Raw genomic sequence first — 72,089 nt, 5'->3', positions numbered from 1 at the left:
GAATAGCCCACAGTAGCAGCCTCGGGACTCTATGTTCTCTTTGGACGTCCAACAAGACGGCAACATGACTGTAGATTATTCTGTCTGCAATCTCCTAATCTAAACAAGAAAAGACAACCTCTCCCTCCTGTAGACCACCAACAACGGCAAATATGTTGAACTGACAAATACAGAACTTTCAACCTATATCTGGAGTTAAAAATGTCTACCTTCAGAAACAGCAAAAACAAAAAGAGAAGCCCTGTGACACATTGAAGCCCCACTCTGTATAGCTCTACATCCAGGAGGCAGTCTGGATTTTCATAATAATACAAAAGATACTGCAAGACAACCTGCATTTGGAGAAAAACAATGTGTCATGATTTCCAGCTTGCTGATAATACCAACCACTGTATGGTTTTGTTTCCAAAATCTCAAATATTAGCATCACATATCTTCTATTTGTTTCTTCCACGGCATACCTAAAACTTTTTGCTTCCAGATCAAACACAAACATAAAACTCAGCTTTCTATTTTGACTAGTAAGCTCCAAGTATTGATTCTCCTTCTGTTTTTATATGTGTGACGATACATGATCACATTATAGAACGCTTGGCATTGGGAGCTGGCAGATGATTGTGTGGCGTGTGTGTGTGTGTGTGTGTGTGTGTGTGTGTGTGTGTGTGTGTGTGTGTGTGTGTGTGTGTGTGTGTGTGTGTGTGTGTGTGTGTGTGTGTGTGTGTGTGTGTGTGTGTGTGTGTGTGTGTGTGTGTGTGTGTGTGTGTGTGTGTGTGTGTGTGTGTGTGTGTGTGTGTGTGTGTGTGTGTGTGTGTGTGTGTGTGTGTGTGTATTTGTGTGTTTGACAGGGGCTGCAGGATTGAAAATGCTGATAATCAGCAGGACCGGAACCATGCCTCGTAAACCACAGTGATGTTTAAATTGAAGACCATTGTGATTTCCATCACCATTGGACTTTATGCCGCAGCCAGGAGAGATTCCCGCCCTGATTAGTGATGGGGATGCATGAGATATGAATGGACTCTTCGATAAAACAACATGCAAAAGCAATGACATACACACACAGTCCAGCTTTGATCAAGCACATCTCATACATATCTACTCTGCCTTGTCATTAAAATTGCATCCATCTAGTCTCCAGGCAAAGCGATCTTATAAATAGGCCGTTGGCATGGCAAAGGCACAGCAGAGAGTGACTTCTTCCTGTTCCATTCTGTGTAATCAGAGGCAGCAGCTCCAGGACTGTCACTTTTTACTAGCAACCACTGGGCAGCAAGAAAAGAGACTCCTTCAAGGCAAATTGTTCCATTTCTGTCTGTCTGAATGTCTGTTCCTACACACAGCTGAACACACACTGTCATTTCTTTCTTGTCTTCTTCAAGGCTCCTTTTTCTTCTCCCTTGATGAGCAGCTAAATCATTTCAATTAAAGTGTCACCTGTCAGTCAGACAGCTCCAGGTGATGTCGTGTGATGTTGAGCCAACATCAGAGATTCCCAAACCAAACTGAGCTGCCAGTGGAATTCATTTCAATCATCTCTGCAGTGTGTGGTTGAACCCCCCCCCCCCAGGTCTCTACAGATACATGCACCTCCTGTACTGTCTTTACTACCACCTCCACCACCCCCTCTTCTCCTCGTCTGTCTTCCCCCTCTTGCCACCCCTCCTGCCTGTCTGCTCACTTTAATTAGCTCCGGATTAAATTAAAAGCTATATGTTGGCGTTAATTGATTTATCTTGAGACGGGTCTATAATTACAGGTTCTCAATGGAGAGATCTACGCTGTGACGCTAGAGGCTTTCCTCACTTTTCATTGTCTGACTTTGTGTGTGTGTATATATACATGTGACGGAGTATGCATGTGCGTGTGTGCACATGTGTTTGTTGCTTGTTTCTGTGTGTATGCGTGTGATCACCGCCCTAAGTATAACAAGCATTGTTTGAGCCAGTCAGAGGTTAGTAAGCAGGCCCTGCTGAATGAGCAAGGGAATAAAAGATGATGCAAATAGATGTCGTCTCGCCATAATGAAACACAATTACAGCTTTATTAGAAGATGTAATTGCTTTGTTAGAGCATCTCAATTTGTCCTTGTTGTGCGCCGTTTACTCCTGCCATTATACAATGCTCACGCTCACCCATACTTGACCCGCTATGTTATAGTTGACACCCCTCTTCAGTTATTATTGTGCAAGCATGGAGAGTTGTCTTTATTGTTTTTTATGGGGGAAGTGGCCTTGGCTGGTAATGGGTGGTTTGCTATGAAATACATTGAATGCGCTTTAGCGCTTTGGATGTGTCACTGGTGGTCGGTAGTCTGTGGCACGATGCACACGTGCAGAAAAACCACACGCTCAGAAATATGGGGGCACTACCCGTGGATTACGATGTCCAAGGCAAAGGCCATTCAGGGTTTACATGCAGACAATCATGCAAAAGCTCGGAATTTTGTACATACATGCTTACATTTTTTTTTTTACATCTCATCAATCGAACTCCTCTTACTTATCTCATCTAAATGGGTGAGAAAATTAACCTGCCAAACTGCAATGGTCACCCCCCCCCCCCTCCATTCTCCTTTCAGGACCACAGTGTGAATCCTAATCAGGGCCAGCATAGTGCCAAGAGCTGTCTGTCCGTCAGTTGCAGCACCACAGGCTGGCCGACTGGCTGGCATCCGGCCCAGAGGTGTGAAATGAGCCCACAGGGGGCTATAGTCTGGCTTCAGCACTACTCAAGCCGCTCAGAACATCATGAAGAGAGGGAGAGGGATGTTTTAGAGGTGCCAGAGGGAGCGCAGTGAGGTGGAGACAAACTGAAGGAGTGGACGAGCGGAGAGGGAACAAAGAGGAGAGGGGAAAAATACAGGGGCAAGTCATGTGAAGAGCCTGATGTCGAGGAAAAGAAGGGAGGAAGATGGGTAGAGAGAGGGGGCATGAGAGATGGAGGGACATGGCTCATCTGCTTCTGCTTTCAGGCTGCTGTGAGATTGCAGGATTTCCTAGATCAGCCAACTGTGGAAGTGAATTTTTCCCTTACTTGTCTTCTCTCACTTCTCCCACTTTCTCTCTTCCCGCACCTCTCTCCAGCGCTTTCACCCTCTCCCTCCTCTCCTTTGTGCCGCTCTCACATCCCCTTGACTGAGCAAGGGATTAAATTCCTATTTCCTTTCCAATACTGTTGTGATATCAGATTATGCTCTTTTCCTCGGTCTGTGGTCCTCGTCAGTCTTCTTGTACCTACATGCTCTTGGACTGTCATTGTTATCTTCACAGTTGAAGGAATTCTGAAATCTGAAAGACCATTTAACAGAGAGATAACAAATGACAATGATTTAAAGTCTTATATTAGTTTTGGAAAAGCTTTACTTGCTTGCGGAAACAGTTTTATTTTCCTCTTCAGGATAAGGTTGAGGATGATGATGATGATTATTTGAGTTTTAGAGTTCATTTACAAAAACCAGGAAAAACACTTTTCAGATTGAAGTAAAGTATTGCGTCTTAGACTTTCATGAGTATGTCTGACCTTTGAGGTCTACATCCCACAAGTTGGTTTCTTCAACAAAAAAGGAGAATATTGACTTTTATATATCATTTTTGCTGCTATGATGGGCAGAGACATGAGCATTTCTTTGATATTTTCTAATGATGCATGATGATGAATGCCCAACAGAATACAGCTGATTGCAGGAAAGAAAGTCAACAGTTTTTAATTACTAATAAAAAATACTCACCACAAGTTATTTTATAATTTTTCCCAGAAATGGAGGTATTTCTATTGGGTGTTGTTGTGATAGCAGTAAGGGGATGAATGGTAATGATGTTAGAAGTAGTAGGGATTTTTAGATATACTAAATAAAAGCAATTCCCTGTTATCATCTTGACATGTGTTGTGAACTTCTTTGTCTAAATATCTTCAGGGAGCTGATTTAAAATAAAACACTTTATCGTGTATTTGAAGTTGAAAGGATGACCAATGAGGTAACTTTTGTCTCCCTGAGTTTGCAGTTTTTGCATTTATCTCTAGTTGAGCACAACATGATTTAATCTTATGTTATGGAGGTTTTTTTCAGCATTAATTATGAAACATGTTTATGTTGTTGCAGTGTTAAGTTGAGCACATGTTGGCGCCAAATTTCCTGAGGTGGGAAAGAAATACTAGTGTAATATTATGTTAGTCACATTATACATGCATGTACGGGCAATGCATCTGTAAGGAATTCTGCTTTCACAAGGGTTTAGTAACAATACTCTCCTGGGTGAAAGTCTCATCTCAGTACAATAAAGCCTTTAGGCAATATGTAGTCACATTAATCTTTAAAGAGAGAAAAACCGATATTCTTGTTTCCCATATTGATTCTTTGATTTGAAATACTCATACCATTTAGTGACATCTAAAATGTAGAAATCGCAACTTTATTAGCAATTAAATCCCCAGATCATTATTTTATTAATGGAGATGGTTATTATAATCGAGCTCATAAACTATGTTTTTATAATTCCTGGAGTCTTTCACCTCACCAATAAAATAATTCTACTGCTGGTTATTATCATCTTGAGCAGGCTTTTAAAATGGTTAAATGGGTAATAGATACGTTTAATAGGTATTTAGAGTATTTTTACATTGACATATTCATATAATAAAATAATAGCAAAGGTTTGAAAGTCGCTCTCATCATTAAACATCAACTTATCACACTAAGAAATCCAACGTAGGTCAAAACTTATCAGACCCAATAGTGTGATCATAAATGATGATGAGTGATCTATCCAGGCGTTTTCGTTTTACAAAACAAAGGCAAAGTTGCAACAGCCTTAGTTTATCACCTGTAGATTATTTGTATCAATGCTAATTTTGGCAATACCTCAGTCTATTTGTGGTCAATGAATGCCTTTGTGATTGTTACACAGTCTACAATCTCATCTGTCAACACTGGTGAGCTGAATAGTAAAGGTTAATATCTGTCATAAACATTAATTCTTCTCAGAAGTCATTAAAATGTCTGGTCATGTTCTACTTTATTGCTCTGCGCACTCCCACAGGGTATGTGAGGCAGTCACTTTGAGTGCATTCACAGTCAATAAAGCTAAGAAAACCTCAAACGAGGGTAACAGAGTCCTCATGTGGGTTAGGACATATTTATTATTCACTTTTAAATGAAACCGCAGATTATCATGATCGTCATCATTGTGGCTCGGATATATTCGGAAGCAAGTGAGCTGTCTGTCCTCACACGTGATGTGTTGAGAACAGGTAAACTGGGGAATCGTAAGGATTTTAACAAGTTTACCCATTTTTCAGGCAAGTCGCCATATTTGTTAACTTATGCATTTCTTCTCATTTTTTTTAGCCTAACAATTGCACATTGATGACAATCCTATCCATCCATACATCTATACAGCTTTATCCTCTCCACAAGTGCACGAGTGCTGGAGCCAATTCCAGCTTACAATGAATGAGGGCAGGATACATCCTGGACACATCACCAGTCCATTACAGGGCAAACACACAGAGAAAGACAACCCTGGGGCAATTTGGGGTCACCAGTTAACCCCACATGCTGGTTTTTGGATTGTGGGGGGAAACTAGAGTACTCGGAGGACTCCCACTCACAGGGAAGACATGCAAATTCCACACAGGACATGAACTCACACCACACACTGCACTGATATGTGGCTTTGAATAAAATCCAATCATACATAATTAAAATGTCATGCCAAACTTTGAGATGGGTGCTGATGCTGGTATGTTTTGCTTCCTTGTTCGGGGATATTTTTCTTCCCTTCAGGTCACCTGATTGATGGATTTAATCTGAAAATACATTGAACTTTGAAAACCCATGCTTCGGCAGAGCATTATAAACATAAAAGTTATGTTAATTTTGCAGATATATGCTATGCCCAATACATTGTATGTCATATTTAGGTTTCTGTTGTTATTGTTGTTGTGTTTGTAGTTGTTGTTTTTTTGCAAATCATACATTTATAGTCCTCCTGTGGCAATCAATGGCATGTAGCCAATCTTTTAAATGTATATCAAGAAAGCTATCTGATAAATATGCTCTTTAAGGTAGAAATTATTCAATATGTGAGTTTTGCCAATGATTTTCAACATGTTTTATCTTGTCTAAATGACATATAGAGGTGTATTATAAGGCCTTTAATGTATTGAAGTACTCTGAGATGTGGTACTTCAGCAAATACCGGTTGAATTATTAACAAGAAACAAATGTGTGTGGCTCATATATGATTCCTTTTTCGTGCGTAAATTGCGACTTGTGTTTCCAATGTTGTCATATGCCTTCATACTCTTGTGTGTTTTATGAGTGGTTAAGCAAAACATCCAGTGCATGTTGTTGGTTTCATGTGGAACGTTTCGAATACAAATATTGAAACAGATTCAACTCTACTAAAATAAGTATTTGTGTCTTTAGTAGTATTTACAATTACTTTTGCAGGATAAGTTAGTCCCTTATGTTTTGAACTTTGTTAGTGAAGTCATTTATAAATCATTCACACAAGTTATCTGAATCTTTTTTTTTATCCCAATGTTGAGACAAGTTAATGTTGTCGGTGTGCTTGTGTTCACATACACACATTTATACAGTCTTTCCTTGAAGAGATTGTTATTACTGTTGTCTTCCATGTTCTGTTTTCTCACTTCCTTTCGCTGCTTGCACATGAGCTATACTGACACTGCACATCACTGCCCTCAGAGGTCATCAGTGGTACTACCCATTATGCTGCACATCCATTGGCTCCCTGGATACGTACTGAATTACCCACCAAATAAACACAGAAGGCTCCTTTCATATATGCTTGTATATTTAGCATTGGGTTGGAGCGTCTCCAAAACAGCAGTTTTTGTGGGTTTATCTGGGTGGTAACAGGTCAGGATCTATTAAATAAAATGGAAGAAGTGAATCAGCTATATGGTCATGGGTGCCTGAGGCTCACTAATGCATTTGGTAAGTGAAGGCTGGCTAATGTGATTTGCTTCACCAGATGAGGTTCTCTGGTTTGAACTGCAAAATTCAAGGCTAGTTCAGATGGAAAGGTGTCAGAATACACAGTGCATCACAATATTTCACATGGGGCAGGAAAATGGGAAAAAGTACACAGTATCAGATGATAATGTTGATCGTTGTGTGTCCAAGTCCAAACAATGCAAGCTGATAAAGTGATGACATTAGCTTGCAACACCATTAGTTCCACATGTGCATGCTTTTGAAATATGGATTTTCTGTGTGTCAGGAACAAGGGCTTCTCAGTGGTTGGTGGTATGTGTTTTGCATCATTATTGGAGTCAGTACCATTCTGCGTGAAATCATCAGCTAAGCTCTATTCCAAGGCGCAGCCGAGACAATAAAAGTCTCTCCAAAACTATCTACCTTTTTCTGAGTACTTCAGACAGGAATGAGTCGTTCGCTTAAAGCTGAAGTAGTCTCCATAAAGAGTTATCTCTAAATGACTATCTTCCGAAGATATAAAAAAAAAAAAAAGTTTTCAACTATTGATACCAGGTGAAGCAGGTCACAATCAATGTAGCACTCAGTGCTGCCAGGTCACCATCTTCAAAGCCAACCCTTAAGATAAAGATAGAAAATGGTGAATGCCCGTGATTTTTTTTTTTTTGTCAGGAGACCCAGTATATGAAGATGAAATAAACGAGGAATGAACATATAAACATAGTAATAAAATGTTTGAGCCTAGAACTTCCTCACCATTTGGTAACAGTGTAAATCACCATTTAATCACCCCGTATGGATTTTTCCAGCATATAAAAAAAGATTAATTAAATTTAATGAAAAATACTCATCTGCAATCATAAAAAGGGAACTGCTGACTAAAACTGTAACCTTGTGAAGTGATGAGCTTTCGCCAGTCTGTATCTGGCTTGCTGTCAAAGGCATCAGTTCCTCTTCTGGATTGTAGTTTTCCAGCCTTCTTCCATCAATCTCTCTCTTCTTCTGGATGGATGGACAGCAGATTACGGCTGCTTCCACAGCAGTATGTTATACCCCATCCCGCGCTAAGTGACCTATGATTAATTGCACATTATTAACTTAACTGAGATTGTTCTCCAGATACATAGGCGTCGATAATGTCTGATTCTTCTTTAATAGGCCACTTCTGACAGTATTCATAATGTGCCATTTGCCCTGATCTCTCCCTAATGTATTCCTGCTTTGTGAAAATTCCTCTAATTTAGGGGTGGGGGAAATGGGCCAAAGGGAAAAGCATATCAGGAGGGTGGGGTGATTCTCCTATCGGTTAGTTAGCCCAAAGGCAGAGCTTGATGCCTTTGAGGATGTAGGAAGGAGTGAAGCAAAGTTTGTTCAGGTGTGAAATCCTCATTCTGGGGTTTTTTTTTTTTCACGATGAGACAGAGTTCAAAGAGCTTTGGGGTTTACTGGATACAGTCTTGACAGATATTGTAGGTTCTACTGTGTATCAAAAGATCCTTACTGCTTACTGCATTGCCCTGTTTATTTTCGCACATTAGGGCTAAGTATAATTCTAGTACTGATCAAATCAGTTGAGCAGTTACAATCTAGTGGATACTGGTTGTTGATTTTTTCTTTTTTTCATTTGTTTTTTTATTGTACTTTGATTTGCTTGATAACTCTTCCACTCATTGCACTCAATGAGATTTTTTTCTTCTGTTACAACTCTTGCTCTTTTTAGCCTCCGATCTCGCTCTGACTCCACACCATACCACCAAAAGGATGTGTTGTCTGCTGTCCAACACACTCCACCAAAACACCACAGTCCGCCACCTTATTCTCCACTTTTGTTAGTCTTCCTTTCTCCAATCTGCTGCGGTCATAAACCAATGCACTTGATATCTCCGGACAAGGTGTTCACACAGGACTGAGCTTATATCTGTCTGCTCAAAGAGACACACACACACACGCACACACACACGCACACACACACACACACACACACACACACACACACACACACACACACACACACACACACACACACACACACACACACACACACACACACACACACACATTCCAGTGCCTCTCTAACTGTTTATTTTTTCTGTCAGGTGTGTTGTTGTGCTTGATTGTATGTGTTTGTGTACATTCAGTTTGCATGCATGTGTGTCGTGAACAATAGCAGGGTTTTTCTTCTGCTTCTGTGTGATGATGTGACGCAAACAAAGGCAGCATCCACACGGCCCCAGCCTGCACTGCAGCAGGACTGTAAACACCGTGCCACTACAAAGGGAAAACCCATACCACGAGCCCGCCTGCCCAAATCCCACCGCTTTCACCAATTAACACCGGGGATGAAACCCACGGCATGTGTGCCGTCTGCTGGTGTTTACAAGCTGAAAAACAAAAGTGTCAGAGAGAGTGAGTGAGAGACAGAGAGGGAAAGAGATTCCCACACAGAGATGGAGATCAAGCATTTTGCTTAGCGTATAGAAACAGTGCAACGATATGCACAAGCTGATGTTTATGGCTGTTTAGATAGCCATAACCACAGCAGGCGGTGATGGTAATAATGACGTGTTGACATTAGACCAGGTGGGGATATGTCAGCATCGCATCGCCACCACCTAATTGCCACTTCTATTGTTGTGTAATTAATGCTTAATTAGAAAGCTTGCTTCAATCAGCGGTGGAGTCATTAAGAGAGGTGTCACACATGCTATAAACAAATGTTACCTCTGTGAATGCAAATTGGGCTGCCTTTTTTGGTGTGTGTTTCCTTCTCATTTTTGTGTGTGACCTGTTTCCATCCCTATGCCACCAAACATAAGGTGTGAGCACACTGAGGTATTTGTCTCGGCGCACGCTGGATCACATTTGTGTCATGCTGCTCTGCTCTGTTGCTGAGTTGCTATTTAGTTTCTTTGTGTCTTTTTTTTTTTCTTTCTGAGGTACCTTTGATGTGGTTTAATATGTTTTCTGGGTTGTTATTGTGAGATGGATCCCTCAAGCTACCGAGCTGTCACACTCAAACCTATGGATGGAGACAGGGGAGGGGCAAGGGGAGAGGGAAGGGAGGGGTAGAGGGGCGATGGGGGATGCAATCACTGGAGACGGCGTGTGTGTGTGTGTGTGTGTGTGTGTGTGTGTGTGTGTGTGTGTGTGTGTGTGTGTGTGTGTGTGTGTGTGTGTGTGTGTGTGTGTGTGTGTGTGTGTGTGTGTGTGTGTGTGTGTGTGTGTGTGTGTGTGTGTGTGTGTGTGTGTGTGTGTACGGAGGAGGAGGCGGCATCGTTGGGGGAGGAGAGGCAGAGAGAAGAGAGCATGCAGCTGGAAGAGGCAGAGAGGAGTAGAGGCGTGAAATTGGCACTGCACCGTCCACCTCCCACAGCCCCCACTGTCTCAACCTACTGCCCGCATGCCCCCTCCACTCTGCTCCACCAAAGAAGGCACCATGTCTGTACGTCTATAGTGGGTTCATACAGGTATACATTATACATGCGTGTATTTAATGCACAAGTAAATCCACACCTATTGGATTACATTTGCACACTTTAGCTCACCCTTACTCCTCCAACACTGGAGTGGTCATAACTCACCTAAAATGTATTAGGTAGGTGGTGCTCAGATGTACAGCGCTGGGTGAAATGTGGCTGGGGCCATGGGAGAGCAGTAATGGGAGTGAGGGCAAGGCACTGGAATGAGGGAAACGATCGACCTATTGGCCCCTGATTAAAGCATATTATACATTTAGGGTTTGGCTCGCATACACTTACACATCCTCTCGTTGCAGCGACCATGAAAACACTGCAATGAATATACACTGAATCATATACCTGCACATTATCTGTGACTCACACAAAAAAAAAAACAGTTTCAGTCAACTCTGCATCCATGTAACACCTACTATTTTCACATGCGTATACATATGTGATTTCCTGTTTATGAAAGCATGTGTTTATGAAAGAGTTCCTCTCCTAAGTTCAACCTTTGCATATGCCAAGGACCTTGGCCTTATAGATGCAGCCCTATGTGCACAATAAAAACAAGAATAACCTTTTTTTTTTTTTTTTTTTACTCTGAGCTTGCATTTATACAACAAATAAGACATGAAATACACACATACTTGAAGTCTGCCTGCAAAATCCCACATTCACACTATCACCTTGTTCTCTCCTGTAGCCTTGTTAATCAACGTCATAGTAAATCACAGGCCTGTTGTGTGAAAGTAGGGGGGCATTATAAGCTTCTCTAGCCAGCGAGAAGGTTTTCTCTGCTGTTGTGTTGACTGTCATCTCAGGTAATTAAAGCAACTGCCGCAACTGTGATGTCCGCTCTCCTGTGAGTCTTCCATTGTCACTCTATTAGCAACTAACCTGGACACTGTGCATCTGGGTTGACATGCTCCAAAGAAAGCCAGTATGACGCTAATAAACTGAGGTGGGAGTCTATTGGATGAACTATTATGTGGTATTTATCTGAACATGTCTGAGGGAGGAGGATGAAAAGGGAAAGCAAACGACAAATCCCTTTTGAATAACTAAAGTAAAAGCCGATTAAAAGAGAAAATGCAAAAGATGCACCTGTACCCCGTCTGTTATTGTTAGAGTAATGTGATTAGACATTATAAGCACATCGCTGTTTAAGTATAAAAAAGCTATTTCTGAATATGTAAAGATACCATTAAAGCAGCATCAGTCACATGTTTTATATTCCTATTAAATTATTGCTCTAGGTCAACATTATCAAGCACATTTTAGTCCAGGAGGCATCATACAGCCCTATTTGATCTCCAGATGAATCAAATTAAAATTTTAACCTTTAGGCAACTTTTTTTTCAACACCTCCAAATATTTACTTTTTTTTATTGCGAGGAGGTGCACATAAATTGTAAAAAAGGTTTATATCTAATTGTATAACAATATTTCCAAAAAGATTAACATTTTCAAAAAAAATAAGTGCAATGTAAACTTGCATTTTTCAATGATGTTTTCTAATGTAAAATACATGGAAACGCTTATTTTTGTTTTTAACAACACATCATCCATGTACGGTACAGCATTTTGTAGCCTTTTACATGCATATGTATACACATGCATACTTTTCACGCTTACAGTTTGACTTTGATGCTAATGCTACTTTAACAATCAGCATGCAGCATTACTGATCTATCATCTTGGATCTCAGTGCATTTCTTTTTTTTCTTTGTAATTTTTACTTCTCCCAAGGTCATCCCTTGGGCCAGATTGGCACTTTAGTGGGCCGGCTGTCGCCCATGGACTCTATTTTTAATATTATTTCACTATGCAAAACACCGATCATTAAAAGTATTAAACCCGTCACTGTTACTGAAGTTTTTGTCAGGTGTTTGTTCAGACATAATATTCCACTTTTTCTTTTCTTTTTTTTAATGTCTTACATCCTCATGAAGCTGGTTTGATGGCATTTCTCAGGAGACTAAACATGGCTAAACAGTTGAGTTGGAAAGAAACAAGATTCCATCGGTATGATGGTGTTGTTCTTTGAATGAGGTAATTGCCTCTATAATGACTGAGGTCAACGGCTCATTTATATGCTCTCTCTCTCTCTCTCTCTCTCTCTCTCTCTCTCTCTCTCTCTCTCTCTCTCTCTCTCTCTCTCTCTCTCTCTCTCTCTCTCTCTCTCTCTCTCTCTCTCTCTCTCTCTCTCTCTCTCTCTCTCAGAGTTTGTGGTGAAAGGCATAATTTACTGTGAAACATGCCATTTCACAGCATGAAAGACAGCATAAACTCGTCATGATTTGATTGTTGTGGTTGTAATGAGGATGAGATGAGTAGAGAGATGAGGTTGGTTTAACTCAAGTCTTGTACTTTTTAAAGTGGTGAAGGAGAGTATTAGCATTTTTCCAACCAGTTAATGTAACTCAATGCAATTCCCATGATTGTTTGCAAGTAGGGTTGTAATCAAGGTCAGTTAACCTGAGACAGAGTAAAAACCAAGACGAGACCAAGATTTTAAGGGACTGAGACCGAGTCAAGACCAAGAAAGCTCTCGAGTACATCACTATTTACAATAAGAGTCAAAAAAAAGAAAAAGTTAATCAATCTACCATTTATATAACTTAACAGTAAACAACAGTAGCAGTTGTTTGTTTTTATTCCGTGGCTAATACTATTGTCAACAGCAACTACATTCATTTCATAATGAACTACACTCAACCAACACATACAAATAAAAAATCTTTTTCTATCAAGATTCAGGCTTCAGTTCTACCATTTATGTGCTGTACTGTAGGATGTCGTTTTGTTTACCTCACCATTTTTTTTAATGTCATTTTTGCTTTTTTTGACCACAGCTAATATAGCTAATATACATAGGAATCTATTCTTTTCTTTCCATGCATTGTGTTTTCTGAACCACTGACTGGCCGCTTGGTCTATCAGATGTTCTCATGGGTACAACAGTACTACTTCACAGCCATTTCTTAATGACATTTTAAACACTGGAAATGTCAAGCGCTTTGGTATCTTTCATCATTTCCTTGTGCTTTGTAAGCATATGCTCATTTTTAGATCTCTCTCAATTGGTTGTTCATTGTTGAATGTTGGCACAAGGTCAAAGAGCCTGTGAATTTACCCGGCTCTGATTTTTCCTCTCCTGATGATTAAAAATGAATATATTCTTCTTAATTTGCCCTGTCCCAATGAATCAGCTATGGTAAAACAAATTGATGACGGGGTTTACTTTCTCACATGCCATATGTATTGTTTTGGATTTCTTTGTGAGAATCCTGCACATTAGCCATTTCTCTGCTGTTTTTTTTTTCTCAGTTCCAAAAGCTGTTTGTCTGTGTAATGATGTAATATATGAATGTGTTGAACTGCCTTTTCATGTTCAGCATTCTTCCATCAGACAAGGACAAATAATGAGATGCCTTGACTCTCCACGGCTGCTTACAGCAGCTAAAAAGAAAGAGAACAAATCTCTCCATTGTTATCTCTTCCTCCTCCTCTTTTATCCCTCCCTTAATGGTCAAAAAAGGAAGATTCCAGCCAGGTCCTACTTAACACCTTCAATTTGTCTTTGCTGTTCCCCTCTCTTCCCTCCCTCCTCTTCTCCTTTCCCCACTCCACTACCCCCCCGCATGTCTCCCCCTCTATCTATCTTTCTATCTCTATGTCACTTGCCGTCTCTTTCCTTTCTCGCTCCCTCGCTCTCTCTCTATCTCTCTCTCACTCCCTTTTTCCTCCTCTCCTGGTGATGGCTTTCCCTCTCTCTCAAGGTGATGGAGGCGGGTGTGTGTGGGTCTCAGAGAGCACGCCTCAGGGATTATACAGCCCGCTTGCATGAAAGATTCATGATGCTCAGGAGTGTGTGTGTGTGTGTGTGTGTGTGTGTGTGTGTGTGTGTGTGTGTGTGTGTGTGTGTGTGTGTGTGTGTGTGTGTGTGTGTGTGTGTGTGTGTGTGTGTGTGTGTGTGTGTGTGTGTGTGTGTGTGTGTGTGTGTGTGTGTGTGTGTGTGTGTGTGTGTGTTGCTCACACTCAGGCACTGACTGGAAAAAGGGAACATGGAGAGACAGAGAAAAAAAGAGGGAAGAAGGTGGGGGGATGGAGGGTACAGAGTGTGAGACAAATTGACGATGCACAGCAGGGCTAACTCTCTGGGCTGCGATTATACTACTGGCTTCTCTGGACATATTTCCACACACCATATTGGTCAGGTCTGCCTGAGAAGAATGACAAAGGTTCTCAGACGAAAAGTGAATTGCACATAAAGCAAGAGACCACCAAATATGTCTCCAATTTAAATGACATTTGAAGTTCAGTAAAACTGAAGATGTTTTCGAGGTCTACACAGTCAAAGGCTTTATGATGTGGAATTAAAATGTACATCAGTCAGCTTACATTCAATTACAATGCTGTTGCCTGCATGGTAGCATTATGAGAGAACAACCAGACATTTTTTTAGGAGTAAACAACAAGCAATGATTCCACGACAGTGAGAACAATAGCACATATAAGCTTCTTTATACCATGCTGAACAGTCAGGATACTGAGCGGGGCCAGAGTCCCAATACCTATCTTCACATCCTGATGTTGTCTTCAGTAGTTCCTAATAATTAATTTGGTTTTTAATCAGAATGATCTCTTTCAGACCAGCTGTGGATGCAGGTGATGTTCGGGTCTGTACCTGCAGTATTTAACATGCTGTAATAGAACCAAACTCACACACGCAGCAGCAGGGCGACACCGTTGGCACCCGTCATAGGTTAAATCTCCAGCTCTCCCTGCATAGAAAATCCTTGAGATAAAATACTGAACCTCAAGATGCTTCTGGTTTGAGAGCAGCTTCCATGGCACCCCAGCCTCCATTGAGATCGAGCATGTGTGTGAATAGCCGAATATGACAGAGCAAAAGTCTTGACTGCTTCAGTAGTATAATATGCTATATCAGGAACTACAATACTATGCCTTATTTAGTTTATCCCTCTTGTATGTTTCTGGGTTTTTTTGCTTTTATACATGGGTTGGTTTTTATTTTTATATTTGAAATAAATGAAACTTTGTCTATGTGAAACTGAAAATAGATATGTACAAACTCATATAATTTTATTAAAAATGTTTAGCATAACAAAATGTTGGTCAAGGTATTCATCCTCTGTAATGTGGCGGTCCTATTTCAACAGAAATCCAACTAGTGGATGCGTTGGGTGAAATGGAGATGACTTCAGTTAGTGTGTGTTCAGTTATTACAGTCTAAAAAAAACCCACTGTGTGTGTGAAGTTCGGTCTCTGGTTCATCAGTATTCAAGCTATAATTGCAACATTAGGATAAAAGAATCAGCCAAACAACTAAGAGAATAGATCATTCAAAGGTATGGAGATGGCTTCAAAAAGATTTTCAATTCACTGGATTTTCAATGGATTTCAGTTAAATTCGTTATTCAGAAATGGATGTTGTACAGCACTTGTTGAAAAACTGCCTAGAGCAGGCCATCCTCATAAACTGAGTAACTCAGCGAGAAGACTGGCAACAAGACAAAACACCCTGATGGCATTAAAAACCGAAGAAGCTCAGATGGTAGTTAGTGTCAATTCTGCACTGCTCACCAGTCGAAGTTGTATCTGAGAATGGCAAAGAAATTATTACTGTTGAATTGTGCTTACATGAAATTCAGATGTGTAAGAGATTTCTGGAATTTTTCAAAATACAGGGAGAAACATGTAAGCAGTAAATAATTCAAAAGGTTGGAGAGTATGTGTGTCTGCGAGAGAGCTGTGACTTCGATGTATCTCCAGGTAGACGAAGCATCCAGCAAAAGCCATATGAAAATAGTTCAAAAGTAAGAAGGGGAATTATATCCCCGACTGACATGCTAAAACACAGATCTCAATCCAAATAATAATTTTTGGCTTGCATTGAAAAGAGCTGAACCCAGCACATAAGACCCCATTTAAAATCCCCTCAGTATATTAATGTATCCATAATACCCTCAGACCAATGATCTAATTTCTATATTAAGGAAAAAGCTCTCAGGAGCAACGTTCAATCAAGAAACAATCAGGTTTGTAATCAGGCTGCACTTATCAATAATAATGTGTGATGAATTAATGTAAAGCCTGAAAATGATTCAAAGTCGTCTTTTGCGTGTATGCGTCATTAAAGAAGATATTGAAAGTCTTGTTTTCACCTGCTTCTTCAAAAATTAAATATTCAGTAGCCAACTGGGCAATAGATAGACAGAAGATAGTCATTTTCTAAGCAATTTCATATCTGCCAATCAAAGAGTGTTTTATTACATTCCTTCAAAGATTTTGCATATACTAACTTCAATTCTGGTCTCGCAAAATAGTATGTTGGAAACCCATCACAATTAAATGGAAGCCTCCAATGAGACTAAAGAGTAGCCGCCGTCCGGCTACAGTCTGAGCCCAAATCTCTGTTCTTAAGAATTGACTGGATTTCTTTTTCTTTTTTACAAACCTACATACCTATTCACAAATACCCAAGCTACACTCACACACAGAGTTTATGTTTCTTAACCTTACAATACATTCCCATGTTCATACCTGCAGTCTTACTCCATACCGAGCTGCCTCTTACATAACCGTAACTATAGCCTGACTGTGAAACTTGTCTGCACCTCAAAATTGATTGATTTCTCTTATAGGGACTTCCATTTCTATTTCCATTCCTACTATGATGCATGTAAAGTATAAAAAAACAAGCCCTGGAGGCAAGCAAACAACAAACTACCGTATATCATCAGCCCAACATTGAAAACTCAGGTGTACCCATACAGACACTAAATCTACCAAGTGGCATAAATGAAAAATAATACTCTATGCTTAATAATGCCTGTTTCCAACACAGAAAGTGTGTTCTCCAATGGAAACAAGCATTGATGAGCATTAAGTATTACTTTATTGTTCCATTTCGTAACCTTTGAAATACTCAAAACTGCTCTAAATATTTCAATAATATTTAAAGATATCCAGTGATAATATGAAGGCACTTTTTAATTTTATTTTTTTCTGATTCACATTAGTTCTTTTTTGTGAAGTAATGATCTTGACAAGACAGTAACACCTTACTGTATGCCTGCAAATAAAAAGTACACACACACACACACACACACATTCAATTTAAGGTTACATATCATGCAGACTGAAAATAGAAATGTGGTTTCAAAAACACATGTTCTGGTATTATTACAGGTGCTGGTGAAATATAACCTAGAGGTTTAGGCTGAGTGATGCTGAGTGATGATCCATCTGAACACGCCACAATGGTTTAAAATCCTAACGAGAAGTGTTCTGAAGAAAAACCCACCTTCCAGAGGACTGTGCTCCTGGACTCTACCAATTCACTGTTGGCACTATCATAAATGGAGGATTTGTGATGTGGTATTTGCTGGTCTGGACACAGTTTTACACACACAGATGTCTTGTGCAGGGAATTACTGCTCACAGTTCTCTGTGTGCAGCAGATTGATACAAACCTTCAATTGCTGTCAACCGACAACAACTGGTCATACAAGGATGGCAATACCTGAAAAGATAGTAACCATTTCGAAAACAAAGAACAGCTGTAGAACCACTGGACAACTATTCTTCTGGCTTTATGTCGTCTCTCTTTCCATTTCTTTGTATGTATGTAACTCCCCATGTGTCAGGTTCATGCCAGAGAAGCATGGCTGGCACAGGGAGGAGCATTTGGTACAAGGTTCTCAGCCAGAGGAAGTGTGTCATTGCCAAGAGTCTATTAGTGTGGGACAACTCTATTCATGTGCCTTCACCTTGGCAATCTGTCTGTGAACAGAGGGTGTGTGTGTGTGTGTGTGTGTGTGTGTGTGTGTGTGTGTGTGTGTGTGTGTGTGTGTGTGTGTGTGTGTGTGTGTGTGTGTGTGTGTGTGTGTGTGTGTGTGTGTGTGTGTGTGTGTGTGTGTGTGCGTGTGCGCGTGTATGTTAATCTAAACTCATTCTGGGCCCTAATGGACCTTTGCATGCCTGTCCCACCTTCCTCTCTCCAGCATCTCCAAACATTGCATTTTTGCCACTTTTGATTGCATTTCAGATTAGAGAGTGCTGGTGGCGAGAGCAGAAGACTCAGATAGGGAGAAAGAGAAATAGCAACAGAGAGAAAGAGATGGATGAGGATGAGAATGTCAGAATAGAGAAAGGACAGATCAAGGGGAGAGAAAGAGCGAGAGACAGCCAGGGTGGGTGAGAGAAGAGGGACACAGCTTAAATGAGAGACAGACAGCAAATTTTAAAAAAAAAAAAAAAAAAAGGAGGGGAAAGGGAAAAACAAAGGGAACTCTGAAGGAGCGTATTATACGGCTGTTACCCCCCTCCGGTGTGGCTGCGAATGGGAGAGGCTGAATACCCACTGTTCCAGTGACCTTGGAGGTCAGCTGGAGGAAAGCAGCATTAATCAAACTGACGCCCAGGCTCAGGCGGATGATAGCAGGCAGCGGTGCTCACAACAAACCCCCACCACCACTACCACCTCACTCTCCCCTACCACCATGCCCACATTGCCCCGTACCCCGCACCTCGCATGCACAGCCACCTCCCTCTACATTAATTTGCATTCTTCCTTTTCTCTCTCTTTATTTTTTACACATTGCCCCTTTTCTTCTTTTTCTCCTCTCTCCATTCAAAATCTCTATCTATCTCCCTCCTTCCTGTTCTTTCTACGCCCTTAAACTCCCCCTGAATCTCCAGCCACACAAAGTGAATTAACCCATCTCCACCCTGCGTTAATGGACTTCTAAATATCAGCTCTCGCCTGTGGATATGCCACCAACATTTACATTGAATGTTAGATTGAGGTAGTTGCCTTGTGGCCACTTGCAGACATGTAGATATCAATTTGCTTGTTTTGGTCACTGCGCCGCTGAATATTTTGCGTAAATGTCTAGCGGGGAATCAGACGCTGATATTTGTCTCTGTCTATGTTTAATGTAGTGTATAAAGGTATGTGGAAAATGATATTTGATGTAGAACCTGATAGTGGCCTGCTCACATGGCCTTTATTGTGTCCTTTTCTCTCATGTCAGACATTCATGTAAATACAGAAGCAAGCACCAACAGTTTGGTGGTTTTGAAATTTAAGGGCCATCCAAATGAGGACACCGTTTCACATAAATGCGCCGTTTTTGGCCAATCATCCACATGAGGCGGGGTTTTAGAAACCCAAAAACATGGGTCACAGAGTGGGAAAATTCTGCAAAGACGATCATCTGTGAGAATGCCGGGAAGAAAAATAATCGTTTTGCCTCGTGCAGACAGGTCCTCAGCTTCGAGTGTTTGATTTTTATATTTTCTGTGATGCTACAGGTCATGCACTCACATCTCCTACAGATTCATACAGCTGCAGACACGTACAGACTTCGGTTTCCCCAAATAGGCTGTTATCCATCCTCCCACTCTCCGCTCTATGCAGGAACCAGCCAGCCAGAGAAAACTAAAGTCAACAAGCACACGCACACATGTGGTGCGTCTGTGTGTCATTCAGTGTAAACCAATCGATACACACAGGGTTCATCCTGACCAAGGTGTGTGTTTTGCAGTGCGAATGTTTGCGTGCGCTGGCACGCGTTTGAGTTGGGGGACGACTGGGTTAATCTGTGACCGCTTGTCTGCACTGATGATAGTATTGATCTGATGAAGATCATCTGAAGGTCGGGATATGTTGTCTTTGTTTGGGTCGGCCTGTTCCAGATACACTGTCTGTCCTTTCACTGCGTGTGTGTATAACAGCTTATATGACTTCATTGGAAGTAGAAACATCAAACATCCCTGAGAAAGGCCTTTAAAATAGCAAAGCCGCATACAGCAAGATAAATCTCTCGCTTAAGGTTTAACAAGAATGATATTTGAGATTAGGTGGAGAAATGTTTGTATCTGTGTTTTGAGGTTCCTGTTACAATTCATACATGTTGCTATTATAATCAGAGATGACTAATGCCTACAACTCATACTGTGAAGTTACCTTTTTTTGATTGACAGTTCTTCTACCCTCCCTTTTTGTAGGTCATTATCATCTTTACAGAATGATGAAACAGAAACTAGGCTTGTTAATACTTAATTATTCATTTCAATCCATAAAGGCAATCAATTAAGCTTAAGTGTGCAATAAATCTGATTAACCAGTCAGTTCCCAAAACACTATAAAATCCATGCAGGTCTTATATGGTGGTAATGAGTTTGCAAGAAGGGAGGGGGGAAAGGGGCTAATAATTGAGGGTGCTCACCCACAAACACACATGCACCAACCTTGGTACACAAACCACTTTTGTGGTTGATGCAGTATTTTTTTTTTTTCCCCGGGTGATAATTTGATGTATTAGCTATTGGGGATGAAAGATAAGCAGGGCTTAATGTATGCTAATAAAAAGGTTTTGCAGCTTGTAAGAAAATAAAGCAAGGTCATCAGGAAAAGGCACACTTGTAATTAATAGATGAATTCATTACAAAAACAATGAGTCAGTTCAGAAGCACTCATTAACAAGATAAGGCATTTGAAATGAAAATAGAAACGTTAACGTTAATGTGTTGACAATGAAAGCTACTAAATTCAACCTTGAGTCTGTTAATGCAGCCCATGTGCATTTGATTGTGCAAATCTGACGGCTTCTTTGCCACCACCGCTGTATCATTCCTCATTATTCTCTGACATACTCGCCATGCTGATGCTCGCTCTCTCTCTCTCTCTCTCTCTCTCTCTCTCTCTCTCTCTCTCTCTCTCTCTCTCTCTCTCTCTCTCTCTCTCTCTCTCTCTCTCTCTCTCTCTCTCTCTCTCTCTCTCTCTGTCCTTCCCCCTATCCCAGCATTCATCTGCCCCTCCCTCCCTTTTTTGCTGGCCTTTACCTGCTTGCTTGTCTCAGGGGAAATTACCACAGCTCAGAAATGCTGTCCTACTGCACTGCAATACTCTCCGCTCTGCTCTGCCTCCCTCTGCCCATACAGGACGCACATATGGAAGCACACAAATACACAGACATGCTGTGTACTCTGAACACGCACTCAGTGTGGCGGTCCCTTTTACAGCCGCTTCATACAGCTTCTTCTTGCTATTGTGTTTAGATCATAATATATTACATACTCTATGGACACATGGCAGTGCATGTGGGATTTAAGGCATTTGTTGCCAATTCCTACACTGTGTTTGAACAGAGGAAACAGGGAAGCAGTATACTTTTTATAAACACTTTAACAGCTCACCCATTTGCATGAGCAGTTGGTATACGCATGCATATTTTAGTACAGGGTAGTGTTGAAATGTGTATACATTTCCCTACCTAATGACTTCGATGTGTCAGACCTCTTCTGTTCTGGGTAATTCAGTCTTTAGTCTTAATGAAAGTTAATGAAAAGAATCCCTCCTCCTCTCCTGGACTCCCATGCCTTCAGCTACTTGCTGAATGTCTTATCTCTCAATGCAATGCTGCAGACCTTAGAGATGAGCAATGAGCAACTCAGCAGGGTTTTACCGCTCTGCACTGTTATTTAATGGATAGGCACTTCAATCATGTTGCTAATCAGAGGGAGAAAACTTACAATGAACGTTTCAGCTCAGCCACTTTGGTACTACTTTCAAATGTTTTTTGCCTCGAAGTAGCACAACTGGGTCTGAGCATCATTCTGCTTTTTTGTGTAGTTAAGAGATGGTGTCTTCCTCTGTCAGAATTATCATCATGACGGTCCTTTTGCATATGTCAAGTCATGCCTTTGGAAATGTCACTTTGAGCGAGGCAGAAGCTCGCCGTCTGCATTTTGATTACTCACATGCATAAAGTCCAGACTATGAAGGAGGATTATGTATTCATAATCGTTATCAAAACACTGACACCCCCAACTCAACTGCTTCTCCATACCGCACATCAACCCATAAATATCTTCTTCTGTAATGCGTAGGGGGGGAAATTTTCAATTATATATTGTTTTTCCTCCCCAACTCAGTGCTGTCATGGGATGTTAGATTGTCCTTCATATTTTATTTGGTTGGTTAATTCCACAAGATTACATGTGCAGATATTTCTTTTGAAGAAGTGAAGAGGTCGCTTTGCAGTAAAATAAATGTAAACATTTGATTAATGTGGTTTCAACGAAGTAGACAACTAACTTGTTGGGGTTTGTTTAGGCTAAACTATTGATGTTGCTACATTGTATTAACATGTGTGACTGTGGTTTCAAGTTAGAGATTCTTCATCTCAAGGGGGCAAATTCAAATGAGTGTAACCACAGAGGGCATGTTTTAAATATGCATGTAGCCATGTAACATAAGTGTGTGTGTGTAGAGTTATCTGTGCCGCAAATCTAAAGAGTGTGTGTGTATAGTATGGTGTAGTCTGAGCTGTGGTGTATGCACATGCATTCTTGTGTGAATGTGTGCACGAGTGCATGTGAGTGTGGCAATCTGGCGGCAGGCTTGAAATTAAAACCTTATGCGGAACGCAGCTCATGATTGGACTGGAATTAAAACAAAAGCCAGAGAGCACACTGTAGGGGAAGAAAAGGGAGCAGAGAAGAAGGGAATAGTGAGTGTGGTAGGAAGAGAGATTCCATTGTCTGAGAGGGGGAAAGAGTGAGCGATTGCCTCCACTGCAGTCCTACCGCTTGAGTCTGGGTTGTTTCTTATCTGAATGTCAGGCAGACCTTTTGCATTGACTCGCTTCTGTCAGCAGTCTGCTTAAATGTGAAAGCAATTAGGGAAATTGGCAGAGTCAAAGAAACATCTAAGAGATACCTAAAGGAATAGTTGTGATGCGCTGGAGAGAGGATGTGCATGCGAAAGCATGAGTGCACATACACACACATGCATACTTACATGTGTGCACCCACATGCACTAATCTGCATACACCTACATTAATACAAACACGTACTCACCAGAGTGGATTTTGTCTTGTCAAACTACGATCGTTATTTCAAGTCTTGGTTGGCCTTTGTGGCACATACATTTCCAGGTCCCGCTTTGATAACTTATGTGACTTAAGCTACAAGTAATTCAACATACTTCATTGTGAATGTCAACTATTAAATCATTGAACTGATGCGCGTTCAATTACCTCTGAGACAAAATCCTCAGTCGTGGCAGTTTATTTACACAGCTTGCATGAACAGCGAAGTCCTCAATTTTCACTGTATTAGTCACAGTGAAGTACATATCCCTCATAGTGTTTCCAAAGGCATTTCCCTCTGCTCTCACCTCTCTTAACCCTGAGTAAGGAACATCTGCTTTCTCTATTCAGTCGAAGCTTGCTGTTTTAATAGCTCTGGGCATATTGCCTTGAAAAGGAGAAAAAAAAAACTTTTGGCTGAGCCCCCTGGCTTTCTCATTAGTAGTCTCTCCCAGCAATGTATAGAAGTGTTCTCTCACTGGTCAGCTCTCCTCTTTGTGGAAAGCATTCCTGACCTGTTCCCACCACACTGTGTGTGTGTGTGTGTGTGTGTGTGTGTGTGTGTGTGTGTGTGTGTGTGTGTGTGTGTGTGTGTGTGTGTGTGTGTGTGTGTGTGTGTGTGTGTGTGTGTGTGTGTGTGTGTGTGTGTGCGTGCGTGCGTGCGTGCGTGCGTGCGTGCGTGCGTGCGTGCGTGCGTGCGTGCGTGTGTATGGAGCGGTCATTTCCATGAGAAAGGTTCTGCAGAGAATGGACAGGGGCCACATATTCTTTCTCTGAGATGGCTGCAAACGCTGTTCAGGTTGCACAACGGCGACCTCATCCATCACGTTGTGAATAGCCCAGAAATTTAGTTTTTTTTTTGACATCATGTGATGGAGAGATTCTTACAAAGGTCATCTTGGGTTAAAAGAAAAAAAGAAAAGAAAAAAAAACTTGGGGAGCCCTTTAAAAGGCATTTTAATCATTTAAATAAGGTTCTTGATGCAAATACCAATTGCGCAAAGATTTTGGTGATTCTTGTCTATCTGCTATTTTTTATCCCGAGTCACACTAAGTATGGCAATATACTCCGCATTCTTACCATTTGAAGCTTGCAATTAAAGGTATTTGGTACATTTAAGTCGTGTATTTCATTGTTTTCATTATTTGTGTTTTTTTGTAGAGTACAATACACTGTTTATGATGTTTTAACTTATATACATTTAGTATCGTCTGTGATTGCTTCTTGTTTTTGTACTAAACTATGCATGAGTAGTTTAACTTGGTATACGATGCACTGGGTGGTGGTGTGTTGGACCCCAACATGATAAGCTCCAAGCTTTTTTGGGTGTCCATTTCTTCACAATTTTGCAAATTCATGCACATATCAAAATCATTGCTGCATATGGGAAATTGTGGAAAATAATTACATAAAAAAAAAAAAAATTGTTTAGAGAAACAACTCAATAAACTTACTCGACATATGTACTTGATATATATTGTGATTGCTGCTAAATTAGGTTTTATTGTATCTTCACGCAGAATTATAATAAAACCTTTCTTACTTTGAAGTGGTTTTCACAACATGATGCACTGATTAAATCATATTCAAACCTAAAATGTTCTCTTGAAATACTGCTCACATGTTGATGAGCAATCATGCCAATTGTCTTCAAATTAGATGTTAAATCAAATGCCAGATATTGTCAGGAATAAAAGAGAAATGTAATAATTATATTTCTACTTGTGTGTTAATGTCATAACCTGGAGAAGTGAATGAAAAGCTGCACTTGCTGTTTTATTTTACTTTCAAATATCCTGTACTTTCAGTTTTGGTGTGGCATCTGACTTACAGGAGTTGGTTCCCCCCATCTTGTCTGGACATCTGATGCTGTTTGTTTTAACATAACTATTTTCACTAAAAACAAATGGAAGTGATGATAATGAACCAAAATTAAAATGCTGTGCACACCAAAATCCATTTATAAAAAAAAATAAGCTATACAGTGTCTGGACAAAAATGTTTATTTTATATATGATAGTTTTATATAGGCATGGTGGCATACTTGTTGCTATTATGAGGTTCAGTCAGGGACATCTAACTGGCATGTCAAACTGAACATTCCTGCCTTCACCCAAAGAGCAGCTTATCCCCTTTGAAGCCCACACTTCCTAAATCTCTCACACAAGCCTGCGTGGGTTTTCTCTGGGTACTCCGACTTCACAATCCAAAGACATGCATGTTTGGTTAATTGGTGCCTCTAAATTGGCCCCTTGTGAAAGTGTCTGTATGAGTGGTTGTCACCCATCCATCTCTCTATTTGTGTTGTGATAGGTTAGACTAACTTGCCCAGGGAATTCCATGCTGCACCCATATCATGTGGGCTTGGCACTGGGCCAATAACAAGCCCAAGTTGCTGCTGGGTACACCCACAATTTGGATTAATATTTAAGCCTTTGGAGCTGCATTTTTGCAGCCACAATATTTAATATTGTAGGAGAAATACTACTTGAAGTTTGAAGTTCTTTAATTGTCATCACTATAAAATAATAAAACACTGTTTAGCAGCTCGAGTTTCCAGTCGTAGGTACATTTAGCACATTTAATACAACAATCTTTATACACATACATGGATACTAGGTGTGATGGATGTGACAGCATGGAGGTAGAGGCTGTGCGTTATATCTACAAACTTCCATTTTTAAAATGACTACCTTTGAGGAATTTCCTTTAGGTAGATCTCTTATGCAGGTAAACCTCCTCAAGTAATCTATTCATTAGTGTCTGAGGAGTTTTGGGGTTGTTTTTTTCACAGCGGCTATTTTTTTCTGGAATCTCTCCTCTGTACCTTCAACAATACAGCGTTTGATTCTCGTTTTTGTTTATTTTACGCATACTGCGTTTCCTCCTGCACGCTCCTGGAAATATGAGCGTCCTCCTGCTGCCTCCTCCTGTACTGTTTTTTTTCCCTTCTGTTCATCCGCGGCGGCCGTTCGGAGGTTTTTGGGGAGCAGGAGACGAGGGGCGGTGGGCGGAGTTAGCGTCTCGCGCTGTGGTTGGTCGCGTGTGACGTATCGGGAGCCACTTCCTGATGTGGGCGCTCCCCGGGAGGAGGAGAGGCAGACTGCTGCAGTGTTGTTAGTTTGAACAAAATGGCTGCAAGACCACTGTCAACGAGAGCTCCCTGAACGCCCACCATGAGTGTCCGCTCCGCTGTCTGGATCCACACAGAATGTATTTCCCTGGAGTCGTTACCCACTCTGCGTTCGCGGTAGCCAGCCCGTCGCTAGTCGTCCAACCGGCGACTTAAACGATCGGAAAAAAAAAAAAACATTTCTTTTGCACTTTAAAACAAGTTGGCTGGCTGGCGGCAGTCGGCTTGGTCCGCGAGAGCTGATCGACGTTTTTTTTTGTGTTTTTTTGTGTTTTTTTTCGGCATAATTTCTTTGGTTCGCAAGAACCTCGACACGGTCGACGACTTGAGGACACCAACCAGATAATGTTAGCTGACATAATTTAGCTGCTTATAAAAGTCATTTTATTCCTGTTGGGTTTTTTTTGTTTTGTTATTAGTGGTGCTTCGTCCCCTTCCCCGCCCCCGTTGTATCGTGACGTTTTAACTAACTGTTTTTTGGGCGAATTTAATTTCACATATATATATATATAATTATATATATGTATATGTATATACTTTAATCTTTTTTGTGTTTGCTTGCTGAAAGCATAAATTACCGTACTTGCTGTGTATATATCTGGCTGTGTGGCCGTTGTTTACCTCGGTTCCTTGTCACCAAGCTGCTGCAGCAGCAGTCGGCTTATCTTACCAAGTCTGACTTTAATTGAGACTAAATCTCTGCTCCACCTCTTTTTACGGGTAACTTTAGAAAAAGACGCCAGAGAGTGATTTTCTGCATATTTTTTGCTCTGCCATGCATCGACTTTTGACTGAAAGCTGCCAAAGCTGTGATTAACGCAAGGTAAGTTTGACATCCTTTCACTGTTCGCGTTTCACGCTAGGCATTGGCACATCATGGAACACATTCTGTACATACATTGGCTTTAATGCCTGAAAAAAACAAACAAAAAAAACCTAATAGAAGTTTTCACCTGAACTGCATGAGACGTGTGTTTGTTGTATGTTGACATCCAGTCCGGTGAATGACCACGCTTCTCGTGCCACATCATATGAAACGCCTATTAAGAGTTAAATGCAGTGGTGCGGTTTCATCCCAATATTATAAATTGTTACAAACCTAAAACAACACAGTGATTCACTGCTTGTTTAGTATATTCTGTCTCTTAGCAAATAGCCCCATTCTTCTGTGTTGGAAAATCCTTGGAAAATGTTGGCAACTTTTGTGTTATATCACAGCTCTGTCATGATTGGTTGAGTAGACTTGGACACAGTCTGTACATGTGAGTGTGTAATGTGATGTTTTCTTCAACTGGTTTCCCCTCGTTGTGAACAGGCAATCCTGCTCCAATTTTGGGTTTGTGGTTTGATTGCTGGTAGGTGAAGTGATGTTATGGGAGCTACATTCGACATCTTTTGCAGAAGCTCTTGGTTTGTGTCTGCCCGTTTCAAGTCGATGATGTTATTTCATGTGACAAAAGCAGTCTTGAATTCAATCCTAGTTTTTCCACCGCTGTCGGTGCAGCTGTTCACGCCGTTGCTGTATCACATCCTGTATCTTGTACGGTGTTGTACATTCCACTACACTAATTCCAAGTACATTATTAAACATAGCTGTCCTGTCTCTCTTTCCTCCACCTCCCCCCTGCTCAGTGAAAAAGCCCGGGAGTCTGATTGAACTGTCGCCTTCTATTGCGTTCCCCTTTCCTGCATCCTATCCCCAGGCAGTGGAGTATAGCTTTTAATATCTCCTCCGCATGTCTTAATTGAAGTACATAATTTCCTGTTCAATTTCAAACCCCCTTTTCCTTACCCCTCCCTCGCTGACATCTCTGTCACCACTGTCTTATCTCTATCGTCACACACCAGTGAGGTGATGAAATGAAAAATGTGCACGAGCAGCACTGGCACACATGCATTTGCAATAGGATGGGGAGCATTTTATTTGTGTGCGTGGAGGGGATGCCGTCTTCGCAGATGATTGGGAGCATGTCTGTGCTCTCTCTTGGAATGCAAATGTGTCTTAGTACCGTTGTCGCTTTTGCCACGGGGCTGTGTGTCCACTTACACTGAGGTTAAAACTGACAACTAGCTAATGCCATGCAGTTCTTAATCAGGTTTCGAGCTGCCTCTTGCATGCCCTAAACACCCAGCTGACTCACACACGGGGCTGTGCTCTGACCCAAGGTCAAGGGTCCTCTTTTCCACACACATCCATAGAACGGACAAGAATGCAAAGAGATGGCTGTGGAAAGATATCGCGGACCCAATCTGATGTGTACAACCAGTCGATAGGTAAACGTGTCAAGAGTAAACCGGTCATCAACGGTTAAGTTACCGATGCGAAGACATCACAATCCAACAAGAATGTCTGTTTCCTCTCAGGTCAGACAAAAGATCATTCTAGAAAGTGATCCAAAAGATGAGGCTTTCTAGTTTTAAATCGAGACTAAATTATTGGAAGATCACACTGAGATGGATACCACCTATATATTGGTGAGTTTGTAGATAATCTATTTAAAACTGATATTCTATTGATATAGCCCCGTATCTACTGAAATTGCAGATGAAATATTGCAGAACTATAAATCATCTCGATCTTGATGTTTGGGATATTGCTCTCCCAGTGCAAAATGAGAAAGTCAGTGTCTCCCTGTAGCCCAGACTCCATGAATTATGTGACAAGTTTTGCCATTTTAGCAGCACACGAGCAGGAAAGCCATATCCCATCTTGGCTCTCGGTCTAGCCAGACTCCAGGCAGTTGGTATCTAGACCTTGTTTTGACTAGAGTGTATTATATCTAAGCCACAAGGACATATCCTGGCAGTAACTTCATCTACATCCCCTTATCACTGAATGGGCAGTACCATTTGTTTAAGAGGAAACCAAAAGCTTGCCTTCCCTTGTCTGGCCCTTCAAAGACAAAATATAACACTAGTCTTACCATAACATTGTGACCATTAGCCCCTTTTCTACTACAAGGTCAAGTGGAACCAGTAGTCTTTTCAGTGTATGGTTCATAAACACTATTTTTTCTTTTGTTCTGATTTTTTTTTTCCAATAAGACATTGACTCAATTTGTCAACGATTTTATAACTTTGCATGAAAATAATTGAAAATGGTTTGGGTTTATAGTCGGATATTTTGTCCAGAGATTTTGTGCTGACAAATAGAAATCCATTTCAGTTGTGCTTGTGTGGTCTATTCTTTTTCCCTGTCATTGACCTTAGCCCAGGCTTGACCGTGATAGTCACTGAGCCTGTGATTAGGAGACTTCTCAAACCACTGGCACAGTCCTAGTAGATAACGCGCTTAACACAACCGCAGGGTGCTGCTCCAGTCGCGAAGCATGGACAGTAGAATGAGGTGGATTGAATAGGAGGCTGCCAAAAGCCATTGCCCTCTTCCTCTACCAATGCTATTTTGATATAAGTGAGGGCAAAATAAAGCTTTACCAGGCAGTTGTGCTTGTTGTGACAAATTGTACTAAATGATGTGTTTGTGTGTGTAAACCCATAATGGAGGGAGTGAGTCTTGGCTCTGATCTGCAAATAGTTTTATTAGGAGACTGAGAAGCCTGAAATAGTTGTGGTATACTGTAGTGGATAGATGTCACCATTAAAATAAGGTACCCAAATCAGATGATTTCCTCTACAAATGTACAAGGGTCTAAGCATCATTTGTTTTATTTATATATATGTATATATATCATCAGGCCCCCGGAAATAAATTCTATTAAGTATTTGCTTGTGACAAGTACTCCCTCACACACAGTCTGGATCCCCCCCGTCTACGTTGTATGCCAATAGAGGGGGCCGGGGCTTAGGGGGCCCAACAGGGGTAAGCCAGGACGGGATAGGGGGAGGTGGAGAGTAGCTGAGCCCGGCGAGCCGCTGCCTGTGAGTCTTGGCGGGGGTCCAGCAGAATGTACAATGTGCCGGGGCTTGGTGGGGGCCGCCGGTCCTCCCTCTGCTCCATGTTGGCTAATTGGGGAGAGCAAGACATGGCGGTCACATAGAAACTGACAGAATATGCAGGACATGCAACTCGCGATGTTCTACCTTCCTTTTCCAACCAACATTAGACAGCCTTACGCATTATGTAACGGGAGTTAGGCCCTACGGCAGTTCCAAAGCTCTACGTTGAGGCTATGTAAATAGCACCAGCATGTGCCGGCTGTCCCTATGCTGGGGCCACTGCTGAGACAAGTGAGCTATTCAGTTGTTTACCTCAATTGCTTCTGAACTTGAGTACAGTCAATGAAGTTTGAGTGTTTACTGTCACTGTGTTTTTTTTTTATTATTATTTTTATAGAGCATAAAAAGCAATTGCTCAACAGGAATGCTTTAACTAAAATTCCCAACATTCCATGAGATATTTCAATGTTGCTTGGTGTGAGTAAGCTTAATTAACACGTCGCACCTGTGAACCCTAAAAATTATGGTATGTAAGCTGTTAGACATGAGATATTTGCTTTGAAGATGTTTTGAAACTTAAGAGCAGCACTAACAAAAGACATTATTTGAGCATTTTTAAGCTTTGCTTAGTCGGTTACAGTGTCTATCTGCTGAACAGTGACTTAAAAAAAGGCTCACCTCACTCCTCTCTTCTCACTATTATGATGTACATTTATTGGCATTTTGAAATCTTCTGTCATCCATCTATGCTTCCCCCCCCTGCTTGTTTCCCTGTCCTCTTCATAGATAATCACAGCACTTATGTCATTTCACTCTATCAGAGTCTCTGTATGTTTACACTGTTGACAGCCACAAAACTGATCGACATTGTGTTTTTGTGCTGTGACAGCTTTATTTTTGTGAGACACCATCTAAGATTTAAACCTTGGTAACAAGAGATGTTTTGGCCAATGTACACATTTCTAAGCAGTGGTTTGAGGGTCAGACTTTTTGGTTTCGTGCTAAAATAAAATATAGATCAGGTTAAAGGCTGCGATATTTCACTTCACCATTCCTACAATAAGGGATGCTGCAGCCGTAACCTTGAGGAGAATATAGCCTGTCTCAAAAAACTGTAGTTCACTGTGTACATTGTTTGTATAGGTATATCTCATTTGATTTAGACCAGTTTTTCAGATTTTCAACATCTAAATGATGGGTCTGAAGACAGGCTGCACAGCTTCTGAAATGGAAGTAAAAGAACCATGCTTTTCTCTATGGTCTGCGCTTGTTTCCGTTACTATTGTTTCTGCTTATTAACATAAAGTAAAAAAGCAAGAACAGTCAGGGTAAAGCAAAAACAAATGATTTGATTTTAAATTTTCCGAGTTTCTAAATTTGAATGCATAGTAGTCTTCCATGAATGAGAATAGTATGTGAGCGCAATGTCCCATTTGAAAGGCAGCCAAAACGGTTTTGGCTGTGTTTCTATTCATAATCTGATCAAAAAGATTTAAGATTGACATGTATTGAGATGCCAAACAATGCATGAGGCAACACAAACGTGTTTCTCAGTCTGTTTTCTATTTTGAGACGCACTAAAAAGTTTGACAATGCATCATTGCATGGTCATGTATAAAAGAATAAAGAACCTGAGATTGTTTACCATTGTGTGTATCCTGTAATGTGGCAGCTTGTTGACTTGTGAGGTTTAAACCCTTGCATAACTAGAGCATTGTGTTTGTTGTTATGGTTATTTGAAGCCTTTCACAGGTTACAAACCGAAGGAAAAAGTGTTGATCAGTGTTTGTTTGTCATTACTGAGGCATACCTTTATTGGCTTGTGGAGTGGACACAACAAAGTCTTATCAAGTACTTTTCGAGAAATGAACAGAAAGTGCTCATGAAAGAAGGCACGCATGTGCACCAGCGTCGTCAGCTTGACAGCTACTTGGATTTTCTAAGCCTTAGTTGTGGTGACGGCAGGGAGCAGGCATGCTCGGTCTTGTGCATTGTGCTGTTTTTGTATTTAATGAGCTGCCACTATGCTAAAGTTTCATATTGACTTAGCAGCAGCAACAACCAAGACACTGCAAGCTAATTTTCTGTCGGCAAACCTCAAAGCTGTTATTTATAGCACAGCTCAGACTCTCCTACTATCTAATTCTTTTTTTCTTTTTTTTCCACCCCTGACACCTCACACCCCCTTCATCTCTGCTTTACACCCACCTGTTTGTGCTCAGCCAATCTTCTGTCTGTGGATTTCTCCAACCAAGTATAGTTTTGCCACGATTCACTGAGCAGGTCCGGTCTAGTAGCAATAAAGTGTATTGTCTGTTTTCGCAAGCTGCTATCTCCACCTTCTTGAAGCAAAGCTGGGATGCACATATTGCTTACAAACCAAGTGACCACTGAGACTATTACTGTGTCTGAGGGATAGAAAAAAAACATACCTGCATTGTTATGACTGCTTATCAACTGTGGAATTTACTGGCTTGTTTTCCCCAAGCCATTCAGGTTGAGTAAACACAAATCCACACCCACACACATTTGTGGAGAGTTGTTAAGGTGTTTTGCAGCAGTAGCAGGTATTGAGGAATTATTCCCCAGGTAAGGGCTGCCCATAATGTTCCATGTAATGAGGCTCTGGAGAGTCCTGTGGCTTCTGCAATGCCACAGGAATGGGTGGCTTGCTGAATAGTAACAGTGGTAGAGAGTGGATTTACCACATTCTGTGGTCACACTCTGACCATATTACTTTTTGTGCTGAAAAAGGAAAGTACTCTTTCCTCTTTCTCCTCTCCTCATGTTTAGTCTGCAGTCGGTCTGACAGCCACGTGAAGCTGCGTGTTTTCATTGGACTTCTTTCCTTTTTGAAGTTGTCTCTCGATGCCACTACTCCTTTGTCTTGTCTTGCTGGGTCTGCATAGTAGCACCCCCCCCCCCACCCCCCCATTCTCAACTCTCAATCCCTACCACCCTTGCATTATTTTCCTCCCCTCACCCCTCGAGTTTTCCTCCCCGTGTCTCCAGATGCTCGCGTTCAAGGTGAATGCATACTTTAGCCTCCCACCCTGTCGTCATCCTGTCGCTCCTCGTCTGCCAGTCTCGGCGGTGTTTCGTTCAGTTTTGTTTCCAACACCTCCACATCTCCAGTGAGGATTCTTTCTGCCTTTACCCTCTTCCAACATAGTCGTTTTCCTTTCTCTCTGTGCCCTGTCTGGTTCTCCGGCGGCTGTCGTTCTTAATTGGTATTGCTCTGTGTCTGCTTTCATCCTCTGCCTGCCCTCCCTTCCTACTCCCACCTCCCTCTTCTCTGCATCCCTTGTGGAGGAAGGCAGGCATCAGACAGGCTGCTTCCCTGTGTGTGTCTGTGTTTTTTTATGTGAGGATTCTGTGTTTTCCGAGTTTCTAGCCTGTACAGTGCATTTCTGTTGTCTCATCTCCTTCTCTGTCGGTGAGCCCCATATCTCCAAGTATGGAACTGTTTTGTTCAGCATACGAAGAGATGATCCTGCTGCACGATGCCGAATCTTGGCAGTTATTCAGAGACCCCAATTTGGGACCCCAATTTCTTATCAATTCTTAACAAAAGCCACACAGCCAGTTTGGGATCATTAGTTTAAATTGGTGGAATCGGAGTTCGAACTGAAAAAGGGGTATCTAAATATTTATAATGCTTTGGTAATAAAATTGAGCCAAGATCACAATATTTGTACTTGTGCTTATTTTCTTGTCAGCCTTAAGGAAAAGTTGCCAAAACATATTTTTTCTTTTTAATGATGCCTTTTTGAGAACACAATTCAAGAAATAATGTACAAGAGACATTGTATACATGTCACCTTGACAATGTTAATCTTGGTGCCTTTAATATATGGGTAGATTGAAGAAGGCACTCTCGCCTTGTAGGTCACTAACCTCAAAACCAGACATTATTTTGCCTAATTGCAGTGTCATTCTGCCACTGAGGGTAAACCTGATGCTGGAAGGCAGCGCAGAAGTGACCCAGGGTCACTGCAGAGGAAGCACCCGTGTCAGCAGTACCAAGGAAGCAAAAGAGAGACGGCGTGAGGCAGGTATGGGTATATGGAAGGGCAACAAAGGTCATCAGCGAGGCGAGCTTTGGCACTGACTACATCAGCTTAAAAGACAACTGCATGCTCTCATATTTCACACAACAGTTTTTACTCTCCCGCTCGTTTCCAGCCATACTGTCTTAATGATGGTTCCATAGTGTATTGGCAGGATTGACCAGGGAAATCGGGACAGCGTTTTGCCTTGCGTGGCTGTTTAGTCAGTATTTTTGTCCCTGACCCACTTTCTCAAAGCCTCTTTGTGAGAGCAACACCACTGACTACATGCAGTAGCTCCAACATCTTTTTCAAGGGTAAAAGGGTGAGTCTGACAGTAGGACACAGTCTGCTGTGAAGAGAGACGCTCGAGCTCCATGATGAAAGAAAAAGCGAGCACCCATGTCAAAGCCAATCCGTACTTACTCATATTTTCTGTTTCTTCCTCCAAGTCACACCGCTTTGGCTTTTCATTGTTTTAGAGATAGTTGTGTTGTGGTTGTGGATATGTGTTGTCTCCTATTAGGGGCTTAAAGTGAGACTTAATCATTGAAAATTTATAGGAAATAAGCTTCTTCAGATACAATTTAATACGGGCGCTACACATACTGCATATGGTAATAGGCATGCAAACACACACACCCATCCACACATAATTTGAACTCCTATTTATTACCTGAGGACAGCATTGGCAAAGCTGCTGAGATAGCACAATGACACAGTCGGTATGAAAAATAGGACTGTGAGTATGTTTGAATGTAAAGGCGAGAGCAATGGAGGGGGGAGGGGGAGAGGGGGCAGGAAATGAGGATCTGAAAATCGAGATTGGAGGAAGTAAAAAATGAGTATAGAAATGAACATGTTTTAACAGTGGCCGCTACTCTTCTTCCATCCCTCCTTCCCTACCCATCTGTAACCTTTGTGTGATTCGTCTTTCTCCCTTCTGCCATATAGACATTACTGTATCATCAAACTGCCTCTTTGAGGTCCCTGCTGTCTTCTTGATTGACAGCTCCCTCCCCCTGCCAGTGGGCAGCACAGTGGGAGGCAGGCCTTCCATTAATCTTCTGTTATGAGCATTATGATTCATTCACATATTCAGATTTTGATTCATATACTGACTCTGTGTAAGGCACATTTTTATATTTTGTGCACTTGTCAGAGACAGTATGCATTCATCAATATTAGGCCTTCAACTAATGAATTCCATTATTAATCTAACTATTGCTTCAATCAATCATACGAGTTTGGTCTTCAAAGGATCACAGCCTCGTCTCCATGAGGTCAAACTCGCCTGTCATAAACATGAACCAACAAAAGTTTGCTTGATAGCTATCTTAGGATATTTCACAATTTGTCAGCCTGCATTTCCCATTTATGAATAGTTGAGATAATCATCTCCTAATTTGTATTCCCCATAAGCTGTGTATTATTAAACTGGTAGAGGATTTCATATGAACAATTGTTTTCAAAGATCCCCAGCCCACAAAGATGAAGCATGTCAAGGCAAGCATGCATGGATTTGCTTTCATGTTAGTTTCTAACAAAAAACTAGCAGTATTTATTTTAGATTGACAAGGATTAAAAAAAAAAAAAAAACATTTTCGAGTGAAGCATCAATGATCTCATACGGCATATTGCTGTTGTATAGATTAGTATCCTTTTGTACTTGGTGTAGACTAAACACATTCATACTGAGTCGCTGTTTCCGCTCGTGTCTAATAGTTTCCAGGAGTTTTCACCATAGCTGAGCCAAAGGAAATACAGGCTGAAATGATGGACTCCATTTCCCCCCTGGCCCTTGGGTTTTCTATCTTGCCAGTTTAACTTGCACCATTTGGAATCACATCTTTGTAAAAAAAAAAAAAAAGAAAGACAGTGTCTTTCTGGCTTAGTTTTCTTTTCTTCATTCTTTGACTCTTTCCTGTTCTTGCCATTTGTACATATCTATCTTTACACCTTTGCTTTTACGCTGGCCTTCATTTTTACTGTTCACACTTCCTTTTTCTCTGTACCCCTTACATCCCCTCTTCCATCTTATCTGATTTAGTTTGTGATCATGGGGTTAAGGGGCTCCTCGGAAGGGTCTTCTGTGACTTTCGCTCAAAGCGTTGACTGTGGAACCATTTTATTCAGAAACTTAGTGAGCGCACTGAGGTTTTGACATGGCACGTTTATATGCAGTGTGCATGCCCTCGTGAAGTCTTTTACATAAAATTTTAATATTTCTCTTTTGATGCGGTGTGAATGTGCATGAATATCATGTAGTGGTCGAAAGACATTTGGGCTCCCCAGGCAAGTTTCATATTTCCCTAATTTCTGGAGTAAAAATTGGTAATTACCACCCCTGGAGGAAAGACACCTTCAGAATAGACCGTTCTTCAAATGATAATCCACTATTCCCTTTTTTTTTTAATTATTTGCATCAAACCCACTAGCTAAAAAAGTATTTCATGAATTTGTTGGTATTTGATGAAATCTGTACTATTTGATCTGTGTAACACTTCTTTCCTGAATCACGGCCTGCCAAATCTATTTCTCACTCACGCCCATCACTGGAACAATTCTAATCTTGCTTTGTTCTGCCTTTATGTCCAAGATGTATACCAAGATATTTTGTTGAGACTTTATCTACATGACGCATAATTTTATTTTGTCAGATGAAAATGAACAATACACCAATACTTGAAAACGTCCAGCCCAGCAGTATTCACCTCTTCATGTCCAAAATCAATAGAAATGTATGCTTTTGTCTGCTGTTCCACGCTTGTGTCTGAAAGCGATTGGTTTCCCCACTCGTCTCGGCCGGCATAATGTTCGCACACAAGACGCAAAACACTCAGTGTTTTTATTTACTCCTTATTGTCGCCTTTGTTTTTTGTCTGTCTTTGTTAAACAGCTGAGAAGCTTGCAACAAAAGAAAGAGAACCATTTGATGGAAGAAAAGAAAAAGAAAAAACAAGAAGAAAAGACTAAGAAGGACGTCGCTCAGAAAAAGGTGAACGTCACAATATTTTTCTCAAATCTTCTTTCATCGGAAATGCATCCGTCCTTTTTATTTTGAATTATTAGTAGACATTTACAGCAGTATACATTCTTAAGTCGGTTTCTATCGTTTTCTACAGGCTGCTGATCAGAAACCCAAAGGTGAGTGTCATGATTAAATAAACTAACCCTTTTTCTGAATCTCCCCTCAGCCATTGTTGTACATTAATCAGCTCTGATTAACACTCTTGTATTATGTACGCCTAGCTCTTAGCATTCTTGTACACAGATGGACACGCACATTTTGCACATGCACGCACAATTGTGCCATTTGACTCTCTTGTTTCTCTTTCACACACGCGCACACGCACACACATGCACATACAGTGAAGTGGAATGCACAGTGACGCTCGGTTCGCCCGCAGCACCAGGCACTGAAGCGTGAGGGCACCCAGACAGCTCACCAAGTGTAGTGTTGGTAAAAAAAAAAAAAAGATGGGGGGATGGGATAAGAATGAGGAGAGAGGAATAAAAGAAGTGACTGGATTTCAGCTGAAACGCAGAGACGGTTCAGCCGAAGGAACATTGTCCTCAGATGCACTCTGTGTTCTCCTAACATGCTGAAACAGGTTTTGTTCTTTACACTTAAACAGAATTGCCTTTAGGTTCCTCCTGCTGTTTATTTGATCAGGTGGCAGATTTGTGTTGAATTGTTTATTTTAGAAAAGAAAGAAGGCATGCTTTATTGATGCTCTTGGGGAGAGTACTTCTCTGCGTTTAACCCTTCCTATTCATCGATCTTATGCTCTGATCATAGATATATAAACATCAGCATGGTTACTCAATTACTGTGTTTCTGAACAGGTTTGAAATCTTAAAGTATGCCTTACATCGGCCTTTTGTAGCTATATATAATTATCTTATCACCTCGTTTATGTTATGCACATTTTTTAAATGAAATGATTTATAGTCTAAAGTGCCCAATAAAAAGATTATATGACATTATGATCTCGAATAGCACTAATCACCTCGCAGAACTTCCCAGTTTATTCTCTTCGAGCAGTAGATCCTGCAATTAACGCAGAAAGCTTAAACGCGTATGTGTTTTTTGTTATTTCATAACAAGGTTTGGGTGATTATAAGGCAGCATTAGTACAAGTTGGCTGTCTCCAAAGGTTCTCAGTGTGTCTGGTAGGGTCGTTCCCTCCCAGTATGAGCAGCACCATGGCCATCTGGGTACAACAGTGGGGCTTTATCAAAGGTCACCGATGCTCGACTTGGTCTCTGACCTGCTTCATTAATTACTCTCCCTCTGTTACACTGTCTGTGGGCTTTTGGCCTATTTCACAAAGTTGAGGCTTCAACGTATGCGTCTTAACTGATGAATTGGATACCCCTTATTGTGATTCAGTATCGAGATTTTTTTATCCCACAGCCCCATTCCTATTTATGCTGACAGATCTTAGACCAGTGTTGTATACATGCGGTGTAAATAATATCTATATTACAAATTGACAATTTGGCAGACTTGTGATACTGCCATTTTAACTAAATAACTTGTTTTTAAGGTCCTTTATGCACAGTGCATAAAACACATCGAGCTCATGTTTACACATTCATTTGTACATTTGGTATCCAATGTGCCATATTATCGCCTAAACCATAAAAAAATTAATTACATTCTTAACACTTGCTCCTCTCAAGACATGTTACAGGCAGCGGATGAAATGATGAGTACAAGAGAGGAAATATTAACAACTCTGCTTGGCTTAAAGAGAAGAAAGAGGGAGTGGAATTAGATGTGTTGTGGGTGAGTGAAAGCAAAAGTATAAAAAAATTAAAAAAAAGTGGAAAGAAAGTAATGATGCAGTAAGCATTGTAGACGAGTGCCAAAAATGACCGTCAAGAGTCAGTGACAGCACTAATACAGGAGAGGACTAATGACATGGACATTTATTTTATGGTATGTTTAATGACAGAGAGTGAATGAGAAGATGATTGTGTGTATGTGGTGGGTACTCGTGCAGACCGAAAGATAAAGAAAGTGGAGGAGAGAGGGCCTTTCGGAAGACTAATCGTTCTGCAAGCCATCGGGACTTCTGTGAGTTTGCTCATAACCTCCCATCTGTAATATCTGTTAAAAGGAAGGTGGCATCGACTGGAATGAGATGGGTTTTCATGCGTGACACTAAATAATAGAGGTGTGTGTGTGTATTCAGGAAGGGAGAGAATCAGTATGCGGTAGTGATTTGTGTCTTTCCATCCATATCAGTGCATTCTGCCTTTCTTATACACATTCAGAAATTCATAGTCACATACACATGCACAGTACCCCCACCCCCACAGTCTTTTTTTTTTTTTTTTTCTGCGTTCCTCTCTGCAGGCCTTCTTGGTCCCGGGCATTTCAATTTGTTTGCGGTAATCGATCTCGGCCTGGCGCGTTCATATGTATGAAAATGAGATAAAGCTTCGGCGCACTGGAATTAACTTCTCTGCCCCCTATTAGGCATGGAGCTTCTGCGAAGGCAGGGTTCCAGGAGGCAGTGTCCCATCGCCCCAGCCCACACACACACACACACACACACACACACACACACACACACACACACACACACACACACACACACACACACACACACACACACACACACACACACACACACACACACACACACACAAAGCTGGACCTCTAATGTAGGGCCCTTCCACCCCTCCCTCCAGCTCCCCATTACCTCGGAGGGATGCTGATTATTCACCCTCAGCTCACGCGCAGCTTTATCACAATCTCTGCCACCACTGCAATCATAATCAGTCAGTTTGACTGCTGCACATACCTACCAACCTTGACAAAAACACGCATATGCCAATGTTTGTGCACACGCACTCTCAGGACTGTCTAAGTGAATAAATGTATCTGTCAGACTGCAGATGCATGTTCCTAAATGGTCATAGCACATTAAGGAAATGTGCACATTCTGTCCTTACAGTAACTTTGAGCGTGTTGATCTATGCGTGTCCGTCCATGGCGGCAGTTACCAGACATGCTAAAAATAGTTATTTTAGTTAGTTAGTTTTACTTTATACCACAAAGTTAATATAAGCGGGTGTCTACATGCAGAAACCCCAATAATACTGCCATTCATCTAGAGTCTTCATTTTGGCCCTCCAAATATCTGCCTGCTGCAAAAGTGAGAACTTGATTCAGTGCTAGTCTATACCACGTCTCTCACTTTCCTCTTGCCGTTACTTCCGCCTGATCCACTTTGCTCCGCATATGCTCGGCCCCACCAACCACATCTGAGAAGAAACATATTTACACGGTGTCACTATGGTAATAACAGCATTATATTTTTCAAAGTGGCGAGAGAGGCGCATAAACAGAAGTGTGTCCCCTTATTCTGTACGGGATTCATTTGCAATTTCGCATGCTATTAATTGCGTCAACACTTTTAAAATGGAATTTCATGAATTGCAATCTAATTAGAGGCTAATTTACTTTAGCGTTCGGACCACTTTTTTTCTTCAGTTAACCACATTTATAAACACTCAATAAATGAATAGTGAATGGCTTGTGAATTACGTCCTGTGGATTTATGACTGCAAATCATAATTGTTTTCCTTCTACCCCCTGTGTGCTCGGCCCACATGCATGTCAAGTGCAAGAGTAGAGTGAGGGATGGAGGGAAAGACTGGGGCAGAGATAAAGGGAACAAGAGGGGCGCCCAAACTTAAACAATGCTTTCCTCGCTGTGTGTTCATGTTGTATGATCACTCACAAGCTGCTGACAAGAGAGCCTGTTCACTTCCCCTCGTCCCTCCCCCATCACTTCTCCTACCCCGGCAGTGAGCCGCTTCATGTCAAATATCAGGGAGATTAATAGGACGTAGCACAGCTGATATGAACGACGGTTCAGCTTGTGCTTTGAGGGCGAGGCATTTGTGCGTGTATCTGTAATGTTGAAAGACTGCATGTCAGCAGACAGGGCTTATTCTTATTCTTCACATAAACTGCAGTGAAATGGCCGTTAGACGACAAAAGAAGGGCACAAAAATTGTCCAGATGGTATTTTATTACAGCCGTTATCTTAATGAGATTGCTTCTGCTGCTTGTATAGTGTAAGGTTATAATGCCTTGGAGTTGTGGTCATAAAAAGAACGATGCATAAGAACTTGATTGGTAGTCAAATCACTGCTGTTGTACCTTGAACCTAATGAACCCAAAGGCAGTGGCTGATGAAAATCATTTGTATGTTGGCATCAAAAGATTTGAGACTCCTAATTATTGTTATTGCAATATTGCCATTAGAGACACCTCCCACTACATTTACAGTGCTGTTGTAACTAAATCAAACAACAGCAGTGTTATATAGTCTATGTAATTATAAGGTTTTTTAACTACTATGCTCTGTGCTGGGTCCTGCTATCTCTGTTGCTGACAAGCTGCAGAAAAATTATTTCCCATATTTGGTGAAGCTTTTATACTTATAGTGCAAGAAGAAATAATGGTGCAGCATTCACGCCTCCCACATAGGCTTTTGAATTCAGAAGTCACGTATCCTCCGGCAGTCGTTGCCCTCAGGCATTGACCTCAGTTTGATCTTGTTAAAGCTCTCCACCCAGAGTGTGACTTAACTACTATTAGGGTTACACAAAGGCAAAACAAAACATTTTTTTGGGACAGCATAGTTATAATCTTGGCACACGAGTAGCTAACAAGTTTTCTCTCTTATGTACCCCAGAGTCTGTGAATGGCAATGTATTCATCTCTATTTTAAAAGGGAACATTGCAGATTTAAAATGTGAAAAACGGTAAAATACTTGGCACAGATGCAGGCGACTGGATTAATTGGAGAGAGCGTGGAAGAGGCGTGATGTAGGAAGGGGTCACAAGAGGCAAAGGGGTCACAAGAGGCGCATGGAAGTGCATTAGGCAACTGTCAGTCTCTATAGCAACGGCCCATTATAAGATGGGTGAGGGGTGAGAATTTTTTTGCCTTTAGTTTGCACGTCTGTGATCGGGATTTCTTTTTCTTTTTACTAATACTGACAGATGGGACCTTTTACAGACACACCCACTTGACCACTTCAGTGCATCAATTAACACATGCACATATATTTGCCTTGTGTGAATAAGGTTAGTTACCACAACCAAGTACTTTTATAGATGTAGTACTTTTTTTTTTTTCCATGTTTTTGTATGTGTCTCTGCTAATTTTGACACTGATCTATTGAATGACACAAGTTTTTTGTGTGGATGCACATAGTCCGACTATTTCATCGGAGAAATCTAAAATTGTCATGTGCAAATAAAAACCTATGAAAACAGTTTTCTTTACTTCTCAGCTGGTATTGGATTCGAGAAATGCACTATTGTGTTGTGCATTTAAGCTAATGTGTTGAATCTATCCCTCCCCCCTCTATAAACATGGCTGCATAATAAAGTGGTTCTGCAGACAATAGACACAAGAGAAGTGGAAACCTCCACTGCCCGACACCAGGCTCACGGAGCCAACAAGTTCTTTATTTTAGCAGAAAGTCTGTACCCCTTCAGCCGTAGCTGTGCAGTTTCATTCCTATACTTAATTCTTTCAAGTATTTCCATTGCATTTTTATACATATACTGTATGCAAGCATGCACCTATATTCTGTACTTACAGAGCTTACTTGTCTTGCTCTTTATTACGCAGTGTAATTAACCATTGAATGTGTAAAGAAAGGGTGTGATCAAAACCCTGGTTCAAGATTGAGAGTGCTTCAGCTGGAGAATTTAATTGAATTCAAAGTGAACTTTATCGATGCTTCTTTAATTGGCTTTCAATTTCAGCTACAGTTATTTGTAACAACGTTGCCACCATCTCTTGGAATTCACAACACGTGTCACATTCAGTAGGATAACTTCAGTAGGTCTGTTTTTAGTCCTGTCAGTCAGAATAGTAACATGATGTCTCGGAGTCATTGGTTCATTACAAAGGCGATTCCAAATCTGGACAGATAAGTCATACTATGACTGTGTCTTTTAAGATTTGGGAGATCAGTTCCCTGAACTCTGTGTGAAAGGATTTATTAGTAAATCATTTGGTGAGACATTTTATCTTTTAACATTTTCTTGCGATTGTGTTTTTTGACGGATATGGAAAGCTGTACTTGTAAAAGCTTTTAACAAGCAGTGAAACTGTTTCTAAAAACTGTAAGCCATCCACCAGAGTTAAAAATTCAGTCACATGAAACATCACAAATTTACTGTGTGGGTTTTCTTTGACTTTCATAGGCATTGAGTGCAACCAGCAGAGTGTTAATACTCTCCTTTAATCTTTCAAAGGCACACTCTCATCTCAGGGATTTCCCCACTTTTCACCCAATTTTCTCATTGGTTGTCCTTTTTTTTTTCTTTTAAACTATAAACCCTTCCCCCACCTCTTCAAAAGCACTTACCCATCCATCATGGATTAAGACTCGCTCTCCTTGAAATGAAAGACGTGTCTCATTAAATGTATTTATGTTTGTTCATGGTAGAGGGCTGCGGTGCCTCGTACACATTCTTTTTCTCACCTCTAACAGACTCAGACTGTCGTTTTTGCTGTCTCATTTCTGTGTGTGTGCACGTGCGAGTGCGTGCACACCACACACATATTTGCTCCCTCTCAGGAGAATGATGATTCTCATTTTCAATTCTGATATGCTTGTTAAATACAGATTACACCAAAGATGGTTACACATTACCCAGCTGGATAGTGCTTTTCAAGAAAAAGGTTCGATAGGTTGTTGTGTCTTTCTCTGAAAGCAGGTTTTTGACGTTCTAGTTTTAGATGAATTTGTTCAACCATAAAGAGTTTATACAGAATGGTTTTGAAAAGGGTATTTACATAATGAGGGAATTGCTGTTTACACACATTGGCATAAAGGCTTTAGGAAATAACCTGCATTGCTTTTATGCGATGGCTTCAGTAATAGTTTTTGTTTGAAAATATTTGAAAAATGGCATAAATTATGCAGAATTCACCAAAACTATTGTCAATAACTGCTCATTATGTGGAGTGTTCATGTCAGTCATTTGCAAGAAAGCCGTCAGTCAATTCGGATGACAGGGTAAACGCACAGAGACTAGACCTCACGCAATACTCTTACATCGACAGACAATTTAGAGCCACCAGTTAACATCAAATTCATATTTCTGGACTGATGGAGGTACTTAGAAAATATACAGAATGTGCAAATTCCACACAGAAAGGTTGTCGAGTTTCTCAGTATGAAGTAAGAGTGCTCACTGCAACACCACTGTGTGACCCAACTGGGATTAATCGAGATCAGTCTTATTTTGGCTCAGTGGTAAATAAGTGGATCTGTGCAGAGTGTCCTGAAGTTTCTGTTGGAGCAGTGAGCAGCATCTCGTGAGTAAACTACATTCAGAAACAAGGCGGGAATCCTTGTCCCAGATGCCACACAACATGTAACTCAAGCAATTGTTTTCAAAAGTCATTGTGTTTCGCAAAAACCAGCCACTACAGTGTGTTTTTCATGTCCCGAGGGAAGTTGTGGTTCAAGTTGTGGTAGTGCCATAGATTTGGAAATGTTAAAAACTACTGAGATAAATATAAATGAAAGGGTAAAGATTTATTGGATTAAGGATACAGATTTTGGGATGGAAGATGGGTGTGTAAACTGAAGGAAAAGAAAGGAAAGTGAGAGAAGTCACAGAATTGGGATTGATAAAGGAGAGTAAGAGCAGAGAAAAACGAAAACAATTAGAAAGTTCCGTTTAGAAATAGCTTCAAGGTTGTGGAGCATCCTGCAGAGAAGGGAAAGCTTGGGGCATGAAACGGGTGGAAACAAAGTGGGTAGGGCAGTGAAGAAAGGGGGCAGGGTACTGTGTAGCCGCTGTGCTGCCGCCTGATTGGCTCAGACAGTGTCAGGCGGGCAGAGCTGAATTTAATCAGAGATGTGCGTCACCACCTGCAGCTCGAAGCCAGATTCTTCTGGAGGGGTGCTCTCTCTGTCCCTCTCTCTCTCTCTCTCACTCTGTCTCTCTCTCTCTCTCTCTCTCTCTGTCTCTCTCAATCTGTGTCTCTCTCTCTGTCTCTCCTTTTAGCTTTAAGAGTTCAGTAATATTTTGTTCATGTAAAGCTTTTGTATCTTGACATTTTTTGGCGGTGCGAATGTGAGTTTTCTGCCCATCACAGTCGTGTCTGTGTTTCAGCTGCCCGAGAGGCCCCCCGTTCTTTAAGCGGTGCTTTGAGACAAGTTCTTGGCAAACAGAGCAAATACCTCCACGCTATGAATTTATTTTAACCTCCGGTGTGGTGCTGTTGCCCCGTGCGTGCAAATGTCACAGCGTGGTTAATTGCTAGAACCGCAGTATAAGAATATTGTATTCATAGTTCCGACCCTGACACTGGAAAGATTGAAGCTTTAATTACCAAATTACTTCTATCCCATTTATTTCCCATTTTTGAATAGCACCTCCCCCTTTTTCTCTACTCCCTCAAAAACTGTGTCCGTCCCCTGAGTGAGAACAGCCTCAGCTGTTGTGTACAACGGTCCGATCTACCCGGGGACTATAGAAAACGACATCATCAACTATTCATCATACATTTACCCCTGGACCAATAAACAGCAATTTACAGCAGCTCTTGGGTCAGTAGCTAGTGGATAAATATGAATGCAGTCATTTCAGTGCAACAAAGAAGTCCTTGGTAGAGTACTGCTACAGATCTGCTTCATCTTTCCTCTGCCATTCATGCTCATTTGCACAAATGGCATAGACTCGCACCGATAAAAATTAAGATTTTTTTCTTGTGGCACCCTGGAGATGAAACCTAAGCACAGGCTATCTGTTTTGGGGCTCGCGCTCCCAAGTCCTGCTAATAAGAACACCTTTCAGGCTAGCACTCAATTACATGACTGGATGGCCACTGTAGCCACAGGGAAGGGGTCAGGCTGAGGCCACACCAGCAGGGAAAGGTGAGGTGTGTGCGTGTGTGCGTGTGTGTGTGTGTGTGTGTGTGTGTGTGTGTGTGTGTGTGTGTGTGTGTGTGTGTGTGTGTGTGTGTGTGTGTGTGTGTGTGTGTGTGTGTGTGTGTGTGTGTGTGTGTGTGTGTGTGTGTGTGTGTGTGTGTGTGTGTGTGCACACGGCCTGCGTGTGTGTTTTTATATTCACTCAGCAGAAGAAAAAAAAAATCTGACCTTTTCACGGAGCGCATCTGGCCGAGTAACATATGTTCAACAACAGGCTGCATAAGGCAGTTCACTGAAAGTGATAGTCCACACCGACAAACAGTGCAGACAGAACGGGATGCAGTTAAATCTCCTGAAAACACCCGCAGAGTGCATAAAGTGTGTGACACTTACATTTACAGAGAAACCATGAACATGTGGTGCAAGTCCTAATGTGATTCTCTTTAAAGATCTTTCCCATAACTGTTTTGGGTTTCTGTATGTGCATGCACTGTCATTATAACTTGGGTAAGATCTTACATGTGTTGTTCATTTGGCAATTATAGAAAGCACATTTTGGCTTTGAGAGGCCTTGTCTACACTGTGTTGTTGTTCAGGAAGATGGTGAAAGACAAATCCGGATTATTAAGCAAATGTTTTTTCCCTCCCTTTGTCTCATATAAAGGACTAATAGTGCGTTAACCCCAGACATTAATACCTTGCTACCTGCATCTGTCTTTCTGTGTGTGAACGCTTGTGTGCCCGTGTATTGTATCTGTCTAGTGCCAGAGCCTGCTCCCACTAAGCCCCGTCCCGGCCCATCCCACCACCTCCACCCCGCCAGCCCCACGCTGTCCCTGTCCTCCTCCTCCTCCTCCTCCTCCTCCTCCTCTTCCTCCTCCTCTTCTCCTGGCAATGGCAAGCGCACCTACTGCAGTAGCCAGCTCCAGACTCAGACTCCCCCTCAGCAGCAGTGCCAGTTGTCCTCTGCCAGTGCGCGCTACCTGCCCAGAGAGGTGCCCCCACGCTTCCGTCAGCAGGAGCACAAGCAGCTACTGAAGAGAGGCCAGCCACTGCCTTCAGGAGCCCTCAGCGCTCTCACTTTCTCCTCCTCCTCCTCTTCCTCCTCCTCACCCTCATCTTACTCTCCTTCTTCTACAAGTACCAGCAGCACTACCCCAAACTCTGCCACGTCTACTGCGGGCAAACACCTCCCAGGTTGGTGTCAGTATAGTGAAATCCTTGCCATCCAACAGGTCCGATATATATATTTGTGTTTTTCTGGTTGTTGCTTGGATTAACAAGATTAATTTATCATTCCAAGTTCACTTAGTTGGAAATGTGTTTGTCATTTTTATGCATGCTGGTTGTAATTTGTCTACATTGATCTGAGAATTCCCTTATTCGTCTCTACAGCTCGAGATGAACGCAGACGTATTTTCACTAGTCGTGCATTCAACTGATTGTTCACTTCATCACTTAAGACTTTGGATTCAGTTTCTTTTGGCAGAGATGCAGCGTTATGCAAAGTAGTCCTGGCAGCTTTTCTGCATTTTATGCACAATAAATAGTGATTTTCGTTGGCTGTGTAGCATTGTACCTTCTCTCCATGTCAGGTAATTATAATGAATACATTGAGCACCAGAATCAGGTGGACAAGCCGTCCAGCTTCGGTTTCCAGTTGGCTGTTATCTTTGTTTTTCTGGAGCATTCAGAGAGAATACAGGTTGTATGTTTCCAAAGCGTGTTTTTGTTTCCCCCCAAAGGCCCAGAAAACTGTTAATGTGTAAGTGAGGAGAAGATGGTTGAGCTTTTTCAGCGTCTGCATGCAGTTTTCTTCTTCTTCTTTTTTTTTTTTTTTCGATTCGCAGGAATGCTTCCTCCTCAGACCTTTATAGCCAGCGGTAGGCTTTTAATGAACTCCTTTGTTGGCCCCTAAGATCAGTAATACTGAACGTGCCCTCAGGGTCTCATTGTGCAGTGGATTTTGGCTTTAAGTATGGATGTCATGTGTTGCTAAACTAAAGCCTCTACTTATTAAAATGATCTTTCTTGGTTTTTATTTTATATGCAGTTTTTATATTTTGCAATTTTCTATTTTAAAATGTCTTTACTGATTGAATCACTTTATATAGTTCAACATTATTGCTGCTTTTTCTGCCATCCCCAATATATATTTGCATTTATTCTTGTTTTGTTTTTCTGTGATGGTGTTTATTATAAACATCTGCCTGATGTACCGTACACAAACAGAAAAGTGCCAGTGTCTTATATCTTCTAACATGATGCACTAACTTAAGATATATAGCTGTGAGAATACTAAAGTAGTAATGTGGTTGGGGTTTTTTTTTTAGAATCTGCTGGCATCTTTGTTGAGGTTCTCCTCCTCTGTCTCCTGTTTTCTTGCTTTCTTTTGATCAATGCTATGTTGCTGCTCTGTGCTGCATTTCATTAGTGACTCGACATTTGCTGTGAGAACACCGGGCGCCCTGTAAACAAATGTGCAGCAGCTGTGGTACATGGCTAACTAGTGAGAAATGTTCAGCCCTTAGCATTAGAAGCAACTCCTTTTTATATGCTCTGTTGTTCTGCGCTTAATGCTGCAGGCCATAACATCAAAATGGGACTTGTCCAGCCACCAATTAATGGAAGTTCTTTTGTAATTTGAGTCTTTATTTTAACATTATTCATTCCTTAAAATGATTTGATGAATGTTTACAGGTTGATTTTTTTTTAATATTGCCATTTCTATTGTTTTCTGTGTGTTTAATTCAGAAGGGAAAAATATATATTATTATCTTTATCTTTATGACAGTATTTCCCATATCAGCTGTGTAGTGCAGTGTCCTCAGCTGTGCGCCAGCTAAATTTGGCTGCAGGCTTAACCCACTGAAGAGAAACACCACATCTAAGCCTTGAGATTTAAAGGAATATGCTTCTCTATTGGGCTCCAGACGAGTTTAGAGGCCCCGGTTGTGTGTATTAACCTAAAATGTCCCTATTATTGTCTGAGCACAGCATTTGTTGTCCCCGGTTGGGCTCAACCTCACACTGATTTTCCCAAGGGTCTCCCCGTACAACACAGCCTCTGGCAGAGTGGCCATTCGTTGGGGTTCCACCTCCTCTCTTGCCTTGTTGTCTCGAGGGCTCCCAATCCACCGCCTGTTTTTCCCTGTCTGCTCAGCTAATAGCCTCGAGCCAAATTCCCTTTGGTTACGATGGTTTTGCTGCACATAATTGAAGGTATAGACAAGTTTGTAAGCACTATTAATGGTTCTGCTCTTGAAACGTCACCCACTTGGTTTACTTGGTCACAACATTTGTATAGGATTAAGGTTGAAAACCCACTTACTTTAAAGTTTGTTGAATAGTGAAAATACAAGTTGTACAGCCACAAAAAACTGTATTGAAGACAGACGGATTAAAGGTCAAGTCTGCAGGCAACTCTTTGTTTTGAAATTGAAATCTAAATGTCATTACATTAACATTTGGAAATGGGAAGAAAATATATAATATAATATAAATATCGCATCATGTTTATTTGTAATCTATTCTCAACATACCAAGCTAAAGTTTTCTTCCTCTGTGCTGCTGCAAGTTAAGAATGAACTCTTCGTTGAGGACAGATTTTTGACCTCTGCTGAGGTCACGCAGGCCCTCTGGGATGTGTTGCTTTGGTTCACTTTTGTACTTGCACGCATGCAAACTCGAGCACATGTATAAAGATGTAGTGGCTGTGCAGCACCGAGAACGCACTCGACTGACCTAGTTGTGTCCTGTCAGATATGCGTCTGCCTCGCAGGCCAGCTGGCTCCGAGTTTAAAGGGGAATGTGCACACACACACAGACACTCGTACGTTTTGTCAACCAGCAGTTGTATCGACTTGACTTCATGAGGTTAATAAATGCATGTATTTTTGACAAATTTCAGGCATCTGATAAATAATACTTAGGATTTACAAGCTGTATCAAATTTGTGCAGCATTCCAGCAGGCAGTCACACAGCACTCCTTCACAAAGCCTGAAAGGCAGCCCCCCCCCCCCCCCCATCCCCACCTCTTAGTTTTTGAGGGCATTCGCACAGCACACTCCCATGTAACCTCTGCTCTCCTTGCCCTTTTTAATTGTCCCAGCAGACAGAGACCCCCTGTCCACTTTCCATCCCTCTGCCACACCCACCAGTCCCATCTCTCCAGCTGACTGGAGGCTATTAAGTAGTCCGGCACAGCCGTCCAGACAGACTCCCCCAGTAGCAGGTGCTGAGATAGGGGGGGGGTCTCTTAAGACTGTGGGAACTTCAGTCTAACAGCTGTTTGCTGGTCACCCAGACAGAGCGTGCAGCCAGAAGGCACTCAGTTGGGTGCTGTTAAAACACTTGGCCCTTTCATTTGCTCTCCTTTCATTAGCAGGTAAAGTGGATTGTATTTTTGGTTGGCCAAGTTCAAGGAAATCTGTTCCTTGCTATGAAACGAACTACGGTGCTTGAAAATCCTGGGTTGCGTGTGTTAAAGCCCTCTTAAGATGTAAGAAAATAATCAGTTCTTAGATCTTGGTTATTTGTGCACTTTAAAATAATCAAATAATCAGACAAAAAAAAAAAAAACCTCCCTAATGAAACCACAGAGGTAAGAGATTTGTCCAGTGTGCCCAAGCTGTGACACACATATGGGCACGCAAGTGAGAAAACCCCCCCCTCGTGGCTTCATTAATCCAGCCTCAGTCAGGGAAACCAGAGAAGTCACCATGGTGTCGCTCTCCTATTTTCTTTTCTCAGCAGAGGTAAACAGACATGAATGATGAGCTTTTTAAACCCCCCCGAGACCATTCCCTCAGTCTTTCTTTTTCTCCCTGCTTCCGGAAAAAACAAGTACACACCGTCCTTGATGTGAGTGGGCGTAAAGCTCTCCTCAAAGAGAGATGGCGAGAGTCTATTTGGGGACAAAAGGGTAATAAATGTCTCGCACTGCTTGAGTTCGGGTTTTATGTTGTCCGAAGAATTTGCACAGAAACCAACCCTGATGTGTGGCACACAGGCAAACTAAGGAAATCAGTTTGTTGCCACACCGTCTGTTGTATTCATGCTTTCTCTCTGCCTCCTTTTCTCCTCTTACCACAGCATGTACCAACCCCCCCCCCCCCGTCTTCCCTCCAGCTTTTCCGACCACCCTCTGCCTCTCTCTTTCTGTCACCCTGCCTTTCATTTCATTCAAAGGGGAGGGGAGGGGAGGCATTTAATTCTTGGCTGAATGCCCATTGTCATGATGGCAGCTCATCTCATTATCTGGAGTTCATCTCTTGCTTATTTCTGCTTCTTCACGGGCAGAGCTGGCGTAACACGGCTTCACTGTGCCATTGCTGTTTGCCACTTTTTTCAGAAAAAAACACTACTGTTGTGATCAGTGTCTTTTTTTTTAGTGTTTAGCTGTTGTCCGGCAGCACTTTCGTTCTCCTTATCCATGCCTGGGTTTACATGTACGGACTTGCACATATGTGCACATGAAAAGACCGTCTTGCTCGCAGTTTGAAGCATGAGGAACCATAGAGAGTCCTTTGTATTTATTTTTGACCCCTTTCCATTCACAAAGCCTAATCAGAGACTGCCCTGCTAATTGCGACCAGTATGGAAGCGGCAATGCATTACTGACACATGATTGCAAATGGTGGATGGAAATAATTGTCCTCTCGTCTTTGTTTTTCATGTTTATGCTTGCTTTCATGCCCCTCCCTCAAATCAATGCTTTGCCAAGAATCAGCGAGACCTTTTTGGAATGTCTGGGAAGGGAGCCGAAAGAGTAACAATCGAGACATGTTGGGGTGGTGGTGTGGGGGGGGGGGGGTGTCTTTTGCACCCGTCCTCACATGCATACATGTTGGTATTTAGAAGCATTGCCACAAGCGTTTAACACCTACATACTGTAATGCAAGTCAATCGTACTGATATAAATACTCCTTTTGTGAAGCTTATAATAGTCCGTTTGTGTTCTGGAAGATATCCACATTTTCTTTTTTACACAGCACACAGTTACAATGTATTCACAAGCAGCTTATAATGCCAGTCTGGGATCCAGCCTAGTCAGCACCCAGTAGCTGCTGCCTATTGCCTTTGCAACATTTTGTGGTTTTAACGAGTGCCTGCTGCACATCCACTGAGAGGATGGCTGCTATTTCCAATTCTTGCATGAATGTGTTCAAGCTGTCAAGAGAATGAAGGTAGAGGAGCTTTGCCCAAGTATTTTTTTTCACTCCCCCTGACTGACTGCTTTTGTCTTGCAGAGGCAACACCTGCTCTGATCTTGGTTAATGTGGTACTGATATGTGAAATTAGGTTTTGTATATAGTGTCTATGGCAAGACTAAGAAAAGATGGCAGCCTTCCAGACAATGATTAACTTGTCAAGTAACCTATTTTTTATTTTTTTTCCTGTTGTTTCAAAAACAAAATTGCAAACGAGCGAGAAAGACACTGGGTGGGTGTAGGGTCGACTGAACCAAATTAAAATGTTTCAGAAGCTGCAACTTCTTGGATAGGGTCCATGTCAGATAAAATTGTGGTCTTCTTTGCACTGAGAGTTGGCATTTTCAGAGCTGAAAAAAAAACAGTAACATCGATACTGTCATGTTTTTCTTTTTGTTTGGAAAACAAACACCTACAAGCCACAGAGTGTGCAATGGTAAATGAAAGGACCAGCTGGCTGAATTTGTTCATGCTGTTCATTGCAGTATGACTTGGGTTGTCAAGAGCATGCACTGAGTAAATGGTGCAAAACCAGTGTTATATAGACACTCATCAAGCACAGGAACTAATAGTATTCCATATCGGAGCTCTTTCGTTTCATATTTGTAGCTAGTGTAGATTAAGGTACAGTTTAGATGGTAGTTACCCTATAAAATCAACAAGGGGTTGATTCAACCTACTTTATGCACTTCTCTATAAATCTATTCATTGTTACAACTATTGTAAAATTCATCACTTTCTTCATACTAAAAAGTCCAAATATCTGATCATTTTGATCACATTAATATTACTTCCAAGTGTAAATGTGTAGTTCATCTTCTGTTTTTGGGTTAATTAAGGACACCATGGAATTTCCTCTCGTTTGTGTCAAGTATAAAAGTTATATTTGACAAAGCTGTATGTGCAGAGCATTACATTAGTAATCTCCATTACTTTGGACAGTTATTAAATCAAGCATCAGCCTTGACTGTACGATCAAATGATTTTTAGAAGATGGAAAACTCCACATGACAGTAATTGAAGGCTTTCTAATTGAAAGCTCGCATCTGGCTTGTTTTTCAAGTTTTTCAACAGCTTCGAACTTTACTTTAAAGGAAAAACACAGTTGGGGTAGATGTGAGCGATCATATTTGCTGTGATATTTCAGAGACTTTTTCTTTCTGTTTTCAACCGCGTGTATGTATGACTGCATCGTCGGTCTGACGACCCTGCGCGATAAGGCTGCCTGGGGAGCGGAGATAAGAGAACATTTTATTCACGGCCATTCTGTGGTATGTTGTGCAGTATTTTAAAGCCACATAGTTGTGTCCACACACCACCAAACAGATAGAACTTATTGTTTTTGACACTGAGTCCTTATCTTACGGTATCTTGTGATAAATTTGAGCTTTTACCAAAATCACAGCAACATGCTAATGAAGGAGGAATAAATAGAAGGTAAGATGGATAAATCGGTAAATCAAATGCGTTACCAACCTTTTCAATTTGAAGATCATCAAGATGCTCTTAAAGACAAAAATTTTATGTTTCCTATTTTTAATATTAGTTTTTAACAGTTTTCTCTTTTGTTGCTTTGATTGCACCTTGGCTTCTTATAGCATTTACATACTTGTAATGAAAGAGCTGTTTGCATGAATACAGAATGTACTTTATTGGGGATACTGTAATACTTGGTTGATTGTTTTTCTTTATTATTCTTAAAACTATTGGCTGAATAAAGCTTTTCATGTTTCCTTCATTTTGATTGTACACATTAATCGTCTTACTGGATGAATTTCTAGCCTCAACATGCATGGTTTCTCTGTGAGCTGGTGACGTTCATAGCAGTTGTTCTCATTGGATTTTCAAGCCAATTGCCCGAGGCCGACCCGGTGGTTAGGCTGTTCGATCAATAGCCTCCCTGCTCTTACCCACTAGCATTAATAAGATAATTGATTAGCTGCCTCCCACTGATTGATCACCCCTTTACAGCATCGATTCAGTCTATTATTAGTTCTGCATCTGATGGGATGCTTTTGTGCTTAATTAATTTGCTTGTGCACGATACCCTATTGACCAGAACCTGGTTAGAAAAGCTCTGCCTTGGTTGTTTGGAATTGGTTTTATACACTGTGCTGAAAAGGCTTCAAGTAGAACAATACAGTTTACAAACAGATCTTCGTTCCCAGATTGTGAATTATATTGACAGTCCAGAAATGTCCTGAAATGTAATCCGGATGCATACAATATTTTATATTTGCAGCTGGTGAGATGCTCGCTAGACCCACACAATTATTCATACAAGCTTAGAGGAAGCATTTTGTAGTTCTTTAGTGCAGTGCAGTTGGAGGAGGACGAGGCTCAGCGGAGCATAGGGCGTGATGGATGAGAAGCCGTCCTGGTTTCATTCCAATAAATGAGCGGCGTTCCACTTGGCGTTCCCTTCACAGCCCCAGCCAGTGAAGCCACGATGGAGACGGATGTGCCTCTCGCTGCTGGGTGTTCGGGGTGCAGAGGGGAAAGAGGGAGAAATTAAAGGGTGCGGAAGGAGGTGGGGGACAGCAGCCACAGACAAGGAGGATGGGAGTATAATATTAGCTCTGGACATGTACAAAGTGCGGAAGGACAGAAGGGCCAACATTTTACAGGCAAGGTTGTACAACTTAAAATGAGGAAGGCAAGTTGAAAAGGGAGTGAAGGATAGATATGACACCAAGCAATAGATCCATTTCACTGTTTCTGTTTGGCTGACTGCACTCGGCCAAGGATATATGGCTATACCGTAGCTGATGTGACATGGATCACGCTCGACTGTGCATTCTGATTATAAATTGGATTGTGGAACGTGTGGGTATGACCATTTCATCCTGCCATGTCTGATAGCAAGTATTAACCAACCAAGAAGATAGAATTGGTTCAGGAAACTAACTGTAGCCTCACAGAACCTGTATAACATGATGTTCCTTATTCTAACATAATACATTTTATTTGTTCTTTTTTTAGTTTAGTTTTTTATTCTTTTTTACATTTTATGGCATACATTTCAGGATATTGTCATTATTATCTTAATTTTTTTTCCAATACAATTTTCTTCACCTTCTTGTATTAATTGTTCCAGTTTGCTTTAACCTTCTCTTTTCTTGTTCTCTCTCATTTTCTCTTTAGACATATCCCTCCAGAGTGGCCCTGGTGCCCAGTATGAGACCTCTCATTGGGGAACCACTGTACAACTTGACAGCCCCTGTAGTGCCAACAGCTGGGACAAAGTGATTATTGACGGAACTGACACAGAAGCTTGGCCCTCAATCAGCCGCAGTAGTGACCCTAGCCACCCTGCAATACCAGAATGCCCCTTGGGCTCAGCTAGCTCTAACAGAGACACCAGCGCTGCCACTACTACTAGTGGGAGTAGTTTTCTGAGTATGGCCACAGGTGCTGCAGGCCAACAGGCCCACTACCCCTCTCTCAAAGCTAACAATAACATGATGACAGGACCTGTGTCAACCAACACATTAGCAGGTAATAGAGGCTGGGGCTCAGATGGAAAACAAGATGGTATGAATGGCGGCCGAATAGGAGCGCCCAATAACTGGGGATCTCCCAATTTCAACTTGAACCTCAACCCAAATGCTAACCCCTCAGCCTGGCCTGTTCTTGGCCAGGAGAGTTGTGGAGGTGGCGGCATTGGACCCCATGGGGTGTCCAACTCTTCGTCACTCCCTCCTGGAATTAATGGCAATGTAAACTTGGGAAATGGGAACCTGGGAGGTTCAGATAATAGTGGGGGAGGTTGGGTTGGCATTTTAAGTGCTAACGAAAATGATCAACAGCGCCCCTCAACCAACACAAAAATGTCCTTCAATATGGAGCCTGCTAACCTTAACACTGATGGACCAAACCACACGAAACAACAACAAGCTCAGGAGCCGATGAGTCCTATCCATGGCTTAACTGGCTGGGGAGGCCAATCACCCACTGAATCATCCCAGCTCAATGGGGACACAACAGGCAGCTCTGTATGGGGTAGTGGAGAAACTAAGGCAGCTGACTCCCCCAAGGACTCAGGCTGGCACTCAACCCCCTCTGGTGGTCTTTCTGCTTGGGGTCGCCAAGGCAGTGGTGGTGGTGGTAGTAGTGGAAGTGGTGGCTGGGTTGATTGGGGGAAATCCTCAGGAGGAGGCGATGCCTCTAAAGGTTGGGATTCGGTTGATGCTGGAAGTTCCGGTTCAGGCCAAGATCAGCAACTAAGCTCATGGGGCCAACAGCCTGGAACTGCTCCAGCAAGTGAGGATAGTGGTGACAGCAGTGATGGTCCATCCCACCACAGAGACCGATCTTCTAGTATGGAATTTACCCCTGTCCTACCCCGACAAGACTTGGACCCCAGAGTGCTGAGTAACACAGGCTGGGGACAGACACCCATCCGACAGCACACTGTGTGGGAGATGGAAGAAGCCAGCTCTGATGATGGAAAGAGCAGTAGCAGTTCTGATACTATTGGAGCATCTAGCTCTAATGGTGGACTCTCATCAACCAATGGAGGTACTATCAACTCTAACATTGGCAGCGGTCAGAGGCCTGGATCTGGAGGAAAAAGTGACAGTGAAGGTTCTACATCCTCCAACTGGAGTGCTCCACCACCTCAGCCAATACAGACTGGATCAGGGTGGGGTGATCACTCACAGTCACTCAGCAAAGCCCCTAATGGCACCAACAGTGGCTGGGGAGATTCTGTGCCTGCCAATGGTCCTAAAAATGGGGGCACACCATCATGGAGTTCTGAAGACAAGTCGCCGAATTGGGATGATAACTTGATGAAAACCCAGCCTACCAGTTGGGGAGAGGGCCCCAAGAGCTCCCATGGTTGGGGCAACAGTAATGGAGGCACCAATGGCTCCAGCACAGGGGACTGGGGAGAGCCCGACACCAAGAACAATGGGTCCTCTGGCAGCATGTGGGAAGGTGAAGGAAGTAATGGAGGAAATGGTGGATGGAAGGAAAGCCCAAGAGGAGGGAGTAGAGGAGGAGGCTGGAGTAAACCTGCTCCTGCTCCTGCTGTGAGTAACAACAGCTGGGGAGAGACCCCACGTACTAATGGCCCAGTACAGGGAGGCTGGGGCTCCTCCAAGCCTCAGGAAAGCAGCAGTAGCAGCAGCACTGGCAGTGGAGGAGGTGGCAGCATTGGTTCTTGGGGAGGTCCCAGTACTGTGAAGCAGAACAACACAAGCTGGGGAAATGTCAGCAAACAGGATCAGGGCATGGAGCCTACTGGCTGGGAAGAGCCATCTCCTCCCTCTATCCGCAGGAAGATGGAGATTGATGATGGAACATCCACCTGGGGCGATCCCAACGCCTACAATAAAACTGTCAACATGTGGGATCGCAACAATCCCAGTAATAACCAAGGCAACAGTGGCCCACCTCCAACCAAGAATGGAGGAATGATTATGCCCAACAATAACAACAACAATCACTCTGCTAGCCCTGGCAACAACAGTCATCATCACCCTCACCACATGCACCACCGTCCTCATCACGGCCAGCCCCCAACTCACCTGCAGCATCACGGAAACAACAATGGGTCACCCAACAATGCTGGCTCACATTCGGCTGCAGGCCCCCAGGGAAGACCACCCCTTGCCAATCCAGGTATTAAAACACATTATATTTCATTGAAATCACACCTAAAATGCACTAACAATACAATGCACCCTTTGTCAGAGCAATAGCAATATGCTTTATTTTCTTTAAAGAAAAGAAGAAGAAAGAAGCATTTCTTTTTCCACGTGGGTGTAATTATGCTCAATGGGACAGTAATGATGGAATGCATAACTTTAGGCTCTCCCTCACCAAGTGATATTGAAAACTCAGTTTTGACACAGAATCACAGCTTCTTTTAAAAATGAGTCTTAAGAAATATTCTCACTGTAATGATGTGGTGCTCTCCATACTGGCCATTGATTCACAATCAACCCTATAATGGCCCTTTAATGTCTTGATTAGATCTTTATGAAGACAAAGTGTAACTATAGAGACAGAGCACAACTTCAATGCCTGCCTACTTACTCATTCTATTTTTTGTTAAGAAGGACCACTGCCCCCTGCTGTTTGTTATTATTTACTGCAATAAGAAAGCATGAGAACCAGCCCTCAATAGGCTTGTAATGAAGAGTTAAACCTAATCAGTATCTGTTCTTGAACTATTTCAGTGCTGGTCTTTCCTGACCTGTTGCTTTTATTAATCTCTTCACCACTTTAATAGACATTCTAGACAGACTGCAATGATTCCAGTTTCTTCCTGATCTGTACTCTACAGCTCAGCGTCATGACCTGAACAGGCTTTCTGATAAAAGATGTTGTTATAATAAATATCTTGGAGATACTGTCATTGTGGATAAAACACAACCTTATAAGACTTGGTATCCACATAAAATACAATTACAGGTTGATTTCTTTTTTCTTTTTTTTTCTCAACTACTTTTTACACCCCGTTTCCAGGTTGGGGAGAGCTTCCCAGTGTTCAGCCCAAGTCGGAGCCAGCTTGGGGAGAGCCAGCAGCTCCAACATCAGCCGTAGACAATGGTACTTCAGCCTGGGGCAAACCCTCAGGCGGTGTGGGAGGATGGGGAGATGGTGGCCATGAGCCCTCTGGCCCCTATGGCAGGGCCAATGGACCCCCAGGTTCTGCCCCTTGCAAGCCAGGTAATGCCACAGGGATGAATCATATCTTCTAGCACAGTGATGCATCACGCTTCAGCATCGAAGCTCTACTAGAACTCTGAACTATGCTCCATCTTCCATTTTGTTGATAAAGTCACACACTCCAAACTATAACTCTGAGCAATTTGAATGAGGTGGTGTAGATAATGTGATGCATTGTGAAGTGTACGATTGTGTCAGTTTTAAAAGCGAAATTGAATGGTATTTGAAGGCTGCACTGTAGATTGTTTTGCTCCGACTCATTCTGTGAGCATAGTTACAAGCTTTGGCACTCCAAGTTTGTGTTGTTCAGTATTTCCAGTAAACATCTTGTAGAAGCCTGAGTGATAGTAGCTCGCAGCGTTCATACTTAAAAAAAAAAAAAAGTGTTGCCATTTGTGTTGGTTCCAAAAGTTTTTGTTAGTGCTATTGGAGTGTTGCTGAAAGTAAAGCAATTCCACGGCTCACTGACTCTTGGTTATATGTGGTCTTGGTTTGAAATGCTGGAAATGACAAAGGGAGGTGGCGGGTGAAGTGCAGACAGGCAAATAGCAACGGTGACATCAAGTGGTCAGGATCAGAACTGCCTGCTACTGACTTCAATTTCAAAATATGATACTTGATCTAATTTTTCGAAAGAGATTTGTGTTGCTTTATTTGTTCACGAGATATGCCATTGATGTTTCTGTCTTAGGCCCCAAACCTATGCAAGATAGCTGGGGAAGTGGAGAGGATATGGGTATGTCTACTGGCCAATGGGACGCTGAGGATGGGGACGTATGGAACAGCCCGACCTCACAAGAGAGCAGCTCTTCTTGTAACTCCTGGGGAAATGGACCCAAGAAGTGCCCCCCCAGCAAGGTCGGTGCATACTTTGTTTTGTCCTAACCATGGGAAAAAGAATGCATTGTTAATCAAGTAAACTTAACTTGTATTTTGACTTTTGTCTTGTCAGGGGAAAATGGGCAACAAGCCAGATGAGGTCTGGATCATGAACCGTCTCATCAAACAGCTCACTGACATGGGCTTTCCGGTACGGTCGCTTAGAAGGTTTAGCGCTGATTAGAAAGTCTTCATTCATATTCTGTTCCTCAAAATGTCTATGCGTATTCTCATGAGTCCGGGTGGGCATCTTCAAGGCTGATTCAATTTGCATTGAGATCTACCCCAAAAATGTGTATACCTTCAGCAATTTTAAGATACATAGTCATTAATATAAAAACTAGCACTGATAACTACGCGCTCACGGGAGGACAATGCATTTAATATTAAGTGTGGTCATTTTGCGACCTCACCAAGTCATGTCACTGACCACTTCACATTATCTGTGTTTTGCAGAGAGACCCTGCTGAGGAGGCATTGAAGAGCAACAACATGAATCTTGACCAGGCAATGAGTAAGTGTATCAGTCTTTGTTTGTCAAATGTTTTCAGCTCAGCTTGGAGTCCTAGTAAGCCAAGTCATTCACTTTTAAGTGTGCTAATCAAAAGCGAGTGCGAGACACTTTAAGAAAAATGTCTGAAACATCACTCATCTGTTGTCCCTCCAGCTGCTCTGTTAGAGAAGAAGACTGACCTGGACAAGCGGGGCATGGGCATATCTGATTACAGCAATGGCATGAACAAGCCTCTTGTTTGCCGCTCCTCTGCACTCTCCAAAGACCCCTCCGACCGCACCACATTTCTTGACAAGGTAAAAACAATAGTTTATTGCTCATGTGACACTTTTGACATCCATTTTTTAAATGTGGTTGATTTGGAAAAAAAATGCACTTTGTTTGGCCTTTTTAAATTCACTTTGAATTGTGCTTTGATTTTTTTTATTTATGTGATTATTATGACGTGTTACAAATACAAACTATGACAAAGTCATGTTGTTAGTCCAATATTTAGTGTTTTCTTTGGCACATATCCATGTTTGTATTATGTGGTGTTTAATGCTTCTGTCCCTGCCCTTTGTTTGTCCTGTACACTCACTGTATATTTTGCTCTTATCCAGGATGGTGTCCTGTCAGATGATGCCCCCCCATCACCGTTTTTGCCTTCCCCCAGCCTGAAGCTCCCCCTGGCCAACAGTAGCCTTCCTGGGCAGGGTTTGGGACAGGGCAACCCGGGGCTGGCCATGCAAAACTTGAACAACAGACAGGTATCGAAGTGTTTTTATCTCTTTTTGTTTTAGGTTGGAAAATCTGAGAGACATATATTGTTGAAATTTACATAAAATGGAATCACAAAAAAAAAATGTGTTCTACTATGTAAACATTTTGAGAATGGCTTCAAGAGAAGCCGAATATGCTGACAGTTTTCAAGCTCACTCTCAGTCGCAATGACTTCATGCAGGATTTAAGAGTGCACAATGCAGTAATAGCAACAGCAGATAAATTGAATTTGCTGTACACACATCTCTGCCCGCAAGCTTTCCCAAATCTCCTCTTTTCTGTTGCTCACTTATCTGTGTATGACCTTGCCTGAAGTGTCCATTGATATCAGATAGTTATGCTCCATCAAATACCACCCCCAGAGGCAACCGTGACCCAGAAAAACTAGTGTGTCCTTGAAGTCCAAACAAAGGCACTGTAAGCGCGCCTCTTTTTCCTATTTCCACTGAATAGAAAAACCTCTCCACCAACGTGGAAAGAAATGTGGATGAATCTGCCCTTTTACAAGTTAATTATTTTGGCCTATTTAAAGCAAATTGTATTTCTATGATCTGATGACTAGCCACTCTCACTTTGTATTCAGTACATATCGGTGCTCAAGGTGTAGTGGGAAGTAGCCCTTGAGAGTAAAAGAAGATTAAATGTTTTCAGATGGCAGTAATCAATCTGGGAATATAATGTACTTGTGCTTGGTTTTGAGTGCAGTCTTGAGTTTTCCTTTCAATTTAATCATCCACTTGCACCCGTCAAACTTATGAAGACTAGACAGCTGGATACTCGCATCTTTTCAATAATGAAAATCTTTGTATGATTGTAACTCTTTTTTGGTTTTTTTTGTTCTTTTTTTTTGTAGATACCCAGTGGAATGTTTGGCAGTAGTGGAGCAGCACAAACCCGGGCCATGCAGCAGCAGCCTCCTCAGCCACCAGTGCCACCTCTCAGCTCCTCCCAGCCTAGTCTACGTGCTCAAGTGCCTCAGTTTCTCTCCCCTCAGGTAGAGAAACACACCATTTTTGCACGTTGTATTTGTTCTGTGGGCCGCCAATGCCTCCCTAATTTATTAAATGAACCTTGTACAGCTGGTATGCGCTCACTGGGAAATTGTAGTTCTAGTTTTATGACGTGAAATACAGTTTGCCATCTCAGATTGCAAACGCCGATCTCTTATCTGGCAAATACTCTAATATGAAAATCTCCTCGGATTGATACAATATTTTTTCTACATCTTTGTCGATAGCTTTTGAAATCTTTTTGTTTACACTTCCCAACCTGTAATCTGAGTAATAAGCTTGACATTCTCTTGATGTAACTTTTAGTTTCGCAAGGGTCTTCATCTGATTGTGCACATGTAGCAGTGACTTTCTTCTTGCCGGAAGGTTCTCTTATGTTCCATTGTTTTGATTTGCACTGACTAAATTGTCATCTCCATTTCCTTTCTCTGTATTCTTCCCTTCCCTGCAGGTCCAAGCACAGCTCTTGCAGTTTGCAGCAAAAAACATTGGTCTGAACCCTGCACTTTTAACCTCACCAATAAACCCTCAACAGATGACCCTGTTATACCAACTTCAGCAACTGCAAATGGTGAGCTTCCATGACTCTTTGCTTTGTAATTTGCAGCAAAGCTTGGGCTGCTTCAATGGCCTGACACATTCTTTTTGAAGAGCTTCTTATCTATATGGAAACCAGAATCAGTTCATTTTGATTTAAATTCTAATCAGAGGCAAAGTGTATCATGAATATAAAGTCTATATTGAATACCAGACTAATATAACAAAATAATTCAATGATTCTAAACAGTCAAATTTCTCTCGATTCAGGCGTACCAGCGTTTACAAATCCAGCAGCAGATGATGCAGGCGCAACGCAATGTTTCCGGCCCCATTCGACAACAAGAGCAGCAAGTGAGTGAATGTGTGAATCATTTCAGCCCTTAAGAAGGGTCATTCTGTCTGACTGTGTGGCCACATGTGAGCACTCACTGAAATCATCGTGAGAAAACGTAATTTCTTTATCACCTGGTAAGATAACAACACAGGAAACCATGTATACTTACAACAGCAGTTTCAAAAACATTTATACAGCTGCATGAGAACTTGTTGCTTGTCATTGAATGTGTGCTAATAGCTCCTCCTTTTTCACAACAGGAAAGAGGGTTTGTTCTCTTTTTTTTTTTTTTTTTTTGGAAGTTGGGTCTTGTTTTCTCACTGATAGACGAGATTGTTTTTTTGAACAACGATTTGTTTCACGTTTAACACTAACACTCTAAATAGATTAGCATGCACATTGTATTTCACTGTGATTTGTTTGTTTATATTTTTCCTTCTTTTACCACTGTGTCATTTAAAAATGAACTTTGCCAAAGAGGGGCACAAAAAACAAGAAACCTTGTTAATAGGAGTACCCCTCTCGTTTCGTCTCAGGTTGCACGTACAATCACCAACATGCAGCAGCAGATCCAGCAGCACCAGCGTCAGCTGTACCAGGCGCTGCTGATGAAGCAGCAGCAACTTCCTTCTCATTCCTCTTCTTCCTCGTCCTCCTCCGCTGGTCTGCATCCCCCTGGTGGCCCTCCCGGAGGCCCTGGCTCCGGCAAATCATCCCTGGACCCCTTCGCAGGCCCACACCAGGCTCCGGGCCTCGCTGACACACTGCACACCAAAGAGCCGCCGTCTTCGCCCAATACCTACAGCACCTACCCTCTCTGTGAGTTTGGAACCGTTCCAATTCATTGATATCCACTTTTACTCAGACTGTTAAATGTTCAGGCGATCTCACAACAGTTGGAAGTTTCCAAGTGAAATACTCAAGGATGTACATGAGCGATGGTCTTGTTTTATTTTGCAGCTGGACTGAATCCAAACATGAATGTAAACTGCATGGACGTTGGGGGTCTCTCCCTGAAGGAGCCCCCTCAACCCCAGTCCCGCCTGTCCCAGTGGACACACTCCAACTCCATGGACAACCTCTCTGGCAACTCTTCAAATTTGGAGAACAACCTCAATAAGCATGGTAAATAGCAGAACATTAGAGCCAAATGCACACAAAAAAGTATTCAGCGAACAATATATCACTTTCACTCTGACCATTTCATATGGGCTACATGATTACATTCTTATACTTTTCACAATTATTCTCCATTGCTGTTACACAGGGTCTGAGGTCAAAGTATCATGTTCCACATTTTAGGCTTCTGAGGAAGTCAAAAAGTGACTCTACATTTATGTCTTGGGTATTTATTGGACGTAGAAGTGTGTGATTGTGGTCTATGAAAACACCCTTCCTGGTGCATCACACTCTTGCATTCATTAGTCATGCTTTCTCATTCAGTGTTTAAGAAGTAACATTTGACTTTTTACAACCACACGCCTGCATGCATTTCACATACACAGTGCATCACAATTCCTTCGTGAAAATCTCAGCCACAAATACTTGTAGTCCATTCAAACTTCCGCTATAGAAAAGAGTGGTGACCATCTGTGGAGACATTGGTCGAAATACAATCTTTTGATATCAATCGGCACCGAGATCAAATTAAAACCGATATTACAAACGAATAAGTTCAAGAAGAGAGTACACGTACAGTTCTTTTGTTGTTGTTTTTTTTTTTTATCTTGAAAATGTTCCGTATTTTATATTGTGTCTGTTTCCGTGCTGAGTCACTTATTCCTCTTTCTGTATTCTAGGTGCCATATCTGCTGCCTCTTCCCTGGGTCCCCCTGGGAAGCCTCCTCAGCTGGAGGACTCATACAGCCCTTACAATCTAATCTCCAGCTCTGAGTCCCCCACTAGCCCCCTCGTGCCCCCTGACAGCTGGGGTCAGGGCAAGAGCCCCAACGAAAAGATTTCAAATGGGACCAACATTAACTGGCCCCCAGGTGAGGAGGAGGGTGGGGTGGGGTGGGGTGGGGGGGTGGGGGTCTTGATGCCTCTTCACATACAGACGAGTATTTATGTTGCTCCATTAGCTCTTTTTACAAAATGTTCACTTTAGAATTCTCAATACTGTCATTTGTAATGGGCGGATGTCTTAATTTCCACAAAGGCTTCTCCTGCTTAAACTTTAACTTTGCATTTGTTTGAGTAACTCTTCAATCTATTTTTTTTTTGTGTCAGAGTTTTGCCCAGGGGTGCCATGGAAGGGTCTTCAGAACATTGACCCTGAGAATGACCCCAACATGACCCCGGGCAGCGTCCCCAGCGGTCCTACCATAAACACCAACATCCACGACGTCAACCGATACCTGCTGCGAGACAGGAATGGAGGTATGAGAAGACACACAACCTGCATTATCATTTAGGGCCCGTAACTCAACCAAATGTTTCGATCACCACAACAAACCCCCAACCCTGGCAGTATATTCTTGTTCTGATGCATAAATACGTAACCTCTTGACGGAGACGGCTCAGGGTACACAGCCAGATCATCTTCCAACCATGTGCGGAACTGCCCAACCTCTCCCCAGCCTCATGAGTCCCATTACCCTCACCTGTAGTTGAGCCCTGACACCACACTGTGTATTTATTCAGTTTAACCACTGATCTCTCTCTATCATCTTCTCTTACCCCGGCCACGCCTAAGCCTGTTCTTTCCGTGCGTTTACCTAAACCTCGATGCTTCTTTTGACCCGGAAAAACAACAAGCCTCACCCATCTGGTCCTGACCTCAGTACCCACTCGCTGTGCTGTGTGGTTACCAGTGCGTCCCACTTCGTGAAGTGTGTTCGCTGTCTGAATGTCATTTCAGATGCAACTTCAAAAGTTGCATTCGAAAGCGATCGTTTCTGTTTTTGTTTTATGGAAAGTCTCAGGAGGAATGCACAGTTTAGTCAACTTGAGAAAAAAAACCCTTTTAAGCAGAAATACATGACATTCTGTTAAGAGAAGAATTGCTTTTTGAGAAGTCAATGAATGTTTTTGTCACCAAATATTTATATTCATTCCCCTTATGTTTTATTATCGAATTTGCTGTCGGCGTGCGCTTCATTTTGTTAAAACAAATCAATAAATGTTCAGATTTTTCTACGTTATAGCATATATTAAAAAATTGGATATCAACTGCTTGTATTGGTTTTAGCCTCAATGCTTTGGACTTTGGTTTGTTACGCCGTGCAGTCTTACTTAAACATTATGACCTTTCTCTTTCTCCTTTTGTGAAGGTAAACTGTCTGACATGAAGTCCACCTGGTCTCCGGGGCCCATCTCTCAAAGCCAGGGTTCTCTTTCCCACGAGCTGTGGAAAGTCCCTCAGGGGCCACGCAGCACCACGGCCCCATCCCGCCCCCCACCAGGCCTCACCAACACCAAGCACTCCTCCACCTGGGGCGGCAACTCCCTGGGTCTGAGTCAAGGCTGGAGTGGGTCATACTCCTCCGGTGAGCACTCGTATTGAAGCTGCAAATAAGAATGGTGTGAAATGATCTGAGCCACAAACTGCATTTAATGATGTATTATCGGGAAAAAGGAGAGAAATTGTAGAATTTATATAATCCAGGTCAACTTAATTTTTCACACGAGTCAGTGGTATTCCACCTTAAACACTCACAAGATGTTTGGCTCTTTTTGTAAATCTTCTATTTGTCTGTGTATCCCTAATGTGTGGAACTTTAAACAAAATGTAATATCAAACACATCTTGAAAATCCTCTGAGTGCAGAATTGATTATTGGAAGTCTTGTTGGAGCAGTGAAGTATCATTACACTACAATCTTCATTAAATGTTTGTTTCTGGGGGGGAAGAGAAATGCTTACTGCACCTTTATTTGAATTGATCATTTTTCAGCTCAACAGACTTTTGCTTAACTCAACGAGGAAGAGGGTCCTTATTTTTTCACCCAGGTCAGGGGTGCTAGACTTGTCTGTATTTACCGTTGCATCATGAGATTATAATCAGTTACTTCAAGCCGAGAGAACAAAATGTCAAAGATGTCTCCTCACTGCAGTCATTTACAACATGCGCTTCTTCCACGACAGGTATAAGGTGCACAGACACCAGCAGATATCACTGTCAATGTGTTTCACCCCAATCAGACACAAGGTGTTTAGGCGTGGTTGTGTTCACAGCTGTGACTCCGTTCAAAACACTGTTCAGATGCTGCCGAGCACACCCTGTTAAACTGACATCCTGAGGTTTACCGGCTCTGCGAGAAGCCACATTCGAAAGCATCTCATTATGTGACCATGAGCCCTTGTTTTGACACGACATTTCTACATTCATGCAGTAGAGAGAGGATCCTTTCAGTGACGCCGACATGAAATGTGGGTGGAAGCAGATCAGATCAGCAAGAAGGTGTCATGTTTTCTTCTGCAGTTGAACTTTCTGTCTTCACACCCGGAGCTTTCAGGTCTTCTTGGAAAAATGTAACAGTGGTTGGAAAAACATCTGATGAACATTGTGAGGAAGAAAAAAAAATGTCCCTCCGCCTTGTCTCGATGCCTTCGAACTGAGGCGGTTACCAGGCTTGAATTGAACGGGGCCTGATAATATACATAAATAAAACAATCTGGAGTGGTATTTTCTAAAGAAACTTTTTTTTTTTTTTACTTCACATGCTCCATTTGTCTGTCTTATTTCAGAGGGAACCACGTGGAGTACTGACAGCTCCAACAGGACCAGCAGCTGGCTGGTGCTGAGGAATCTCACCCCACAAGTGAGTAAAACTGTTTTCTTAATCTTCTCCGATGGGGTTTTCGCCACTTTGTGAGCAGAAACAGTGATTCCATGACGGGACTGATTGTGGATGTCACGTCCATTTCGAACACTCCAATTTAAAGCATTTGACATGGGAAAGTTATTCTCTTAACTCACTGGACGTTTTAAATACGTGCAGGTTTTAGCGATATCAACAAAATTGTATCTCGGATCTATTTACTACTACCTGCAAATAGTGTGTGAAGTTGCACCTTTGAATAACAATCAATTTTCTGTCTTTTCCTGCCTGTTTCAGATTGATGGTTCAACGCTGCGAACCCTGTGCATGCAGCACGGCCCCCTGATCACATTCCATCTCAACCTGACACAGGGGAACGCTGTGGTGCGCTACAGCTCGAAGGACGAGGCTGCTAAGGCCCAGAAGTCCCTGCACATGTAAGCCGCGACAAAATATTCTCCTATTTTTCTTTTTTGTTTCTTTTTTGGTCTCCGTTGCCGTCGACCTCATGAACTATCACAGTTTTAATAGGGCTTGAAAATGGAGAACACAACCCGCGGATCAGATGTTCCAGGTTCCTGTTAGTGTTTTCCCACTTCACTTCTTTAAATTAGAGGAAATGATGATGTTTCTGTGTCTGGACAGTTGCGTGAAGAGGAAGTGGAGAGTCATGGTTGAGTTTAACAATGCAGTCATGGTTATCATCAAGAGCTCATCAAAGTGAAAATACTAGAACTCGGCTTTTGATGGGAACACTCGTTATATTTTTGTCTGGATACGTGCTTGATTTTGCTGAGCTTAATAGTGCCAGCCACAGCTCCTGGTTGCCATAGCAACAACAACACGCAGAAAGATGTGTGACCCACTTTACCAGGAGCACGCTAAAGTGTATGAAATGGATGAAGTGAGGCATGAGAAAACAATGTGCTCTGTGTGCTGGTGTGGATTGTGAAACCATGCTGGTTTCTGTTTTCTCAGGTGTGTGCTTGGAAACACCACAATCCTGGCAGAGTTTGCCGGTGAGGACGAGGTGAACCGCTTCTTTGCACAAGGCCAGTCTCTGGGAGCAAACACCACGAGCTGGCAGGCCAACCCGGCACCCAATCAAAACCGCATGGGCGGAGCAGCGCAGTCCCACTCGATTGGCCAGTGGGGCAGCGGCGGCAAGGTCAGCGGCGGCGACCTGCTGTGGGGCGGGGTGCCCCAGTACTCCAGCTTGTGGGGGCCGCCTGGCGGAGAGGACGCCCGCGTGATCGGGAGCCCGACATCCATCAACACCCTGCTGCCTGGAGATCTGCTGAGTGGGGAGTCCATGTAGGATGACGCCACCATACACTTAACCAACCATCCCACCACCACCGTGTCGTGTAAGCCATTGGTGGCGAGTGGGATGGGGTTTAAAAACTAGAAGAAGAAAAAAAAATTCAAAATAAACAGGAGCAAAACCCAAGCAAATCATGTGGCGATAATCAGTATCAATTAGAACTGTTCTGAACTGTGAATTGTGAATCAGAAGGCTGTGGTTCCTACCCACACAGACTGCAGTCCTCAGTCCTTCTGCTTTACTTTAGTCCGTTTCTCTCTTCTTTTTTTTTTTTCCCCTTCCTTTTTCGTATTTTTGAAACGCATTATACAAAAGAAACCGAAAGGAGACACGACACAAAGAAACCTTTGAAGTGTTTTGACTTTTTCCATCAGTATACATGACATTCTGTGTGAAGTGTTTTTAGGAGAAGCAATCAAAGCTGCCATCTGAGACTTTCCTTTTCCCTCCAAAAAGAAAAAAAAAAAAGAATACAAATCATCCCAAAACAAGACTTAAAACAACCATTCCCAGCATATTCATGGCCAATGATGTTGTTCAAAGACCTTTACTAGTTATGTTAATGTTTGTTTCTCAGCACTAATATTAGCCTTAAGTGCTCTCTGGCCCAGGTCCTTCCCAAGCCGCCTTTTTTTAGTTTGTTTTATAACTGATGAAATGGCTGGAATCTTGCACAGTTTCACCTCTGAGCCAGCAAGTGGTACACGAAACGACTGGTGACCAACTCTGTCACTGGGCAGTAAGACTGCCTGGCCATGTGACTGGCACTACCAATCATTTGCTTTTCATTTGTCTCAAAGCGATCGACACCGGCTCTCGTGTGTTAGTATTTTTTTTGTTTTTTTGTTTTTTTTCCTGAATCCAAGCAAAACTTGTTGGGGACGTCACAACATATAAGCTGAGAGAAGATGAATTGCCAACCTTCGCTGCATGTCTGTTTCTGTATGTCCGGTGGCACCGAATTATCTGCAAGTCCAGATCATTCTGTTCACCTTCAACTCTGAATCTGGTCGCTTACTGGTGCTTTGTTTGAAAAAAAAAAAAAAAAAAAATGTTGTCCCATTTGCTATGAAGCCCAGCGGACCTTGCTGGGGAGCTTTTTTTTTTCTTTTTTTTTTTCTGAGGAACAACCCCCCCCCCCCAACTTCTTATTTACTTTCATGTGACAGTTACATTGTGCAATATTCTCCACAGACCTTTCTTCCGTCCATACTCGATGTCCATTGGAGTTTGTCCACACCCCCCCCCCCCCCCCCTCCTTTTTTGGGGGGGTGGGGGGGGGAGTGATTTTGTTATGTTGGATTGTTGCTGATTTCAGCAAAAAAAACTACACAAAAAACAAGATGTTGGAACTTAAAAAAAAAAAAAAAAAATGAAACAAAAAAAAAACATGCCCCTTTTCAGAACTTTGGATTCTCTCCAGGCTGCCAGTCCCCCTGAAACTGTTGGGAAAACTCTGCAAAGAGGAAGACGCAGCTTGTTGAACTGTGCGCGCAGCAGCAAACTGAACTGAAGAGGGACTCTGGGTCCACGACGAGGCACACTTCCTCTCTGCGTGCCACAGCCACACCCAACAGAGACTGAAACGGCGGGGGGATGGGATGGTCCTGGGTATCTGGCACAATACCAAATAAGAGGGGTTTCTCCTAATGCAGTAGACCTACGAGTGTTCCTTGCGTTTGGTACTGTACAAACAGAAGAGACTAAGACTTTTATAAATTCAAAGGGTTTTATCATAGCACTTATGAAGAGCAAATCGCTTCAACTGCAATCCAATAAATCAAAAAAGGAGCAGGAGGAAGAAAAAAAAAAAAGATTGAAAACGACAACAGAAAAACGGCTGCTCCTTGATGTACTGTATCTATTCCGTGGAAATGTGTCTGGCGTTGGTCCTCTGGTAGCAGGATGAAGGGAAACAAAAACTGAATTGTACTATTGGACTTTGGGAATAACTGCAGTCTCTTTTTTTTTTTTTTTTGGTTCTCCGTTGAGCTACAGCAAAGTGAATATCACTGTTACTCCAAAACCGTTCGCCTTGTTGTGTTCGGAGGCACTTAGACTCGACACGGAGACTTGCAAACGTCAGCTGTCTCTTGACTCCCGCTGGCCAGTCCATCAGTGGGTGGGTGGGTGGGATTGGGGGGGGGGGGTGTCCACTGAGTGCCTCTTTGCTGTGGTCCTCTGGGTGGCGGGCGGCAGCGCAGCACTTCCTCCTGGGCTCCACTTGACCTCCCCTCAGTCTGGCGAGAACACAAAGCTTCTCCTCAACTGCCCAATCATGGCACCTCCGACGGAGGGTAAGCCCACCAACGCTCGACCCTGCCGTCGACTTGCCCTCCGCCCACTCCGCCACCCACTCACCCACTCCTTTCCCACCATCTCTCAGTTCTTTGACGCAAAGATCACTTTAGCTGGAAGATGTAATAGTCATATTTCTGGAACATTTGCCAGTGTACTTTGTATTTCTTGGGGAAAAGATCATTTGACTTCTTCTTTATTCCCCCCCCCCCCCCCCCCCCCCCATTGCGTGTTCTAATGTTTTTGTCTACATGCAGTGGTCTACAAATTTACTGGCTGCTGAACTAGCCCTTCACTGTTCATATGCAGAAACACTTTGTCAGAGGTGCCTCTGTATGTTCATCCTGTGTATTGAATGCAAAACGAGGATCAATACTACAGACCGTTATTGATTGTCTATTTGTTTTGAGCTGATCATGCTTTT

The 72,089-nt window shown here is 42.2% G+C and overlaps 1 protein-coding gene across 1 annotated transcript; it reads left to right on the top strand.

Annotated features, from left to right (window-relative positions):
- The first annotated feature begins 26,912 nt into the window (after positions 1–26,912).
- tnrc6c2 (trinucleotide repeat containing adaptor 6C2) lies at positions 26,913–71,475 on the top strand. The gene is made up of 21 exons (XM_080520031.1): positions 26,913–27,288; positions 37,311–37,409; positions 37,537–37,558; positions 55,706–58,189; positions 59,039–59,242; positions 59,934–60,100; positions 60,195–60,272; positions 60,578–60,635; positions 60,789–60,931; positions 61,238–61,384; positions 62,251–62,391; positions 62,859–62,978; positions 63,215–63,298; positions 63,818–64,100; positions 64,242–64,406; positions 65,081–65,272; positions 65,511–65,660; positions 66,554–66,769; positions 67,970–68,043; positions 68,341–68,480; positions 69,022–71,475. Exons 2-21 carry the CDS (start codon positions 37,347–37,349, stop codon positions 69,359–69,361), a joined length of 5,271 nt encoding a protein of 1,756 aa, XP_080376157.1. The 5' UTR covers positions 26,913–27,288; positions 37,311–37,346; the 3' UTR covers positions 69,362–71,475.
- The last annotated feature ends 614 nt before the right edge of the window (positions 71,476–72,089 follow it).

The sequence above is a fragment of the Blennius ocellaris genome (genome assembly GCF_963422515.1).
Source record: "Blennius ocellaris genome assembly, chromosome: 3".
NCBI lineage: Eukaryota > Metazoa > Chordata > Actinopteri > Blenniiformes > Blenniidae > Blennius > Blennius ocellaris.
Note: the sequence above shows the minus strand (reverse complement) of the source record. Positions and strands in the feature narration are given on the sequence as shown.

Bases quoted from the DNA above. Each gene is read 5' to 3' on its own strand.
- tnrc6c2 (XM_080520031.1), top strand. From the start codon at position 37,347: ATGGAAGAAAAGAAAAAGAAAAAACAAGAAGAAAAGACTAAGAAGGAC. The intron at 37,559-55,705 runs GTGAGTGTCATG...TTTTCTCTTTAG, and splicing joins TGCTGATCAGAAACCCAAAG to ACATATCCCTCCAGAGTGGC. The intron at 60,273-60,577 runs GTACGGTCGCTT...TGTGTTTTGCAG, and splicing joins TCACTGACATGGGCTTTCCG to AGAGACCCTGCTGAGGAGGC.